The sequence below is a fragment of the Colossoma macropomum genome, unplaced genomic scaffold, assembly GCF_904425465.1.
Source record: "Colossoma macropomum unplaced genomic scaffold, Colossoma_macropomum, whole genome shotgun sequence".
Taxonomy (NCBI): Eukaryota; Metazoa; Chordata; class Actinopteri; order Characiformes; family Serrasalmidae; genus Colossoma; species Colossoma macropomum.
In genome coordinates, this window is record NW_023494792.1 from 35123678 (window position 1) to 35191268 (window position 67591).

The window sequence follows — 67591 nt, forward strand, 5'->3', positions numbered from 1 at the left end:
ACGTGATCGTGCCCCACAGATAATTATCGAAAACGTGTTAAACATGCGCGGAGTGTTTTTTAACTGCTCACTTGGTCAGATAAACGCTGGCAGGCCGGCCCCACGCTCACCAAACGAAGACTGCTAGGAGAAGTTGGTAGCCTACTGGCATTTTCACAACAGATACAGGAAGATATTTGAACTGTATCGGACAGCTCTGCCGTTGTCATGTGTAATAAACGTGCAACAACGTTAGTTCAGAAGAAAAGAAATATATATGTAAGTTGTTATACTGAATTATTGATCATCTGGTGGGGCCAGGCCCCACCGGCCCCTTGTGTAGAGATGGTAGCATAACACACAAACACAGACACATGCACATTCTGCTTATATGATAGTTATAAGAGAATAATTGGTGATTGACAGGTGGGTCACATCTCACATGCTTACATGTTGCTACTTGCCATTTACTGCTTTGCTCCAAACTGCGCTGATGAAAACCAATAAGTGCTAAATGTGCAGACGGTGGCCATCGGCTCTGCTCGGTTCTCTTTAGCGCTGTTTAAACTCTCAAGATCAGATGTTCATATGTTAAAAGGCTTGGAGTGTCAGGGTTTTTAAATTCAGGCACATTGTATATTGCAGTTGCATCAAGACATATATAGCACTGCACTCATTCCTATTTCCATCTGGCCCTGTGCGTTTATTATTGAGGAAAATTCACAATCTGGGATCAAGTCTGGGAAACTTTATCTCTCTCTCTCTCTCTCCCTCTCACTCTCTCTCTTTCAGATGCTCCTCAGATCTCTCTTCTTCCACTGTAACAGCAGCAGTGAAGGTGGGATTGTGTGTGTCTGTGAGGTTCATGGACGTCCTGTTCCTAAACTGGAGTGGTGTCTGGCTGGACAACCTGTCCCACCCTCTGAGAACTCATCTGTCAGGGAGGAGTCTGTGGGCCACACGGGCCTGAGGAGTTTCATCTACATCCATCAATCACTTACAGACACGCCCACCCTACAGTGTATCAGCGCCAACAGTCTGGGCAGCACTTCTCAGCTGTTCTACTCTGTGGCTACTCATCACTGCTCACCTGCAGGTTAGAAACACTGCTTTGCTTAAACATGATGCTAATTGGTGGGCTACATTTAGCATCTGTCAAATTAGTTCCTCTCTTACTAGTTTTACTTATAATAACTGTAATAACACTTTATTCGCAGAATGTAAACAGGCTACAGTGCCATATCTGATCCTCTCAGCACTTCTTCTACTGTGTGTTGCTATTATTGGATTTCTTCTTCACAAATTAAAACTGTAAGTCACTCAGTAATGATTATGCTTTCTATGGTCAAACAGAATAAATTTAGAAGAGCTAACTGAAAATGTTACAGAGCTGCCATAGGGCATGTGTAACCTAAATTGCCCTAAAAGAGTAATTCAAATTATTTAAAAAAATCTGTTGAATAAATACTTATTTATTTTAGGTATTATTTTCTTTTGACAAAATGAAATGACAAAAAATGGTATACAGCTCCAACTTGACAGGCTCCTATAAGAGGGGAAAAAATTTCATTCTTACAAAGGAAATTTGAAATCAAATGCTATCCTGCATGCTCAACACTGTTCAAGTCACTTAACGCAGGAGCATTTCACACCCTGCATCCAATATAAAGCCTCTTAAACAGACATATAACACGTACAAATATATACATAGAAACGCTTACTGTGTATTTTACAATACAAGTGAAATGTATAAAATGTAAAACTGGCCTTTTTAAACAACGTGTAGTACTTTCTTTCTTCTGTCGGCATTTCTCTTGAACTTTACGAAGTTGTCTGAATGCAGGCTGCATTTTTTAGCTGTATTCAAAGGATCTTCTGAACAGAATGTTCTTTGATGATGTAGCAATCGAGAACTGCAGCCCACCTGGACCGCAGCTTAGATTTTAGAACACAGCTTCTGCATGTACTCAAGGTGAAGTGAACTGTAGCTAGCAAGCAGCAAGTAGAAGTTGATGGCATGGACACTTCATATTTTGTGCTAGTTTCCATCGAGCTGTGGGCAGCTTTTAGGCAGACTTTTACGCTGGCGGTTTTTAGTGTACCTGGCAACCATGGCTATTAAAAGTACTGCTTCAAATTCTGAAAGTTTAGTTGTAAAAAATACACTGTGTGTAGAGTGGAAGTCATGCCGCAGGGGATGCCATCTACTATGCCCCATGTGTCAAACACAAGGTCCACGGGCCAGATCAGGCCCACGACACAATCCTAACTGGCCCGTAAAAGTATTTTAATTTACTGTGAATATTAGCCTACTACAGTGCCCAGCATGCACTGCAACGTAGTGTTCACTCTGACACACACTAGCTGCATTTCAAAGAAAGGATGCCAGGTGTCTAGTCCAAGTAAATAGGTGGGTTTGAATGGCCGAGCTCTTGGGGACATTTAAACGTGGAACATTTCAAGTATTCCTTTAGTATTTCAAGGTCTACTACAAGTGCTTATATTTTACTGCTGAGGTTTTTGCATATTTTGAATAAACAATGTCCGGTTCAGATTCTAGCACAACAGTAAATAAAAATGAAATAAAAACATTTTTTTTCTGTTCCATAGATTGTTGAGATTTTTTTATATGGACCCTTTAGTGGTTGAGTTTGACACTCTTCTGTACAGTGAAGATCCAAAGTGTTGGCATCTTGCTCTGCTCCACGTTTTGTTACTGGATTCTTCATGTAAGGCTTTATTTAGTCATGACTACAGCAAAGAAGCACAAAGCTGACAGTACAGATGTTATGACAGTACACTTGATAACTACACGCAATATAATAACTGCACAAAATCAGATTTTGTCAGTTATTTGTTCCACACATTTACATACACTCGGGTAATCAGCAAATGGGAAACCTCTGAAGTCAGGTAATAATCGTATTTCTGCTTTGCAACCCACCAGTAAACTCACAGAGGAAAAAGGACAAGATGTAAAATTCAAACTTCCATGGCTTTTTTTAAAACATGGAGTCACTTTACCAGCACATATGAATATTCATTATTCTATAACTCCATTCCCCAAAAAGACTTCAAGATGTATTGTTTTCTGGATTGTCCATAAAATTCTGTTTGCTAAACTTTGGTCCCATTATGACCAACACTATCACAAATTTCAAAGCCGTGGAAAAAGTATCTTGGTTATAGTGACCAAGATCCTTTACAAACCCCACTTTGGCATAATAGGAATATAAAATCTGGTACCAAACCTTTTACATCGGAGCAATGGAGAAGACAGAATATTAAAACTCTTGATGATATATTTAATTCAGAGGGGAGGTTAAGCTTTGAAAATTTAGTAACAAACTTTAATATACCAAGATCTTCCTTCTTTTTGTATTTACAGTTACGTTCAGCCCTTAAAGCATAAGGAATTCCATGGGGAACAGGCCTCAAGCCACATCCAATTTATAGCTGGGTCGTTAATGCGCCACCACATGGTCATGTATCAACTATATATTCTCACCTTATTGAAACGTTGTATAAGAAGCTCCCAATTCAGTCTATTTGGGAAAAGGAACTATCTGTTAATTCAATTGATTGGAACATAGTATGGTGAAATATATTTCATGCATCAAAGAACCCCAATCATCAACTGATCCATTTTAAATATTGTCATAGGTTATATTGGACACCACGAAAATGCTTTCTTACAAAAACTGCAGTACATCCCTACTGCAACTATTGTCCACAACAACCAATGGGAACTTTTTTGCACATGGTGTGGGAATGTGGGGATGTTAATGACTTCTGGATAAAGGTTACTACCATATTATCTGCTCTGGTTGGACAAGAAATTCCCGTGGATCCAGCTGTATTATTGCTAAATGATGACTCCAATTTATACTTAACAGGCAAACAAAGGAAGATGTGGCTCGCTGGTTTAACATCGGCTAAAAAAATTATTGTACAGAGGCGGCTTCACCCACATAATCTAAGTGTACGACATTGGCTATTTCAACTGCATGACATAGTTATGTTAGAATTGGCCACAGCTAGGATTAATAAAGTTAAAACATCTACTCTTGAGACATGGAAACAGATTTGTTGTGATGTGACAAAAAGATTGGAACAAAGGCTATGAGGTACATCTTGTAAGCTAACATTCTTTTTTCTCTCTTTTTTATTTTATTTTTGAGATGTCATCCTTTGCACTAAATCTTACTTAGTAAATAGTATATAGTATGTACAGGAAATAGGGATGGATGGACCAGTGGGACGGGGAGGGATGGGGTGGTAAGGGGGTTGTTTTTTTTTTTATTTCCTGCACTTCTGTAATGTTGTGATAAAATGCTGCTTGATTAACAGGAAACAAATAAAAAAAAATTGATCACAAAAAAAAAGATTCAGTGTGGAAAAAAGGGACGAAACTACCCAGTGAGCAGTTAGAGGTTCTCAGCTGACCTCAGAACAGCTGTGGTTCGGCCATAGACTTAACTGTCCACTCTGTTTATCTATATGAGACGCTACACTGCCCTGAGTACCAGAGTGACTTCTTGAGATGTTCAGATACGCAGCACACATGCTATAGACTAACATATAACATCGCTATGGTAAAAATGCAGCTACTTTATCAGCGCAATTAACACTTAAAGACTGTAAAAATCCTGCATTTCATTATTTCTTTCGACTGCTTGTGATGTTGCTGGCTAAATCTGCATGCTTTAGTTTAGTTCCAGTAGCTGCTCAGTTTAGGCTACAGGCTCCGTACTCGGCTATATTAGTGATTAGATGAGAAAATAAAGCTGTACCTACATGTAACATACTACAGCCAGGATTAAAAGTGCACTGTTAACCAGCATATTAATGGTGTAGCATCATGTAGCTAACAGTATTAAGAAATCCGCAGGTATATTCAGCTGTATTTTATCTCATTAACTGTGTGAGTAGCTGCCTTTCCTGTTAGCCGCTGTTTGGTATAGACAGCCTTTTAAAACGTATGTTTAATGTGTTTTACTGTAATCAGTGAGGACAGATGCAGGAGAGAGAGAGAGAGAGAGAGAGAGAGAGAGAGACAGAGAGAGAAGGAGAGGTAAATGTAATCAAATCAATTTGAAACTATCATTTGATTTAGTGTAGGTTTCAATATTTATTTTCAGCTATTTTTTCAAAATAAACATATAAATAAATAGTTATATGATTAATTAAATAAACCTAAGCAGGATAACTGGAGTCAAATCAGTTTGTGGAACAGTAATAGCAGTTTATAAAGAATGGAGTGATGGGGAAAGAACAAATGAAAGGAAGAGGTGCATAACAGTTATGGATGAGTAAACAGGAGCAATGATTTGGTTAACAAAAAAAAAAAACCTAAAGGAGAAACTTCGGTCGGTGTAACACTCATGTTCAGCAGTTATTTTATTTACTATGAGAAGTAGGTCACATTTCTGCAAACTGTACCTCACAAAAATGTTGATCCTAGTCACGGCCCTGCCTGTGTTAAACAGAATTCAGAAAGCAGCCCGCTCCTTATAACTTTCACATAAATGAGAGGGGCTACACTGCTGTAGGCTGTGCATATATATATATTATATATATATTATATATATATATATATATATATATACTCCGTATCAAACTCTTTTATCAAAAGAAGCAAAGGAAAGTCAGTTTTTCATGATATGGGCCTTTAAGAGTATAAAGAATAGAACTAGAGGAATAAAAGTTGCTGATAGTGTTGCACGTTCAGGCTTGGTGAATGTGAGAGGAAGTGGAAGTGTGTGTGTGTGTGTGGTGTGTGTGTGTGTGTGTGTGTGTGTGTGTGTGTGTGTGTGTGTTTTGGTAGTCAGCATGTTGTGGGTAGCTGATTTGTCACACAGTACAGTTAAATCCAGCCCACCACAGAGAGCAGAGATACAGCAGGACACTTCATACAATCTGAACTCAACAACTACAGATTCTACACTCTCTGTACCAAAGAGCTGTAATTCCACCAGCTTCTCATCCACCCTGTGAGGTAAGAACCACTGGAGCTCCTCTTAATCTCACTGTAGCAGTGGTGCTGAATTAGCTTTGTACATTACACTGATGAAGATTTCATTTGAAGATTTCATTTGTGAAGCTGTACAATGGTGTGATAATGCAGGGTAGACGCTACAGTAAAGCAGGATTCTGGTCTTCTAGTAAAATCAGATTTAATTTGGGAAACTTTAAACTGTTGACATTGTATTAAAACAAATAAAGGTGTAAAACGTTTACATGGACTGAAGCACAGTCCAACAGCCTCAACACTTTAAAGAGGAATTCCACAGATTTTTCAGAATTTCACTATAATTAACCTTTAAATACTGATGCTGGGTCAAGGCTTCTATTCTCACTCCTATAACTTGAAAATAACTCAGCCGGGTTTGCACTTCTTTCCACAACATTTCTGAATACGACTTAGAATGTAATAGGCTTTAGAATTCCTTTTATAATGGAGAGATACATGCAGGATATAGTGAGGCAAAATACTCCCCAAAGAGTAAAACTACCTCACTTACCCCTGTTAAACATTGTCCATACTACATGAGTGGGTGATCTGTTGGTTTTGGACAGTAAATGAAATGGCTGTATTTGTGTTAGACACTGTGACCCCTGGGTCCCATAACTACCACTGCAAAGAAATCAAGTTTCTCTACAATACTGATTTTGATCATTTTCAGTATAAATCCACTAGGTAGCCAAAACAGATATGATACTGATTTACTACAACATTTGTAAAGATACTGAAAATGGGAACAAATCAATCAAAAACAAGGTCAAGGACAAATTATAACAAACATCAAATAAAGATGGAAGGAATACACAGAACACTTCTACAAAAAAGACGTGAAATGCCAAGACACTTTAGTTGATGTCGGCTACGCAGAAGAACCTTCAGTGCTAGAAGATGAAGTCAGACAGGCCCTGAGATCATAGCCCGAAAAGAAATCCACAGGAACTGATAACACTGCAATGACAAGATGCAAGATTCTGAAGAGGATTCTGTCAAAGCGCTGACCAAATTATGCCAACAAATCTGGAAAACAGCTTAATGACCATCAGATATACCAAATACCAAAGAAAGGAGAGAAGAAAGAGTCTCACTATCGCACAATTTCTTGAGTATCACAAGGCAGTAAAATTAAGATCATTCAATGCAGACTGGAGCCTTACATTAAAAGAGAATGGGAATACAGACCATTCTAAAGAGGAACCTCTACACCAGATGTTCCTGGGGAGGGAAGGGTGGGGGATGTGAGAGTGTTGCTACAAGATACACACCTTATTAAACACAGAGGACATTATTTAGAGGAGTGCAATCAACCTCTGTTGAACTGCTCCACCTGAAGGCCATGGTAGACAGGTTAATGTCAATTATCAGTTTCTATTGATTGAGCTCATTTATGAGGGGGGGTCTTGACTGACTGCTGAACTTGAAGCGTATGTTCAGTGTCAGGCTACAGATTTGTGGTTTGTGTTGAAGTGCTAGCTAAGGAATACAGGCTCAGTACATGAGTAGAATTACTATTTGATTATTCTTCTGTAATTTCTTTAACGTGTATATTAATGTGTGTGGGGAGGGAGGTGAGTTAGCAAAGAGGAGGTCATGAAGTATTTCTAACCCTAAAAAAGGGTCGCACTGTGAAAAAGGTTAGGAATCCTAAAGCCAGATTTCAGCTCAATATAATGATGACTAAACATATGACTACAGGAGAACCTGCTCACTTTTCCATTGATAGAGAAGATGTGGAAATGGTGAGCAGCTTTTTTCTACTTGGATCAGTTATTATCAACAAACGGCTGCAGCTGTGAAGAAACACAACACAGGTTGGCACTTGGCAGAGCACAATGAAGGAGCTTGAAAAGATCTTCAAATTGTCTTTACAAACAAAGATTGGAATTGTCCAGGCTGTGATCTTCTCTGTCATTGAATTTAGATGTGAAAGTTGGACAATAAACAAGAATGACAGAAAAAATATTGATGCTTTGAACTTTAATGTTGGTGAAGACTTTAGAGAGTTTCTTAAATAGCAAAGAACACAAACAAATTTATCCTCAACCAAATCAAGCCTCACCTGTGACTCAGAGCCCAGATAATCGAACTGAAGCTGTTTTATTTTTCTTTATGTCTTTTGGACATATTCCAAAAAGAACCAATTCATTGTGAAAGATCATTATGCTTGGAAGAGTTGAAGATGAAAGCAGAGGACGAACAGCTACAAGATGACCAGAAGAATTACAAACAAGCCATTCAGACACCTAAAGACCCAAACAGAGGATATGGTCGCCAGGAGTCAGAATCGACTTGATGGCACCTAATAATAATAATAAATTGTAATTTAATTAGTTGATTCATTCCACAGATAGCTTATTTTATTCTTTATTTTAAAGCTGTTGTACTTCTATTGTTATGTATCACAAGCTTTACTGGTTTTAAGTTGTTGTCTTACTTACTTAAGTTACTTTCAATGCTGAATGTGTTTATATGGGCAAATCTTATCAATGTTACAAATGTTACTGGCACATTTATTCCTTACAGGCTCTAGTTGTAATGCCAAATAAAGTGACTTGACCTGAAGAGCTCCAGAGGAACATTTTATTGCTCAACAGTTGCTCTTTTATGACCCAGGAGACATTATGGCGATTCTCCTAAATTTGCTTCAGAAAATAGCATTAGACAAAAAGGAGAGATGAGAGTTTAGTTGCAAATGAAGATGTAATTATGTTGGCAAATCTGAGCACAATGTTTGACTTTATTGAGATCTCTATTAAAAAAGACACATTTCTCTCAGAAGAAATATCTGAGCTGTTGGAGACTTAAGCCAAAGTTTCCTTAATCTTTTCATCTGATCTCAGTGCCGTCTAGTAGAAACTCCTGAGATATTAAGAGGATCTCTTTTCTGATTTTTCTTTACTATGGTTAAGGCCACAACACACAGAGTGCATTTCACACTCTGCTCAATCTAAATGTTACACTGCAAACAATATTATTTTGGCAAATTAAATGATCTTAAATTAGTGGATTATATATATATATTATATATATATATATTATACATATATATAAATATATATAGATATATATATATTTATATATATATATATATATATATATATATATATTTCCCATGCATGAATTATTGTAATCTTATTATAAGACTATTTAACTCGTTTCTAGACATTCTTTACTTGTTTTAAGTAATTTTATATATTTATCTTGTTTCTTCAATCTGCCAATACTGTGAGATACTTTTACTTGATAAAATTACTTTAAACAAACAAATGTTAAAAAGCTAAAAAGCTTTTAGCTTAATAGTTTTTTAGTAGGCTTACAACAATCACAACAAGAGAAATAATAGATAAGTTCAGATAATTTCACTTACTAAATGCCATTTTTTGCTGTGTAGAACAGTGAATTCATCACATCAACTAACTATTCACAAACTCTCTGTTTTCCTCCTAAAAGGTACGAGGAGAAGACAAAAAATTTGCTGAATGTTTCCACATAAGGTGTAGAGAGGAGATTCTATCACTGAAAACATGTTAACAACTGAGAAAAACAATTTATTAAACTAATTAACATACTTGTTTGCCTGTTTCTCTCTTCTGCAGGTGATTTTTCCTCATCAGAAAGATGAAGTCTGCTGAGAAAATTGCAGCATTTTATTGTCTATTTCGAGGTTTGTGTGCTATTACAGAATGCTGTGTGTAACTCATGACATATTTCTACCTATTTAATGTGAAATGTGTGATTTGCTCATTTGTGTATTTTCTGTAGTGTTTATTAAGGTTGTTGCAGTTCTGCTTTATATAAAAATGTTCTGAGTATTCAGAGTCTGGCCTGATGTGTTTGTGTATTAATGCTTTTATATGGTTCTGTGTGTGTGTGTGTGTTGTGTGTGTGTGTGTGTGTGTGTGTTTGTGTTTGTGTGTTTGTGTGTGTGTGTTCCAGTTGCTTTGTGCATCAATTCCTTCAGCATCACTCTGCCAGAGAGTGTAGAAGCTGTGAGAGGACTCTGCGTTTTCGTACCCTGCACTTTTACAATTCACAGCAGGTTTGATGCAGACCTCCAGGGAGATCCTAAAGGAATGTGGCGTAAAGATGGCACTACGGAAGATCAGACAGTCTTTGACTCCACAACACCTGAAAACAACAAGATTAAAGGGGAAATAACTGGAGATCTCAGAATGAAGGACTGCACCACCATCTTCAACAGTGTCAATAAGGGTGACAGTGGGAGATATTACTTCAGAATAGAGTCAGGAGAACTGAAATACACTTACACAACTGCATCTGTTTATATAAATGTCAGTGGTGAGTGATACAGTGAAGTCGGGGTACAGTGTGATTATTCCTCCTTTGGCCTTAAAATAATAATTTAAAATATAGCTGTGGTGCTTCTGTAATATGACACTCTAACACTCCTCATCTGTGTGTCAGACTCTCCCCCCAAACCCACATTGAGTCTATACAGAGATCAGATGGAGGTGCAGGATCGGAGGATGTTGGAGGGCAGCTCTGTGAGTTTGTTCTGCTCTGCTTTTTCTCCGTGTCCCACTCAGCCCCCCACATTATCATGGAGCCCCCTGCCCACAAACAGCAGCCAGGAGCAGAACCAAAACACCAGCTTCATCTCCTCTCAGCTGAACTTCATCACTACTCACCTTCATCATAAACTCAGATTCAACTGCACTGCCACCTACCAGCTGGAGAATAATGACATCAAAACCACCCAGCGCTCCGTTGTTTTACGAGTCCTGTGTAAGACTGGGTTATGAACATTTCACTCAGTAGTTTCTGCTTTGTGAAAAAGTCTCATGTTCTAGTTGTTTGTGATGTCCTGAATCTGATCAACTCCATGGAGTTGAATTAATATCTTAGTAATACATTATTCTGTTCTTCTCTCAGATCCCCCTAAGAACAGTGGTGAGAGGTGAAGTGGTGTCTCCTGTTAATCTGTTCTGTCCTCTCTCCTCCCTCAGATGCTCCCAGGAACACATCTGTATCAGTGTCTTCGTCTGGTCCAGTGATGTTTGGCAGTTCAGTGACTCTGAACTGCAGCAGTGATGGAAACCCAGCAGTGAACTACACCTGGTACAGAGAGAATGGAGAGCAGATAGAGACCGGACCCTCTCTCACCATCACTGAGACTGATGATACACACAGTGGTGTATACTACTGTAGAGCTCAGAACCAACATGGAGCTCAAAACTCATCTGTACAGCTGGACATTCAGTGTGAGTACAAAGCTGGAATATTATATTTGCTAATTTGGTTTGCTTGCCTTCATTAAACAAATTTTGATAAATGTCACAATATGTACTGCAGTTTGTTGTGGAATCAATAACTAGTCAACTTTTTGTCACCAACCAAATTGGCAATTACTGTGTAATTTGGCTCTTTATGTATGATGTCAGTGTTTGCACTCTTGAAGCCTCTCTCTGTCCTTTTTTGTGGAGACACAACCTCAGTTTTGTGTTCAAGAGCTGTGAGTGAGACTAAACTGTGTCCATAAGACTTCATCCAGCAAATCTGTACTCAGATTCTCCACACTGTCCAGTTCAGAGACAGAAAATCTAATGCAAATCCCCTCAATACTGACCAACCTAATAGGGTGTAGATGCGGCCTCCTAATATACAAACATCAATTCCAAAATAATTGGGACAGTATATGAAATGCAAATAAAAATCAAATGCAGTGATTTGTAAATGCACTTTGATCTGTAGTTAAACAAAAATACAAAGGCAAGATGTTTAATGTTTTACTTAAAGTTGATTTTTTTCATTAATATACACCCATTCTGAAATTCATGCAAAGAGCACGTTCCAAAAAACTGTAACAGTGGAAATTTAAGATTAAAAATAGGTTATGCAATCCTACTTAGTGTAGTAAAATATGAGTTGTTTAAAGAGCAATAATAGTCATGTGACCTATTTAACCTATTTTACTCCTGTACCAAAACACAACTTGGTTTGATCTCATATATAGCTAATAAAGGGGGAAGGTTTATTTGAGGTCAGAGATCTTTCAGGCAGAAATGATAAATCACCTGCTAGCTTGTTTATTAATTGGTATAAATGAACAAGATAAATGGAGCATGGAAAAATCTATCTAACCAGCACGTTGGCAAGTATGGGTCTAATGACAAACTAACAAGGTAGCAGAATGATAAAATCATATCGCAGTCTCTGATGAAAAGGTTGAGTTTGATGTTGTAGTGGCAAGAGTGGCAACAGAGAAGTTGTCTCAGTGAGAAGAATGTTGGTGGGGTTTTATGACCCTGTGACAAGGCAGAGAGAGAAGGTCTGAGAAAAGCACAGCTGTGTCCTTTGAGAGTATTAAAGGTTATATAGTGTCTTAGTTCTGTAAAGAGGGAATCAGAGTCAACCCTTTTAGTAAATGTCCATTACCTCAAGTTTTTGGAGTTGTTATCACCTTTTGGTTATTAAACTAGGGCTGGCTTTTGAGAAGAAAACAGATAGTTACAGTGACCACACTTAAGTATAATAGAAGCATCTAGGAAATGCCTAGCAAGGATCGACTGAGGCTCAACACTTTGCCAAAAAAATGCATCCATAATCCAACAGTTTAAGAACAACGTTCCTCAACATTTACAACTAAATGAAGAAAACACTGAAATACTGATTCTTGGCACTAAAATTCAGAGAAAGATGCTTTATAAGAAGCTCAGTTCTTTTGCCCCTTTTGCCCAAACCTGAAGTACAAAACCTGTATGTAATCTGAGCTTTGTTTTGTCCTGCATGTAAACAGAGTCAGTGCGTAGGTTTTCATAGCTTTTTATCATTTAAGAAATATTACTACATTTCAGCCTTTTCTATCTCAGAGTAATGCAGAGAAACATGTTCATGCATTTGTTACAAGCACAGTTTATTACTGTAATGCTCTTCTTACTGGGTTTCTTTAGAGGACAATGCAGCCTCTACAGCTCATACAGAGCGCAGCAGCACAGATCCTAACAAAAACAAAAAAAGAGAGATCATATCACAGTCATATCATATCACAAGAACTGCACTGGCTACTTTTAAAATTTTCAGTGCACACTTTTAAGAAACATGAAAACATATTTCTTTAATTGAACATTTAATTAAAAATCTCTGTTTGGTATTTATATTTGTAATTTGATATATGCCATTATCTTGTATTATTTTAATTTAATATTCATAATTTCTTCTTCTTCTTTTGAGCTTTATCACCTGTCTGTGAAACACTGTGAAAAAAGAGCTCTGTACATACAAAAGTATTATTATTATTATTGTTATTATTATTAATGCTGAAATATATACACACATTCTACACAATGTCTTTTTCAAGGACATCAATGTTTATTTCAACATGACAACACCAAGCCACAATCTGCATGTGTTACAAAAGCATGGCTGTAATGATGTAACAATGATGTAAGTACGTAGGTATGGTCGCCCAGCTGAGGACTGGAAGAATGGCAAAAAATTGGATTTTCAAAACTGCATCAGTTGGTGTCTTCAGTTCCCAAACGATTAGTAAGTGCTGTTAAAAGGAAAGGTGATATAACACAGTAGTAAACATGCTCCTGGTAAACATGCTCCAAGTTTTTATATGTGTTAATGTATTTATAAAAAATATTTATAAAAAACAAAAGCAACACTAAAATTCATCAGGTAAATCATTAAGTATTGTGGTTTTTTTTTATTTTTCAATTTTAATACAGGTTAACCAGAATTTACTACTCATTACTATTTGTTTTATTTTCATTTCATAAAACTGTCCCAACTTTTTTGGACCTGAGGTTTGTATATACTATATGCAGCTCTCTATTTCCTTTCTCAGATTCTCCTAAGAACACATCGGGGTCAGTGTCTCCATCTGGAGACTTATATCACCTTTAATCAGTGTTCTAACAGTTCTGGAGGCCAATACTGCAGGTTCTCCAGTATACGAGACCTGGGACCCAGAAGGCCCAGCTCAGCTGGGAGGATGAAGTGGTGAGAGGTGAAGTGGTGTCACCTGTTAATCTGTTCTGTCCTTTCTCCTCCCTCAGATGCTCCCAGGAACACCTGTGTCAGTGTCTCCATCTGGTCCAGTGATGTTGGGCAGTTCAAGGTCTCTGAGCTGCCCAACACCTGTGTCAGTGTCTCCATCTGGTCCAGTGATGTTGGGCAGTTCAAGGTCTCTGAGCTGCAGCAGTGATGGAAACCCAGCAGTGAACTACACCTGGTACAGAGAGAATGGAGAGCAGATAGAGACCGGACCCTCTCTCACCATCAACAAGACTGATGATACACACAGTGGTTTATACTACTGTAGAGCTCAGAACCAACATGGAGTTCAAAACTCATCTGTGCAGCTGGACATTCAGTGTGAGTACAATGGTGAAGCTCCAATTGCTTTGTTTATGAAATTTCCATTCACTATACTAAGGCCTCATCCTACTCACTCACTATTTCTGACTTTTTCACTGGTGTATAGTTACTCATTTTCAGATACATTTTAAATATTTATGATAATGACCAGACATAGGAGGAAATGCCAGGCTGGAGTGAGAAGGAGAAGCCAGGGTGGAGTTAGAGGGTGAAGAAAGTCCAAGGAGGAGAAGCCAGGCTGAAACTAGGAGGAGAATTTAAGTGGAATCAGCAGAAGAGGTTGGGCCAGGGCTTAAAGAAGTTTTGCTGAAGTTAGAAGGGGAAGCTGGGCTGGAGTTAGGAAGAAAAGTTGGGCTGGGGACAGAAGGTGAAGCTCGGCCAGAAATGGGAGGAGAAGCCAGGTGGAGGCAGAAAGAGAAGCCAGGGTGGAGTTAGGAGGAAAACCTGGTATGGAGTCAGGAGGTGGAGCAGGGGTGAAGTAAGAAGGATAAGCTAGGGGGCCACAGAGAGGAGGAGAAGCAGGGTGGAGTTAGGAAGAGAAGCCAAACTGGAGTTAAGAGGAGAGGCCAGACTGGAATTAGAAGGAGAAGTTAGGTGGAACCAGGAGAAGAGGTTGGGCCAGGGTTTAAAGGAGAAGTTTTGCTGAAGTTAGAAGGAGAAGCTGGGTGTAACGCGTTGACAGAAAAAAAACAGACGCTCGCGGATAAAAAATAACGAGAGCAGCAGTTTAAATCACTCTAGGCCAAAGTGTATTCAAAAAATACCAAGCGAACAATTGCCGAATGCGTGACACTGGGCTGGAGTGAGGAAGAGAAGTTGGGCTGGGGACAGACGGTGAAGCTCGGCCAGAGAAGGCAGGAGAAGCCAGGGTAGAGTTAGGAGGAAAACCTGATATGGAGTCAGGAGGTAAAGCTGGGGTAAAGTAAGAAGGAGAAGCTAGGCTGGAGTTAGGAGATGAAGTTAGACAGGCGATAGAAGACGTTGAGCCACAGAGAGGAGGAGAAGCAGGGTGGAGTTAGGAAGAGAAGCCAAACTGGAGTTAAGAGGAGAGGCTAGGCTGGAATTAGAAGGAGAACCTGGAGTGGAGTCAGGAGGTGAAGTCACAGTGGAGTCAAGAGAAGAAGCCAGGCCAGAGTCAAGAGGGGAACCCAGTAAGGAGTTAGGAGGAGAACATGGTGTAGAGTCAGGAAGAGGAAAGAAGACTTTGAGACAATAAAAGACTTATATCACCTTTAATCAGTGTTCTGACAGTTCTGGAGGCCAATACTGCAGGGTCTCCAGTAGATGAGACTTGGGACCCAAGAGGCCCAGCTGAGCTGGGAGGATGAAGTGGTGAGAGGTAAAGTGGTGTCTACTGTTAATCTGTTCTGTCCTCTCTCCTCCCTCAGATGCTCCTAAGAACACATCAGTATCAGTGTCTCCATCTGGTCCAGTGATGGGCAGGTCAGTATCTCTGAACTGCAGCAGTGATGGAAACCCAGCAGTGAACTACAACTGGTATAGAGAGAATGGAGAGCAGGTAGAGACCGGACCCTCTCTCACCATCAACAAGACTGATGATACACACAGTGGTTTATACTACTGTAGAGCTCAGAACCAACATGGAGTTCAAAACTCATCTGTGCAGCTGGACATTCAGTGTGAGTACAATGGTGAAGCTCCAATTGCTTTGTTTATGAAATTTCCATTCACTATTCTAAGGCCTCATCCTACTCACTCTCTACTTTTGACTTTTTGCTGGTGTATAGTTACTCATTTTCAGATACATTTTAAATATTTATGATAATGACCAGACATAGGAGGAAATGCCAGGTTGGAGTGAGGAGGAGACCCAGGGTGGAGTTAGAGGGTGAAGACCGGCCTGGGAGGAGAGGCGAGGCTGAAATTAGGAGGAGAAGAGTTTGGGCCAGAGTTTGGAGAAGAAGCTCGGCTGAAGTTAGGAAGAGAAGTTGGGCTGGGGACAGAAGGTGAAGGTTGGCCAGAGAAGGGAGGAGAAGCCAGGTGGAGGCAGAAAGAGAAGCCAGGGTGGAATTAGTAGGAAAACCTGGTATGGAGTCAGGAGGAAAAGCTGGGGTGGAGTAAGAAGGAGAGGCTAGGCCGCAGTTAGGAGATGAAGCTGGACCACAGTAAAGAGAAGACACAGGGTTGGAGTTAGGTAGAGAAGCCAGGCTGGAGTTAAGAGGAGAACCTGGGTTGAGTTAGGAGGAGAACATGGTGTGGAGTCAGGAAAAGGAAAGCAGAGTTTGTGTCAATAAAAGACTTATATCACCTTTAATCAGTGTTCTGACAGTTTTGGAGGCCAATGCTGCAGGGTCTCCAGTGGACGAGACGTAGGACACAGGAGGCCCAGCTGAGCTGGGAGGATGAAGTGTCTACTGTTAATCTGTTCTGTCCTCTCTCCTCCCTCAGATGCTCCTAAGAACACATCTGTATCAGTGTCTCCTTCTGGTCCAGTGATGTTGGGCAGTTCAGGGTCTCTGAACTGCAGCAGTGATGGAAACCCAGCAGTGAACTACACCTGGTACAGAGAGAATGGAGAGCAGATAGAGACCGGACCCTCTTTCACCATCACTGAGACTGATGATGCACACAGTGGTTTATACTACTGTAGAGCTCAGAACCAACATGGAGCTCAAAACTCATCTGTGCAGCTGGACATTCAGTGTGAGTACAGTGCTACAACGCTTTAGCTGCTCTGCTTCTGCAAATACTTATATTAGGGATGCACAGATATTCCGACCATTCAACTTAAGATGCTTGTGGGAAACCTGAAGTATTTTCATAATTTTTAGCTCATCTTAACTATCGGGATACTCAAGCTGTACAGAAAATCCTGAGAATTTTTCTCAGATATTATGTCACTTTCCTCCAGCAGAGACAATAATCCATTGTTTTAAAAGTAAAAATAGTTAAAACATTATATTCACATATTATTTAATATTATTTAGCAAACTGTTTAAAATGTACTTAGACTTTGTTTCTCTGTCAGTTCTCTTTTCCAATGTGGCCATTATCACAGTTGAAGCATCATCAGCATTATGTTCATTTTTTTCAGCTTTCAGCTTCTGTCAAGAATTTTCATTCCAGTACATCATTCATATATAGCATATATTTCTTTCATCTGGGCAAAAACATTTTTGTCCACCAGTCCATGAATGAATTCAACTGGTAGGATAGCAAGTGCATGAAAAGAGCAGGCAAGGAGTGTAGATTTTAGACACATTTGCAGTTAGTTATGCTTTTCTCTTGAACCACTCTGGATTGAAGGAGCAGTTTTTGTCCTTTCCAGACTGTATAATGTTGAATCCCCTAGCTGGTGTGTCCCAAACATTTAATCTCTAATTTCTGCTCTAATGGCAAGGTACCATTCGACTTGACTCATTATATTGCCTCGTTTTTAGGAGTGGCTACCACAACTGATGAGGAACAATGGCTAGCTGCATAGCAACGCCCATACCATAAACAACGTTTACTAAACATCTTGATGTATATACATTTGTTATTATTTATTGGCTGCTCTCAGCATGAGGCCAACATGATCGTGCCCCACAGCTGGTTATTGAAAACGTGTTGAACATGCGCAGAGTGTTTTTTAACTGCTCACTTGGTTAGATAAATGCTGACGGGCCGCCCCCGCGCTCACCAAACGAAGACTGCTAGGAGAAGTAGATAGATACAGGAAAATATTTGAAATGTATTGGACAGCCCTACCATTGTCATGTGTAGCAAACATGCAACAACGTTAGTTCAGGAAAAAAAATAAATAAATAAATTTATTTAGAAATTTATTTATTTATATATTATTTAGGGCAGCACGGTGGCGGCAGTGGGTAGCGCTGTTGCCTCACAGCGAGAATGGTCTGGGTTCGATTCCCGGCTGGGCGACGGGGGTCATTTCTGTGTGGACTGTGTGGACCAAAAACATGCAGTTAAGCTAATTGGACACGCTAAATTCCCCCTAGGTGTGAGTGAGTGTGTGATTGTGTATGTCTGTCTGTCTGCCCTGCGATGGACTGGCGACCTGTCCAGGGTGTATCCTGCCTTCCGCCCAATGACAGCTGGGATAGGCTCCAGCACCCCACCGCGACCCAGAAGGATAAGTGGTTTAGATGATGTATGTATGTATATATATATATATATATATATATATATATATATATATATATATAAATCCCTTATGTAGAGATGCGCCTCTGGTAGCATAACACACAAACACACACATGCACGTTCTGCTTATATGATATTATAAGAGAATTATTGGTGATTGACAGGTGGGTGAATTTATCTTATCAGAGGTGGGGAAAAATGGCAAAAATGCCATATCGGAATATGTCAAGAAGTTTTCATATTTTTATGATATTTATTGTTCAGTTTGATTTTTTTATCCTAATTTAATTTCTAATTAGTTTTTAATTTAATGATTTTTCTCTTTTAAATCTATTGTTTTGTACTGAATGACAGCGATGTATGAAAGGTGCTATACAAATAAACTTACCTTGCCTAAGTTGCAACAGAAAAAGTAATGTCACTTTTAATGCATATAAGCAAAAAGTATGAATCCAATGATTTGTACTCAACATTCACTTACTGTGCTGCACTAAATCCATTCAAACAGGACTAATTATGCTGTCTTTGTAAATAAACTTGAAGTTGTCCAAGTACTGTGGTATCAACGACATACTGTGACATGAAATATCATGATAACAATAATTATTGTCATGTTGCCCTATCTTACCATGTTTATGTTAGCAAGCAAAACATCTAAATAAAAGTGCACTTTTTAAAATGTTTTTTTAGCTTTTGTGCATCAGTGCCCTTTAGAAAGAAACACAAACCACAAAAGTTTGACAATGTTATCAAAGGTAAAGTGAAAATGTTCGCATTGCAATACTGAGTGGAGTGTGAGCTGCCTAGACACCAAGCCTCTAGTTTTTTTTTGTCATTGTTTATTTTAGTCTCAACGTTTGATCAGATAAATCACAGGAAATGCATCATGAAATAGTGATTAGCATGTTGTGGCAGTGTTTAGAATAACGTTTAGTCATGAGCAGCACCTGGCACTATAGATATTAGACTGAAGTTTCTGATCTTGGGCAAGATGGAGAAACTCCTCAAGAGACCATAATGCAGAAATATTATATTCATTGAACAAGGTTTAGTGACAAAGCCATGAAAGAAAACTGCTCAGAACTGATGAAAGGGAAGTATTGATGGCCTGACATGCTGAGCCTTTAGCAGCAGTTTGAGACACAAATTAGACTCGTTCTGCCTGTGCCATAAGAATGAAACAGGCATGTAAGTGTAACCACACAGTTTATGGGCCGTGTACTCGGAGAAAACGCAAAATGTGCTTCTCTCCCACATAAATATGGAATGTCTCAAAATGAAGGCTGCAGACGGGGTAGAGGAGACCTTGCTAGCACTGATATACAAAAGCTCCTCTTAACTACTCACTCAGGCACATTCACGATGTTCTGAGTAGGCTTGACCGACACATTGCAGTTTACCAATGTAAATAACATGACACGTTTAAATCTAATGTTTAAAAACATTCATTTAAATTTTACACTTCATTACATGGTCTGCCATTCATTACAAAGCATCCTGCCATTGCCTGCCATCTCTCAGAATTGGCCTCATTTGAAGCATCTTACAAAATGGGACAGTCTTCAGTGACATCAAGAAATGCAGCTTTTCTTTGAAAGCATCCTTGGCTTTATGACACAGCTACATTGGGTTGATGGAGGGCCGTGGATATTGTGGGAGGCTGCATGAAACATGGCCAGGGCCGTGTTCAAAGTGACACTGCTTAAACTCTCAGAACAAGATGTTTGTACGTGAGAAGACGTGGCATAATGTGTATAATAATATGCCATGATGTGGCCACAATATCCATGCATAGTCTGTATTTTCAAACTCTATTTGTAGAATCTTTTGGTAGGAAAAACTTCATTTATTAACACCGCTATCTCGTCATCCCTGCACTTTCATTTACTGTGTCGAGTTTTGTTGATGGCTCCAATTTTACACTGTTCTTTTCAAACCTTGTGCCTCAAGAGTGAGCAGCTAGTGGGTGGGGCTATGCACAGTTTGTGTGATAAGCTGCAGTTTTTGTCATTTGAATGTTAGTGCCCAGACACACTGACCCAACGAGGAAGAAAAAACATGAAATGACTAAGTATGAGTTCTCGTCCGTTCATGTTTATTAACAACAATATTAAAAGACTCTCTGATTGGGAATACGCCACTTAAATACTACTCTTTTAGAAATTTGGACATTTGAATAGCAAAAATGATTAAAGTGACCACTGACAATGCTTGCATGTTGCTACTTGCCATTTACTGCTTTGCTCCAAACTGCGCTGATGAAAACCAACTAGTGCTAAATGTGCAGACAGTGGCCATCGGCTCTTCTCGGTTCTCTTCAGCGCTGTTTAAACTATCAGGATCAGATGTTCTTAAAAGGCTTGGTGTGTGAGGGTTTTTTAATTCAGGCACATTGTTAGCCAATATTGCAGTTGCATCAAGACATATACAGCATTGCACTCATTCCTATTTCCATCTGGCCCTGTGCGTTTATTATTGAGGAAAATTCACAATCTGGGATCAAGTCTGGGAAACTTTATCTTTCTCTCTCTCTCTCTCTCTCTCTCTCTCTCTCTCTTTCTCTCTCTCGCTCTCTCTGTCTCTTTGTCTTCTGTCGTTCTCTCAGATGCTCCTCAGATCGATCTCTTCTTCCACTGTAACAGCAGCAGTGAAGGTGGGATCATGTGTGTTTGTGAGGTTCATGGACGTCCTGTTCCTAAACTGGAGTGGCGTCTGTCTGGACAACCTGTCCCACCCTCTGAAGACCCATCTATCAGGGAGGAGTTTGTGGGCCGCACGGGCCTGAGGAGTTTCATCTACCTGCATCAGTCACTTAAAGACACTCTGCAGTGTATCAGCACCAATAGGCTGGGCTGCTCCTCTCAGCTGTTCCACTCTGTGGCTACTCATCACTGCTCACCTGCAGGTTAGAAACACTGCTTTGCTTGAACATGATGCTATTAGTCGACTATATTTAACATCTGTCACATTAGTTCCTCTCTTCCTGTTTTTGTTGATGATAACTTTAATAATGCCTTATTCGCAGAATGTAAACAGACTACAGGGCCATATCTGATCCTCTCAGCACTTCTTTTACTGTGTGTTGCTATTATTGGATTTCTTTTTCACAAATTAAAACAGTAAGTCACTCACTTATCAATGATTACGCTTTCTATGGTCAAACAGAATGTATTTAGCAGAGCTAACTGAAAATTACAGTAGAGCTGCCATAGTATGTGTAACTTAAATTTCCCTAAAAGAGTAATTCAGTTTATTAAAAAGAATCTGTTGAGTAAATACTTTTTGAATATTTTAGATATTATTTTCTTTGCCCAAGAAATTACAAAAAATGGCAAAGAAATCACTGTTAGTTTTCTGCTCACAGCTGTCCAGTGGATATCAGTTAAGGAGCAGCCTCTCAGTCACTGTTTGAAGCTGTTGTTTCAATGTGTTATTGTGATGTTGAAAATGGGAATGCATCTTTAAAGCAGCACTTGCTTGTGCTTCATGACTTACATTGCATGTTCTTGAACTGTGTAATCAACTGTGTGTCCAACAGTGAGACCAAAATGGCACAATATGTGTCATCATTTAGCAGCATTTAATATTAATTTTCCACTTTGTAAGCAGCCTCCAACTAACAGCTTCAACTAACAACTCTAATTTGACAGGTGCCTATAAGAGGGAAAAATCATTGTTATGAAGGGTAGAGATTCTAAACTACTTTGAATACTAAGATCTTTAAGAGATCTTTAAGATCTCACACATTAAGGATGAAAAATCACATTCATATTACAGAGGCAAATCCTCTCTTAATTTAGAAATTGTATCTTAACTTACAACACTCTTAAGTCAGAAAATCCTCAACTACACAAATGTCAGGGCTGTTACTAAGCAAATGATGATGCGAGCACAGCTGAGATGTAAACACCCATTAGAAATGATGTAACTAAAAGCAAGACAAACAAAACCATAAAAATTGGATCTTCGGTGAGACCACAGTCACCCACATAATAGTCCTCTCGTAGGTATGACGGCCCTCTGTCTCCTCTGTCATTCAGTGTGACGCTAGTCAACATTCATTCTGACAGATTTTAATAAACTCAGGGCTCCTGCTCATCTTCTTTTGTTCTTTCATAAGAAGAAATCATTTTTTGTACAGACAGTACTTTAACACCAAATTCACACAAAGCACAACATGTGAGCATAGAGTATGTAAAGCACAACCCACCATGAGTCCACTTCACACTGCCTCTGACTCAGCTATGTCACATGCATAAACACTTGTCAGCTCTTTTTCTTTTTTAATTAAACAGTTTAGTAACAAGAAATTAGACACCACAATCAGTAGATCTGTTTTTTAGTGATGAAATCACATTAACAAATTTTTATCACTGTTCGTGTCAGATAAAAGGCTTATCATAACGGTGGCCACTGCAGGAGCTGCTCGACATCTACTAGACCCACACGATCCTCACGCTAAATTGTTATTTTAAATATAGTGTGGAATATTATAGAAAGTGGAAGTGTGTAATTTGACTGGATTTCTAAGGAGTTTACACTTAACTCATGCACAAAATAAAAAAAAACCTTTGTGCTGTCTAGAGCAGTCCTTTGATATACATACAGACACCGACGAGCTGCTTCATTAAAACCACTTCCTTGTTTTTACACTCATTGGCTATTTCATCGGCTCCACTGTTCTACAAATACAGACTGTAGTCCATCTCTTTCTCTGCATACTTTGTTAGCCAGCTTTCATCCTGTTTTTTCAGTAGTCAAGACCCCCACAGGACCAGTACATTATTATGAGTTAGTCTTGTAATTATTTGAGTGCTGGGTCAGCCTCAGCACTGCAGTGGCACTGATGTGATTTTCCCAGAAGAAAAAAGGACAAGATGTAAAATTCAAACTTCCGCTGCTTTTTTTTAAACATCACCTTACCAACACATGAATATGCATTTTTCTACTACCCTGTTTCCCAAAAAGTTGGGATGCTGTGCAAAATGTAAATAAAAACAGAATGCAATGACATGCAAATCTTTAAACACTAAAACATATCAAACTGAGACATTTATTGTTTTTTGAAAAATATATGTCTATTTTGAACTTAATGCCAGCAACACACTTCAAAAAAGTTGGGACAGGGACAACAAAAGATGGTAAAGTTGCGTAATGCACTAATTAGGATAATTGGCAACAGGTCAGTAGCATGACTGGGTATAAAAAGAGTGTCCCAGAAAGACTGAGTCTTTTAGAGGGGAGGGGAGGAGACAAATAGTGCAACAATTCAAGAATATTGTAACATTGCAAAGAACTTGGGATTCCATCATCTACAGTACATAATATCATTAAAAGATTCAGAGAACACAGAGAAATCTCTGTAAGCAAGGGACATAGCCAAAAAATAATATTGGCTGGCTGTGATCTTTGGGCCTTCAGGTGGCACTGCCTGGATTCAGGAACACTTCTGAAAACTATTGCCTGTTAAGACACTGTCGCTGTATCCACAAATGCAAGATAAAACTCTACCATGCAAAGAAGAAACCACATATAAAGAGGACTGAGGTGAAGTGGAAAAGTGTCCTGTGGTCTGACGAATCAAAATTTGATATTCTTTTTTGAAATCACGGACATCGTGTCCTTCAGGCTAACGAGGAGAGTGCACTGTTCAAATGCCAGCATCTGTGATTGTACAGGGGTGCATTAGTACACATGGCATGGGTGACTTGCATATCTGTGAAGGCACTATTAATGCGGAATGATTTACACAGGTTTTGGCAACATATGCTGCCATCCAGATGCCGTCTTTTTCAGAGAAGGCCTTGCTTATTTCAGCAAGACAATATTAAACCACATTCTGCACGTATTACAGCAACATGACTCTGTAGCAAAATAGTACAGGTGCTAAACTAGTCTGCCTGCAGTCCAGACCTGTCACCACTGAAAACATCTGGTGCATTATGAAACAAAAATGTGATAAAGGAGACCCCAAACTTTGGAGCAGCTGAAATCCTGTATCAAGTAAAAATGGGAAAACATTTCACTTTCAAAACTACAGCAGTGTGTCCTCTGTTCCCAAACGCTTACAGAGTGTTGCTAAAAGAAGAGGTGATGAAACACAGTGGTAAACATGCTGCTGTCCCAACTTTTTTGGAAAGTGCTGCTGGCATAAAATTCAAAATTGGCATATATTTTTCAAAAAATAACATTTCTCAGTTTCATATGTTGTCTTTGTTATCATATGTTGTCTATTTTCAATTAAATATATAGTTTAAATGATTTGCACATCAATGAATTCTGTTTTTATTTGCATTTTGCATAGCGTTTTTTGGAAACAGGGTTCAATATGACTACATTAATAATGTTTGCATATGATTTACTGTCACACTGTCAAATTCGAGCCTGCGCTTTTTTTCTTTCTGTAAAACAAGACTGAATTCAAATTCACAGTTAAATATCTTCTCACTTTTGTTCTTATTTACATTTTGCACAGCATCCCAACCTTTTTGTAAATGGGGTTATAGAAAAAGAAGAATATTCAGATTCTTCATTTCGTCAAGCATGTAGTTGGTTTCAGCATTGTTCTATAAGTCTTTTGGTGCCATCTCTCAGTTGCTTTGTTTAACGCTCCTTGCTGTTTCCAGGACAGTGCTCAGTTTACACACATGTGCAAGAAAAACTAAAGAAATCAGAGTGAAGACACACATGTGCTGAAAAACCAGATTACTGAGCTAAAATCCATCTCTCTTTATTGGATTCATAGAAATCTGATAACAGTTTTAATCCTATCTAAGAAGTCGGACTATGAAGTAAATAAAGTTTTGACTGTTAAGTCATAATATAGCTGCAATTATGTACTTTTGAATATAGTAATGAACTGTTTCCAAAATCCATTAACAAATTAAAAAAACAAATGATGACAAAAATGTCCCAAAACTTCCTTTGGGACATGTTTGTATTGAAATATACATTTAAAAGCCATTTAAAAACTTCACATGACGTCTGTAGAGATCTGGCATAATGTTCTCTTACGTTTTATGTGAAGGTAGTGCATTACAACAGTAGTGTATAAGATGTTTTAAGAACAGATGTTATATTGCGCTTTGTGTTTACTGGGAATAAATGGTGAAGTTATTTCACAGTGAGCCTATTGATCATGAATACTGTCTTATTTCAGCAGAGAATATGTGAATAGAGCATGTCTGATGTTGGATGTCAGTTTGGATATTGCAATTGCGTGGGTGGGAGTGGGTCAAAATGGTTCAGATGCAGGCAGCAGCTGATTGTCTGCGGGAGCAAGGAAAAATGTCTCGGTTCTGGCGTCAGGCAAATCGGCCCAGGGAGTACGGCAGGTTTAGTCCCCTGAGAAAGCCGAGAGAGAGAGGAAAAAGAAAAGAAACAAGAGGCATTAGTTCAGCCACCGCTGCTGGAATGGAAGCCACTCACCCGACTGATCCTCTGACAGCCGTTTTATGGGGCCGGCTCCACCGGGGTGAGCTAGTGCAGGTAGCAAAATCAAAGATGGCCAGACGTGCAGTATTTGGGGCTCCGCCCCTGTAGCCATGCAGCCACTGGCTGTCCACAACACGCGGTGCTGGGTTTTGACAGCTGCTGTCAGTACCTAGGAGAGCTTCCTTTGAACTTGACGGCTCGGAAAAATGGGACCGACGGAAGCCCCGGGGCTACCAGTGGCCATACACCCTGGTGGGGCTGGTCCACGGGCTGTTGGAGGGTTATATAATACCAGCCGACAGCATGCGTTTAACCTCCTCTTCAATGGCGGCCTTGTTTCTTGTATTTCACCCTCAAAAGTGCATAACAAAATCAAAAGATTCAGAGAATCTGGAGAAATCTCTGTGTGTAAAGCACAAGCTAGAAAACCACAAATGCCAATTTCCATCATGTTTTCGCAGGCCCTTTTTAACCGCTCATCCTCTCGCTGTTCTTTTGCAAACTCACCCTCCCCCTGGACCTGTCGGAAGACAGAGTGAAGAGGATTAGTAGTTCTGTTGCTCTCACCTTCCCTACTTGCCTCTGCACTCTCCTCTCCCTCATGAGCGGCCAGAGCAATGTGTGATTTGGAACGAGGCTTTGCCGTGCGCCGCCAGGTGCGTGGGTGGTGCCTTCCACAGCTCTGTTCGAACTCAGGAAAGTCTCGCCCTACTAGGAGGGGGACTGGAAAATCTGGGACGAGGCCAATGGTGAGGGTCCACTGACGCCTTCTTTCAACCAGTCATACACGGGCCGTGGGAAACTGGTGCACATCCCCATGTACACAGGACACTGGAAGCTGTTCGCTGGAGGGCTGGAGCCAGGGGAAATCCGAAGGTCAGGGTTCTCTCAGGAACTCTCTTTGGGTTGTTGGGAGCTGTGGCTTGTTTGCGGCGGAAGGGAGAGGGGGAGTCACGTCGCTCAAGGCGACACATGCTCTGAGCATTCTCCGCGCACTCTGTAGTCTCCACCATTTTCTGGTGGTCTTTGGCACTCTTCATAGCCAGGGCCTTTCTGAGCTCGGAGGGAAGGGCTCACAGAAATTTCTCCATGGCGACATGCTCTACCACTTATTCAGAAGTCCGTTTTTCAGGCATGAGCCATCGCCTCGCGATCCTCAAAAAATGGAGCATCTGCTGGCGAGGGGTCTTACCAGGCTTATAACCCCAGCGTTGAAATTCAGTAGCAGCAGCCACAGGACTCTACCCTATCTACTCTAGCTAGGATCTCCGACTTGAGTACATCATAGTTGTTCAATTTTTCTAATGTCAGGGAGTAATAGGCTAATTGGGCCTCACCAGTCAAAAATGGGGCCAGAATTTCAGTCCATTCCTCCTTGTCCTACAATTCCCGCTCTGCTATTGTTTCGATTGTATACAAGAAAGCTTCAGTGTCATCATTGGAGGTGAGTTTTGTAAGGAGATGGTGAGCAGTCTGTTTGGGGCTAGGGAGAGGTGGTCCTGCAGTGGTTGCTGACCTCCGGGAGGCCAGAAGATCTTCTGTAATGGTTCTGATACCCTGTGCCATTTCTTGGGTTATAGCCTGCTGCTGAAGACTTGTCTCAAGGAGGTGTTGGATGATTTGATCCATACTGAGCCTAAAAGACAGCAACAAAAGAGTGAGGATTTTTTATTTATTTATTTATTTTTAGTACTCATGAAGTCCTTCAGGGGGTGCTGCCCGCATTCTCCACCCTCTCTTTGCCGAGAGGGACAGCACAAGCTCAGGGAAGTTCAGTTCAGGGCAGGATTTTATTAAATCTCTCAACATAAATGGTTAACAAAACCAAACCAATGATCCCTCCAGGGAGGGCATACAGTCACTTTAAAGGCGTGTATGAGGTCTCTCTTTACTGCTGCAGGGGAATGATGGTTCTATTTGTAGGCGAGTCTGCCCAGGGAGTACAGCAGGTTTAGTCCCCTGGGAAAGCTGAGAGAGAGAGGAAAAAGAAAAGAAAAAAGAGGTGTTAGTTCAGCCACAGTCGCTGGAAAGGAAGCCACTCACCCAACTGATCCTCTGACCAGCGCAGGTGTCGAAATCAACAGTGGCCAGACGTGCGGTATTTGGGGCTCCACCAAATAGCCGGGGCCACTGGCTGTCCACAACACGCGGTGCTGGGTTTTGACAGCTGCTGTCAGTACCTAGGAAAGCTGCCTTTGAACTTGATGGCTCGGAAAATAGCAATAATGATACATGAAGTAGAGACCTCAATTCTACAAAAGTTAGGACAGAATGTTAAATGTAAATAGAAACAGAGAGAACTGATTTGTAAATATTTGACTTGTATTTATACAAAATCAGTGCAAACATTTGTAATATTTTATCTTGTCATTGTTTATCTTATTGTTTCATTGTTTAGTTGCAAACATACATTCATTCTGAAAGTAATGCCTTCAGCATGTTCTAAAAAGTTCTAGGAACAATTTAAGAGATTTGTGAAAAAACATCTTTAACAGGTAATACAATCATGCTTGGGTAGGAAAGGAGCAAAAGCATTAGTGAAGAATCCCATAGTTTAAGAATAAGGTTCCTCCACGATTTTCTTTCATGCAATTTTATTTCTTGTGCTTTTGTTTCTTGTATTTCAATACTTGTGACCTTCAACCCTTCAGACAGCACTGCATTAAAAACCAGCATGTTTCTGTGATGGACATCACCACATTTTGGCTTAGGAATAGTTTACCAACTGTCAATAATAAACACGTCTGTCATTGCATCCACTGTACTGTACACATTGGAAGTCATAAGTCAACAACACCCGAAACACTGCCGGCTTCTCTGGACTCCAACTCACCTGAAATGGACTTTTACACAGTGGAAATGTGTGTTGTGTTCTGATGAGTCAATCTTTCAAAAGAGCTTTTATATTGTTACCAGCATAAAGTTAAGAAGCCACGGTCTGTCATAGTTTGGGGGGATATTTGTGGGTAATTTACACATATATATGAAGATGAAATTTAAGCTAAAGACATTTTTGAGCAACATATGCTGCCAATTATTTAGTGTTGTTTAAAGGAAAGGTGATGTAACACAGTGGTAAACATACTCCTGTCCCAACTTTCTTGGTATGAGTTGCAGGCATCATATTCGGGATGAGTGTGTATTTACAAGCATACAAATGAAATATTGTTTTTTCTTTCAACTGTCACCCCCTTTTTTTTGCCTAAAATGGCATATCCAAAGTAAACGTGCATTGTTCCCACATAGTTTGCACTATAGTCATGATCTTGCTGTCATTTAATAGATAACATGCTCAGTTTTTTTCCCCAACTGTCAACAAAACTAATTTTATGAATTACTGACAGAGGCTAGATTGGAAGAGTTTATTTCTGCTTGGTTCATAGATCTTTACCTGATTAGGTTCGTTAGCCTACTTCACCGTACAAATACGACTGAGCCACAGCACAACACTTATCTTGCAGATTTGCTTGCATTTGCTTGTTGGGTGCTTATGTTGCTAATCAATCGTAACTGCAGTGAATAACAGATAATAAAATGGTTTACTGTTTTTCTTCTCTAGACTCTCTGGCAAAATAAATGTGAGTAGCCTGATTTTTATTCTTGAAAATATAGCGCTGCTGTCGGAAGAAAACCTTGTATCTCCAGTTTCCATTTTTCAGTTTGTGGCATAATTTGAAAATGTTGCTCTTTACATTGTCTGTAAATCATGATGAATGGACCAAAAGAAATGACCCAAAATGACTTGTTAAAGCGTCTGGTTCCATTGACTTACATTAAAAGTAAAGTATGTTTTTTCCTTCTCCTGTAAAGTTACCATTTTGGAGATACAAGCTTTTCTTCCGACAACAGCAATATGTACATAATATATGTAATATATAAAACACACAGTATATACATTAGATTTGACAGTACCATCTATACCACAAAAGAATGACCATTATGGTGATGATGATGATGATGACAAAGGCAAAGTGCTGTTTATTTGAAGGCTTTGAAGGTGGAGGGAGATACATACGCTTCTCTGCAGCTCTCAGCTCAAAACTCTGACTATGAGACTCTGCAGCCAAACAGAGGTGACACACATCATTTCATTCAGAATTACTGTTATTATAATTTAACTGTAATTATTTATTACTTAATTTTACATCAAGAACTACATACACAGTGCTGTAGGAATGATGTGAAAATGTGAAACTAATCCTGCTGTTTCTTTTGTCTGTTTCAGAGAGGAGTTTAAAAGAGAATAAATTCTGAGGAGCTGCACTCGTTTGACCGCTTTTACAGGTTTACACAGTGATGATGTTCAGGACTGATCTTCATCTGGGTCTAGACTAGAACTGCAGAATGAGTAGAAAACATTCTAAACTTAACATGACTCAAAGAGAGCTGATTAATAAAGCACTGTGAGGTAAATTATAACTGAAATATCAGCATCATAGGCAATATAATGATATGTTATTATTATGACAAATTCTATCATGATACTTGAGTGTATTTCTGCATAGATCATGAATAAGATCAGTTATAAAGAGCCTGTAGACAACAATAACCACTGTTTAGTACAACAACCTGTACAGACGTGGCCAAAATTATAGCAATAATGCACCATTCTTCCAGAAATTTTGTCGAAATTTAAAGGTCTTTTGTCATCCGCCATGCACGTCCATGAACAAAGCTGAGAAAATAACTATTATTTTACTATTTTATTATTATTATTTTATTATTCATTAAAAATTATTGCTTAATCTACAAATACAGTCTAGAATGCACTGGACAATATTGTTGATACTCTTTAGAAATGATAAGAAATAATTGTACTGTATTGATATTTCCAGCAGAATATTATCTTTTAAATAATTTCAGGTGTCTTCAATCTTATTATCACTTATTCAGCCAGTTTAAATGGAGTGATGTACAAACACAGTTCCAATAATTTGGCACAGTTTCTGAAAATAATAAAAACAGAGACCTGTATATAATTGAAAAATGGTAGAAAAACACACTATTTTGTGTTTTTTTAAAAGACAGCATATGTTGCAGCACAAATGTACAAGTTACCCGCTAATATCCCCTCATACCAAGACAGAATCTGGCTTTTGAACAGTTGTTAGATTTTTGCCTCCTGTTTCTTCTTAAATGATTTACTTTTGTAAATGTTGAATAAATGAAAACTCATACTCAGTTACAACTGCAGAAAAACATTCTCTTAACATGACTTAGAAAGAGAGCTGGTGAATATAGCACTGTGAGGCATTAGGAGATGGTTTTCACAGTTCTGTTTTTATCAGTGTGGTATATCAATATAATTAGAGTTGCCTTTGCTCATTTCTGCTAAAGACTGATGTGATCACTTTGAGCTGTTCCATCTGTCAGTGAGGTTATATTTATTTTCTAGTTTCTTTTATCTGATCTAATTCTCTTTCTTCTGTTTCTGTGTAGTATCTCTGCAACCATTTCAGTTTAATAACTGTAAATGTAAAGATGTAAATACTGTAAAGATGAGGATTTACAATTAGCTGTGTTTAGCATTATTATTCCTGAGAATTTGAAAGAGCTTCTCTGTGTAATTCTGTGTTAATAATGCTGTTAAACATGTTGCTTAATTTTTCAACTGTGTTTTTATTATATTTTTTGCTTTATATGATTTTCAAAGAGCAAAAAAAAACAAATTCTTGGTGCATCTTCCTCAAGTAGAAGAAAGTTTGAAGGAAGTCTGAAGGAACGCTGACCAACTGACTGTTTCATTACAAAGAGTCCTGTTTACTGGACTCAGTGCAGCACAGCATGGAAAACCTTCAATAAAAATCTTTGGTACTCAAAGTTTTTTTATTGTATTTTCTAAAAGTGGTGTTACTAGCTCTTTTTTTGCCTGTTCCAAAATTTCTGATTTAAAATTTGCCCTATTGCCCACCTCTTCAATCATGTAAAAGAATAACCTGATCTTAGGGCAAGAGTGTTTCAGCAATGAGTGTTATTGAGAGAAAGGTGGGTCTGAGTATGTACAATACTTCACTAGGGGGTGCTCTGTGCTTACTTAATGATAACTTGATTATAATCTCTTATATGAGTAAATGTACTCATATAATTATAGTCTCTAATGTTTAAAATATAACATTATCATTCCAAAAGGCTTTTTAGTGACAAGTTATAAACGATGCACTCTTTCAGTTGTAAACACATCAAAAATATAATTAAGCAGTTGTTTCAGTATAACTTACATTCACATGAACACACACAGCAACTTATACATAAACTAAGCAATATTACCAAAAGAAACTGTCCTTATGAGCTGCACATGGTCTCCTAGGACAGGGTTTCTCATCCTGTGGGCCACGGACCACCAGTGGACCATGAAGCAACCTCTAGTGGTCCGCTGGCCTGTACTCAGGTGGAGGCTGTAGTTCGTAGTGGGTAGGTAGCAGCACTTTAAATCATAAAAACATATGAGGGAAAAGGTTAACTTGGGCTTAATAATGAAAAATCAGAGAATCAAACATTTCCATATTATAACCAATATGAATATTAACGGAGATGTATAAATAAAATAAGATGTATAAAATAAAAAGTAGAGATGAAACGGTTACCGGTTTCACGGTAAACCGCGGTAAAATTAATGACAGTTAGTAGTACCGTTTGAACTTTGAAGTATCGGTAAAACCGCGGTCGATTACCGCGGTGTGAAAAACTCGGAGATTCTGAGATATTTATAAGGATGCAGAAGGAAAGCTAATTGAAGATGACCACCCTGTCTGCAGATGACCACCCTGTCTGCAGAACAGGCCGAAAGAAAATAGCGGCGAAAGGGGGCAACACATCAAACCTTACGAGTCATCTTCGCGACCACCACCCGCTACTTGCAAGAATGCGAGGTTAACTTTCACGGAGAAGTCTGTGGACTTCGAAATAGAAGAAATGTCGTGGTCTGTGTGGTTTAACTTACGCTTATGGTTCGTTAATAATATAAAATGAAGCTTTTAGCAACGAAAAAAACAATTGATGAATCAGCCGTGAATCGAAACTAAAGCGTTTAACACATTTCTGTGGAGCAGAGTCTCCAAAATGAGCTCTGAGTTAACAGTCACACGAGCTCTGGAACGAGACGCTGTTCAATCTGCACAGCTCCCCTTTCTCATCTCGCTTGCGGTGTTAACTTTCTGAGAAGAGAATAACACAGTCTCAAATCACTCAGTAGCCACGTTTACATGCAGCCTGATAATCTGTTAATAATCCGACTAATAGCTCAGTCGGAATAGAATGCGTCCATGTAAACACCTCAATCGGAATAGCCTAATCCGATTGAGGCCATTCGGAATACAGTTTCTATCCGATTAAACGAGGTGGGTAAACTTCTAAATAATCCGTTAAATAGAAGAATAATAGCCATGTAAACGCCTGAATCCGATTACATTCCAATCGGAACGTGTAAGTATGTTCTGCGCATGTGCGTCGCGTCACGGCGAAAGTTTACACCGCTCAACATGGCGGAGCAGAAACTGGTCTGGACCTCACGTGATGTTCGCTGTCATGGTAACGTTTACTCTAAGCGCTACTCCACGCATGCGCGTCATTTTGCATCGGATTACTTGTAGTGAGCATATAAACGAAGATTTTCCATCAGATTGTTGAATAGAGTGCATATAAACACCTCAGTCTGAATCTGTAATCGGATTGTATTCAATCGGATTGGCAAAAATCGTTGCATGTAAACACAGCCAGTGTCCCCTACATAGGGCGCTACTGTTCAAACACGATCATCATTAATCAGCAGCTGAGTTTTAAATAGGGAGTTAGTAACCTGTTGTTAATGTTGATTATAGATGACTTAGTCGAACGTTTCCTGCACTCTTTGGGTGAAGGATTTGCTATTTCATGATCCACGAAGTGCACTACATAGGGAAGATAGTGTGCTTTGAGACGGGACCTCGCGCGAGTAAACTCTGTGTGCCGCTTTTGGGAAAAGCAGAGTTTCAGAGATTAAACTTCAGGAGTGTTTCTGCCGCAGCTCAGATGCTCGTTAATTTTAAGTTATGTTTTAGTTTTAAAATGCTTTTAGAGAAGCAGCTCCACAGGTGAAGACACGCTGTGTGAGTTCTACACTGTCTGCAGCTCACAGCGCGGTCACGCAGTTCATCTGTGAGTTTGGCTGTTTTTCCTGGTGCACTGTATTGATTAGGGGTACAGCGCCACAACGACACAATAATGCTGCAGCTGCAGTTCGGACAGAAACCCCCCGAGTGCAGCATGTCTTAGAAGTAGTAATTTTCCATTAAGACCCACCTCAGAGTTGGTCCAGATTTAATTCTCTATGCAGGGAAATCCCTAGTTATTGTAATTAATAATAATAATAATAATAATAATAACCGTAATAATAATAATAATAATAACAGCAATAATAATAATAATAATAACAGTAATAATAATACATTTGCTATTCTTTTGTTTACAGAGTATTACAAGTATTGTAAGTAATACAAACGTAATACTAAAAATGTATTGACCTTATTTTTTAATGTTTATGCAAACAAAAAGTGCATATTGCTGCCAATTCTATTTGTGTTAATATAAAAGTTGGTGAAACGAGTTTCAGTTTGTGTATCAGTATTTATTTAATTATTTTACTTTAACACATTTGAACAATATCGCGATAATACCGATAATCGTGATAAATTTGGTCATGATAATCGTAATATGAAATTTTAATATCGTTTCATCTCTACATTGCAGTCACAGACTACTTAAACGTCATGAGTTGCAGCGCAGTCTGCCAGAGATGGAGAGGTTCCTCAGGGCACTTTCTCCTTGTTTAGTGCGGACCTATCAAACTTTTCTTCTTTAGTTCACTCCGTTTTTACGTGTGTGAACATTTCACTTGTATTCAGGTCTGCATCAGCTAACCAGTCTGGCAAAAACCCGCTAGTCTCAGACCGCTTCCAACCAAACCCTGTTCAGTTCATTGCTGGTGAGACGCATTTTATGACCAAATGAGGGAATTTATCAATAGAGCCTATTTTCTTCTTCTAGCAGCACTTTAGCGCTTAATCTGCTTGTTTTAATGACTCATTCTTTACAGACTCATTTCGTTCCTGCAGCTCGAGCTTCAGCTGATAAAAACGACAGATGAGCCTTAAAATAATAGCGAAGATCTGCGTTTGATTTCTAGCGGAGCATCTATGACCTGAGTAGTTAAACTCAGATTGATAAACTAATGACAAAGAAGCAGATATCAAGAAAGGTTTATTATTATTGTTGATGGTGGTGATGCTAATCTAAAAGCCGACTGAGTTTAGTGAGGTTTATTTCAAATGAGGTGCTAAACCCTCAAAACTAAAGAGACCAAACAGTCACTCCTGTAGGAGCCACAAGAGAATTTTCAGTGAAAACGCGATGGAGTGCAGCTCCAAATCACAGTCATTTACCTTAGTTTTTCTTTTTCTCCCTTTTTGACATCTCTGCAAACATGAAAAAATGTTTAAAAAACACATTAATTGTGTTTAAAATGTGTTTAATGTGTTTAAAAAGGACATTAAAATTATTTACTAATCTAATTTACAAAGTGTAACTAAAGAAATGAAGGAAGGAAAAATCAGTAAATTGGACTGTGAGTGGGAAATGAGTAATGATAAGTGGACATTTGTTTAATACTCCACTTAACCGGCCGTGGACCACCCAGAAAATGCTGAGCAAACCGCCAGTGGACCGCCAGCTTTGCCATTAGCAGGCCGACAGTGGACCACTGTCCTCTTGCTATCAGGGACATGACATAATAGTCTACTCAGGGCCGCAGCCACGGTGTCACAGACCTACCCAAATGGAAACAGAGCACTTATTATGCTGCATTTTTCATAATAATGAAATTGTTTTCTGTCACTGTTTTATGGACAATCAAAATCTCCCAAGCTCTTCCTCAGCCCTCCAATAACAACTTAGCAACCGCTAACCGCTTAGTAACCGCTGCTATCTGCAATTACTTCAGCACAATATCAGCGGCCATAATGTTCCTAACTATTGTTAGGACACAGAGGACCTCTAAAGTGTCTGAAGGCTTTTATTAGATTCAATGTGGAAAAAAGTGAGGAAACGACCCACTACTATAAGAATATTGCTCTCAGAAAGTGGGATAGGATTATGTAACGGAGGGAATGCAGCGATCCACGCTAATGTTTTTGTGATGCATATTGTTTGTGTGATGTTTACGTGTAGATATGTGGCTGTGTGGTTGGTGAAGCACAGAGAATCTGTTGATGTGATTGTTTTTCCTCTGGTTTTATATTAAGCTTATTTCACTTAATAGTCCTTACACTCCTTAATCCGTGTATATATTTATAATGGATTAGCACCTTATTATATGGACCTGAAGTTATTTAATTATAGTTATAGTTATAGTCATTATTTGCCAGCTTCTTGTTCGAATTTTCCAGTTCCACCTTAAATGGTGCATGAGCCAGCTTTTTGTTTGCATGTTCCTGTTACAAATATAACACATACATACATACATAATCTAAACCGCTTATCCTTCTGGGTCACAGTGGGGTGCTGGAGCCTATCCCAGCTGTCATTGGGCGGAAGGCAGGATACACCCTGGACAGGTCGCCAGTCCATCGCAGGGCAGACAGACAGACATACACAGTCACACCCACACACACACTCACCTAGGGGCAATTCAGCATGTCCAATTGGCCTGACTGCATGTCTTTGGACTGGGGGAGGAAACCCACGCAGACACGGGGAGAACAGGCAAACTCCAAACAGAAATGACCCTGGTCACCCAGCCGGGAATCGAACCCAGGCCCTTCTTGCTGTGAGGCGACAGCGCTACCCACTGCACCACCTCGCCGCCAATATAACATATATTAAAATATTATATTTTGTATATATATATATATATATATATACAAATATAATAGTTTTCCTGTTCCACCTTAAATGGTGCAGCAGTCACTTTCTGGTGCCTGAAGCTACACCATTTAAGGTGGAACAGGAAAACTATTATATTTGTGAATCGATTCAAAATCGTCCACATCCGCATCTCGATGCATCTTAGAATCGAATTTTCCCCCCACCCCTATATATATATATAATATATATATATATATATATATATATATATATATATATATATATATATATATATATATAGTATATGTGTGTTGTTTTTGTGATATCACTAATCCATGTATGGACTGAGGAGCGCACGTTACATTTTGAAGCTTTGACAATGTTTATATACACTGTATCAAACTCTTTTATCAAAAAAGCAAAGGAAAGTCAGTTTTTCATGATATGGGCCTTTAAGAGAATAAAGAATAGAACTAGAGGAATAAAAGTTGCTGATAGTGTTGCACGTTCAGGCTTGGTGAGTGTGAGAGGAAGTGGAAGTGTGTGTGTGTGTGTGTGTGTGTGTGTGTGTGTGTTTGTCACACAGTACAGTTAAATCCAGCCCACCACAGAGAGCAGAGATACAGCAGGACACTTCATACAGTCTGAACTCAACAACTACAGATTCTACACTCTCTGTACCAAAGAGCTGTGTTTCCACCAGCTTCTCATCCACCCTGTGAGGTAAGAACCACTGGAGCTCCTCTTAATCTCACTGTAGCAGTGGTGCTGAATTAGCTTTGTACATTACACTGATAAAGATTTCATTTGAAGATTTCATTTGTGAAGCTGTACAATGGTGTGATAATGCAGGGTAGACGCTACAGTAAAGCAGGATTCTGGTCTTCTAGTAAAATCAGATTTAATTTGGGAAACTTTAAACTGTTGACATTGTATTAAAACACATAAAGGTGTAAAACGTTTACATGGACGGAAGCACAGTCCAACAGCCTCAACACTTTAAAGAGGAATTCCACAGATTTTTCTGAATATAATTAACCTTTAAATACTGATGGTGGGTCAAGGCTTCTATTCTCACTCCTATAACTTGAAAATAACTCAGCCGGGTTTGCACTTCTTTCTACAACATTTCTGAATACGACTTAGAATGTAATAGGCTTTAGAATTCCTTTTATAATGGAGAGATACATGCAGGATATAGTGAGGCAAAATACTCCCCAAAGAGTAAAACTACCTTACTTACCCCTGTTAAACATTGTCCATACTACATGAGTGGGTGATCTGTTGGTTTTGGACAGTAAATGAAATGGCTGTATTTGTGTTAGACACTGTGACCCCTGGGTCCCATAACTACCACTGCAAAGAAATCAAGTTTCTCTACAATACTGTGTTGCACATCAAACTACTCTGAAAGATTTGTTTACATCTTATCATGAGTGAATTATGTAGAAATCTTAAAATCAGTGGAATTCCCTTTTAAAATGATTTGACTATGTAACCAACACATATGTTGATGTAACTGATGAAATTCATTGGATAAATACCTTCATTATTTTAGTTTAATTTCAGTATAAATCCACTAGGTAGCCAAAACAGATATGATACTGATTTACTACAACATTTGTAAAGATACTGAAAATGGGAACAAATGTTGAAAAACAAGGTCAAGGACAAATTATAACAAACATCAAATAAAGATGGAAGGAATACACAGAACACTTCTACAAAAAAGACGTGAAATGCCAAGGCACTTTAGTTGATGTCGGCTACGCAGAAGAACCTTCAGTGCTAGAAGATGAAGTCAGACAGGTCCTGAGATCATAGCCCGAAAAGAAATCCACAGGAACTGATAACACTGCAATGACAAGATACAAGATTCTGAAGAGGATTCTGTCAAAGCGCTGCCCAAATTATGCCAGCAAATCTGGAAAACAGCTTAATGACCATCAGATATACCAAATACCAAAGAAAGGAGACAAGAAAGATTCTCACTATCATACAATTTCTTGAGCATCACAAGGCAGTAAAATTATGCTCAAGATCATTCAATGCAGACTGGAGCCTTACATTAAAAGACAACTGATGGATATGCACGATGTGCAGGATTCAGGAAAGGCAGAGAAACAAGAGAGATCAATGCCGATATACACTGTATAATTGAAAAAGACAAGGAGCTCAAGAAGGAAGTCAACACATGTTTCATTTACTACAGCAAAGCCTTCAACTGTGTCGACCACATAAAATAGTGGAATAGGAATGGGAATACAAGAGCATCTTACCATTCTAAGGAGGAACCTCTACACCAGGGGTTCCTGGGGAGGGAAGGGAGGGGGATGTGAGAGTGTTGCTACAAGATACCTACTTTCTTTAAACCAGAGAACATTATTTAGAGGAGTGCAATCAGTGAGTTAGCAAAGAGGAGGTCATGAAGTATTTCTAACCCTAAAAAAGGGTCGCACTGTGGAAAAGGTTAGGAACCCTGAAGCCTGAATAAAACCTGAAGCCAGATTTCAGCTCAATATAATGATGACTAACCATATGACTACAGGAGAACCTGCTCACTTTTCCATTGATAGAGAAGATGTGGAAATGATGGGCAGCTTTTGTCTACTTGGATCAGTTATTATCAACAAACGGCTGCAGCTGTGAAGAAACACAACACAGGTTGGCACTCAGCAGAGCACAATGAAGGAGCTTGAAAAGATCTTCAAATTGTCTTTACAAACAAAGATTGGAATTGTCCAGGCTGTGATCTTCTCTGTCATTTAGATGTGAACGTTGGACAATAAACAAGCATGACAGAAAAAACATTGATGCCTTTGAACTTTAATGTTGGTGAAGATTTTAGAGAAGACTTTTGCTATTTACCTTAAATAACAAAGAAAACAAACAAATTTATCCTCAACCAAATCAAGCCTCACCTGTGACTCAGAGCCCAGATAATCAAAGTGAAGCTGTTTTATTTTTCTTTATGTCTTTTGGACATATTCCAAAAAGAACCAATTCATTGTGAAAGATCATTATGCTTGGAAGAGTTGAAGATGAAAGAAGAAGAGGATGAACAGCTACAAGATGAGCAGAAGAATTGCAAACAAGCCATTCAGACGCCTAAAGACCCAAACAGAGGATATGGTCGCCAGGAGTCAGAATCGACTTGATGGCACCTATTAATAATAATAAATTGTAATTTAATTAGTTGATTCATTCCACAGATAGCTTATTTTATTCTTTATTTTAAAGCTGTTGTACTTCTATTGTTATGTATCACAAGCTTTACTGGTTTTAAGTTGTTGTCTTACTTACTTAAGTTACTTTCAATGCTGAATGTGTTTATATGGGCAAATCTTATCAATGTTACAGATGTTACTGGCACATTTATTCCTTACAGGCTCTAGTTGTAATGCCAAATAAAGTGACTTGACCTGAAGAGCTCCAGAGGAACATTTTATTGCTCAACAGTTGCTCTTTTATGACCCAGGAGACATTATGGCGATTCTCCTAAATTTGCTTCAGAAAATAGCATTAGACAAAAAGGAGAGATGAGAGTTTAGTTGCAAATGAAGATGTAATTATGTTGGCAAATCTGAGCACAATGTTTGACTTTATTGAGATCTCTATTAAAAAAGACACATTTCTCTCAGAAGAAATATCTGAGCTGTTGGAGACTTAAGCCAAAGTTTCCTTAATCTTTTCATCTGATCTCAGTGTTATCTAGTAGAAGCTCCTGATATGTTTAGAGGATCTCTTTTCTGATTTTTCTTTACTATGGTTAAGGCCACAACACACAGAGTGCAAAGTGTAGCGTCATAGCTCATTTCACACTCTGCTCAATCTAAATGTTACACTGCAAACAATATTATTTTGGCAAATTAAATGATCTTAAATTAGTGGTATATATATATATATATATATGTATATATATATATATATATGTATATATATATATATATATTTCCCATGCATGAATTATTGTAATCTTATTATAAGACTATTTAACTCATTTCTAGACATTCTTTACTTGTTTTAAGTAATTTTATATATTTATCTTGTTTCTTCAATCTGCCAATACTGTGAGATACTTTTACTTGATAAAATTACTTTAAACAAACAAATGTTAAAAAGCTAAAAAGCTTTTAGCTTAATAGTTTTTTAGTAGGCTTACAACAATCACAACAAGAGAAATAATAGATAAGTTCAGATAATTTCACTTACTAAATGCCATTTTTTGCTGTGTAGAACAGTGAATTCATCACATCAACTAACTATTCACAAACTCTCTGTTTTCCTCCTAAAAGGTACGAGGAGAAGACAAAAAATTTGCTGAATGTTTCCACATAAGGTGTAGAGAGGAGATTCTATCACTGAAAACATGTTAACAACTGAGAAAAACAATTTATTAAACTAATTAACATACTTGTTTGCCTGTTTCTCTCTTCTGCAGGTGATTTTTCCTCATCAGAAAGATGAAGTTTGCTGAGAAAATTGCAGCATTTTATTGTCTATTTCGAGGTTTGTGTGCTATTACAGAATGCTGTGTGTAACTCATGACATATTTCTACCTATTTAATATGAAATGTGTGATTTGCTCATTTGTGTATTTTCTGTAGTGTTTATTCAGGTTGTTGCAGTTCTGCTTTATATAAAAATGTTCTGAGTATTCAGAGTCTGGCCTGATGTGTTTGTGTATTAATGCTTTTATATGGTTCTGTGTGTGTGTGTGTGTGTGTGTGTTTGTGTGTGTGTGTGTGTGTGTGTGTGTTCCAGTTGCTTTGTGCATCAATTCCTTCAGCGTCACTCTGCCAGAGAGTGTAGAAGCTGTGAGAGGACTCTGCATTTTCGTACCCTGCACTTTTACAATTGAGGCCAGGTTTGATGCAGACCTCCTGGTAGATCCTAAAGGAATGTGGCGTAAAGATGGCACTACGGAAGATCACACAGTCTTTGACTCCACAACACCTGAAAACAACAAGATTAAAGGGGAAATAACTGGAGATCTCAGAATGAAGGACTGCACCACCATCTTCAACAGTGTCAATAAGGGTGACAGTGGGAGATATTACTTCAGAATAGATGCAGGAAAACTGAAATACACTTACACAACTGCATCTGTTTATATAAATGTCAGTGGTGAGTGATACAGTGAAATTAATGTACAGTGTGATTGTTCCTTCTGAGATAATAATAATATTTAAAATATAGCTGTGGTGCTTCTGTAATATGACACTCTAACACTCCTCATCTGTGTGTCAGACTCCCCCCCCAAACCCACATTGAGTCTGTACAGAGATCAGATGGAGGTGCAGGATCGGAGGGTGTTGGAGGGCAGCTCTGTGAGTTTGTTCTGCTCTGCTTTTTCTCCGTGTCCCACTCAGCCCCCCACATTATCATGGAGCCCCCTGCCCACAAACAGCAGCCAGGAGCAGAACCAAAACACCAGCTTCATCTCCTCTCAGCTGAACTTCATCACTACTCACCTTCATCATAGACTCAGATTCAACTGCACTGCCACCTACCAGCTGGAGAACAATGACACCAAAACAACCCAGCGCTCCCTTGTTTTACGAGTCCTGTGTAAGACTGGGTTACGAACATTTCACTCAGTAGTTTCTGCTTTGTGAAAAAGTCTCATGTTCTAGTTGTTTGTGATGTCCTGAATCTGATCAACTCCATGGAGTTGAATTAATATCTTAGTAATACATTATTCTGTTCTTCTCTCAGATCCCCCTAAGAACAGTGGTGAGAGGTGAAGTGGTGTCTCCTGTTAATCTGTTCTGTCCTCTCTCCTCCCTCAGATGCTCCCAGGAACACATCTGTATCAGTGTCTTCGTCTGGTCCAGTGATGTTTGGCAGTTCAGTGTCTCTGAACTGCCGTAGTGATGGAAACCCAGCAGTGAACTACACCTGGTACAGAGAGAATGGAGAGCAGATAGAGACCGGACCCTCTCTCACCATCAACAAGACTGATGATACACACAGTGGTTTATACTACTGTAGAGCTCAGAACCAACATGGAGCTCAAAATGCGTCTGTGCAGCTGGACATTCAGTGTGAGTACAAAGCTGGAATATTATATTTGCTAATTTGGTTTGCTTGCCTTCATTAAACAAATTTTGATAAATGTCACAATATGTATTGCAGTTTGTTGTGGAATCAATAACTGGTCAACTTTTTGTCACCAACCATATTGGCAATTACTGTGTAATTTGGCTCTTTATGTATGATGTCAGTGTTCGCACTCTTAAAGCCTCTCTCTGTCATTTTTGTGGAGACACAACCTCAGTTTTGTGTTCAAGAGCTGTGAGTGAGACTAAACTGTGTCCATAAGACTTCATCCAGCAAATCTGTACTCAGATTCTCCACACTGTCCAGTTCAGAGACAGAAAATCTAATGCAAATCCCCTCAATACTGACCAACCTAATAGGGTTTAGATGCAGCCTCCTAATATACAAACATCAATTCCAAAATAATTGGGACAGTATATGAAATGCAAATAAAAATCAAATGCAGTGATTTGTAAATGCACTTTGATCTGTAGTTAAACAAAAATACAAAGGCAAGATGTTTAATGTTTTACTTAAAGTTGATTTTTTTCATTAATATACACCCATTCTGAAATTCATGCAAAGAGCACGTTCCAAAAAACTGTAACAGTGGAAATTTAAGATTAAAAATAGGTTATGCAATCCTACTTAGTGTAGTAAAATATGAGTTGTTTAAAGAGCAATAATAGTCATGTGACCTATTTAACCTATTTTACTCCTGTACCAAAACACAACTTGGTTTGATGTCATATATAGCTAATAAAGGGGGAAGGTTTATTTGAGGTCAGAGATCTTTCAGGCAGAAATGATAAATCACCTGCTAGCTTGTTTATTAATTGGTATAAATGAACAAGATAAATGGAGCATGGAAAAATCTATCTAACCAGCACGTTGGCAAGTATGGGTCTAATGACAAACTAACAAGGTAGCAGAATGATAAAATCATATCACAGTCTCTGATGAAAAGGTTGAGTTTGATGTTGTAGTGGCAACAGAAAAGTTGTCTCAGTGAGAAGAATGTTGGTGGGGTTTTATGACCCTGTGACAAGGCAGAGAGAAGGTCTGGGAAACACACAGCTGTGTCCTTTGAGAGTATTAAAGGTTATATAGTGTCTTAGTTCTGTAAAGAGGGAATCAGAGTCAACCCTTTTAGTAAATGTCCATTATCTCAAGTTTTTGGAGTTGTTATCACCTTTTGGTTATTAAACTAGGGCTGGCTTTTGAGAAGAAAACAGATAGTTACAGTGACCACACTTAAGTATAATAGAAGCATCTAGGAAATGCCTAGCAAGGATCGACTGAGGCTCAACACTTTGCCAAAAAAATGCATCCATAATCCAACAGTTTAAGAACAACGTTCCTCAACATTTACAACCAAATGAAGAAAACACTGAAATACTGATTCTTGGCACTAAAATTCAGAGAAAGATGCTTTATAAGCTCAGTTCTTTTGCCCCTTTTGCCCAAACCTGAAGTACAAAACCTGTATGTAATCTGAGCTTTGTTTTGTCCTGCATGTAAACAGAGTCAGTGCGTAGGTTTTTATAGCTTTTTATCATTTAAGAAATATTACTACATTTCAGCCTTTTCTATCTCAGAGTAATGCAGAGAAACGTGTTCATGCATTTGTTACAAGCACAGTTAATTACTGTAATGCTCTTCTTACTGGGTTTCTTTAAGAGAACAATGCAGCCTCTACAGCTCATACAGAGCGCAGCAGCACAGATCCTAACAAAAACAAAAAAAGAGAGATCATATCACAATCATATCATATCACAAGAACTGCACTGGCTACTTTTAAAATTTTCAGTGCACACTTTTAAGAAACATGAAAACATATTTCTTTAATTTAACATTTAATTAAAAATCTCTGTTTGGTATTTATATTTTTAATTTGATATATGCCATTATCTTGTATTATTTTAATTTAATATTCATAATTTCTTCTTCTTCTTTTGAGCTTTATCACCTGTCTGTGAAACACTGTGAAAAAAGAGCTCTGTACATACAAAAGTATTATTATTATTATTGTTATTATTATTAATGCTGAAATATATACACACATTCTACACAATGTCTTTTTCAAGGACATCAATGTTTATTTCAACATGACAACACCAAGCCACAATCTGCATGTGTTACAAAAGCATGGCTGTATAGTCAGAGAGAGCGGGTGCTAGACTGGCCTGGTTGCAGTCCAAAACGTGGCTTATGATGAAGCACAAAGTACAACAATGATGTAAGTACGTAGGTATGGTCGCGCAGCTGAGGACTGGAAGAATGGCAAAAAATTTGATTTTCAAAACTGCATCAGTTGGTGTCTTCAGTTCCCAAACGATTATTAGGTGCTGTTAAAAGGAACGGTGATATAACACAGTAGTAAACATGCTCCTGGTAAACATGCTCCTAGTTTTTTATATGTGTTAATGTATTCATTAAGTATTGTGTTTTCAATTTTAATACCGGTTAACCAGAATTTACTACTCATTACTATTTGTTTTATTTTCATTTCATAAAACTGTCCCAACTTTTTTGGACCTGAGGTTTGTATATACTATATGCAGCTCTCTATTTCCTTTCTCAGATTCTCCTAAGAACACATCCGGGTCAGTGTCTCCGTCTGGAGACGTATATCACCTTTAATCAGTGTTCTAACAGCTTTGGAGGCCAATACTGCAGGTTCTCCAGTATACGAGACCAATCTGTTCTGTCCTCTCTCCTCCCTCAGATGCTCCCAGGAAAACGTCAGTGTCAGTGTCTCCATCTGGTCCAGTGATGTTGGGCAGGTCAGTGACTCTGAACTGCAGCAGTGATGGAAACCCAGCAGTGAACTACACCTGGTACAGAGAGAATGGAGAGCAGATAGAGACCGGACCCTCTCTCACCATCAACAAGACTGATGATACACACAGTGGTTTATACTACTGTAGAGCTCAGAACCAACATGGAGCTCAAAACTCATCTGTGCAGCTGGACATTCAGTGTGAGTACAATGGTGAAGCTCCAATTGCTTTGTTTATGAAATTTCCATTCACTATACTAAGGCTACCCTGCAATGGACTGGCGACCTGTCCAGGGTGTTTCCTGCCTTTTGCCCAGTGACTGCTGGGATCGGCTCCAGCTCCCCTCGGGACCCAGAAGGATACGCAACATAGAAAATGTGTGTGTGTATAATAAAGCCTCATCCTACTTACTCTCTCCTTTTGGCTTTTCGGTGGTGTATAGTTACTCAATTTCAGATACATTTTTAAATATTTATGATAATGGCCAGACATATGAGGAAATGCCAGGTTGGAGTCAGGAGGAGAAGTCAGGGTGGAGTTAGAGGGTGAAGACAGGCCCAGGAGAAGCCAGGCTGAAATTAGGAGAAGAGGTTGGGTGGAATCAGGAAAAGAGGTTGGACAAGAGTTTTGAAGGAGAAGCTCTGCTGAAGTTAGAAGGAGAAACTGGGCTGGAGTTAGAAAGAGAAGCTGGGCTGGGGCCAGATGGAGGCAGAAAAAGATGTCAGGGTGTTGTTAGGAGGAAAACCTGGTATGGAGTTAGGAAGAGAAGGTGAACTAGAGATAGAAGCTGGCCACAGTGAGAAGAAGAAGCAGGGTGGAGTTAGTAGAAGAACCCGGAATGGAGTGAGGAGGTGAAGTAAAGAGGAGAAGGCAGTCAGGAGTTTGGAGGAGAACATGGTGTGGAGCCAGAAGGAGAAAAGCCATGTCTTATAGTGGTGGTTTGATGGCAAAACTCTAGTGGACAAGACTTGGGACCTAAAAGGCACAGCTTAGCCTGGAGGATGAGGTAGCAAGATTCATACTGTTAATCTGTTCTGTCCTCTCTCCTCCCTCAGATGCTCCTAAGGACGTGTTAGTGTCTCCATCTGGTCCAGTGATGTTGGACAGTTCAGTGACTCTGAACTGCAGCAGTGATGGAAACCCAGCAGTGAACTACACCTGGTACAGAGAGAATGGAGAGCAGATAGAGACCGGACCCTCTCTCACCATCAACAAGACTGATGATACACACAGTGGTTTATACTACTGTAGAGCTCAGAACCAACATGGAGCTCAAAACTCATCTGTACAGCTGGACATTCAGTGTGAGTACAGTGCCATAACGCTTTAGTTGCTCTGCTTATGCAGTTATGTGCAGTAGGAATGCACAGGAATTTCAACATTAGACTTCAAATGCTTGTGGGAAACCATGAAGTATTATATTTTCGTAATTTTTCAGCTCATCTAAACTACCAGGACATTTAAGCTGTACAGAAAATGCTGAGAATTTTCCTTAGATAATATGTGACTTTCCTCCAGCAGAGACAGTGGGAAATAATCCATTGTTTTAAAAGTAAAAAGGAATAAAACCTCACTATAAAACTGTAGTATTTCTCTGTCAGTTCTCTTTCACAACGTGGTGATTATCTTTTGAAGCATCACCAGCATTATGTTGATTTTTTCAGTCTTCTGCTTCTGTCAAGCTGACAGAATATGTACGTTAACATGTACCATAATACACACACACACACATTTTGCTTATATGATAGTTGGAAGAGAATGATTGGTGATTGACAGGTGGATGAATTCATCTCATCCTAGGGGTGGGCAACATGGCAAAAAATGTGATATCACAAATATGATATGTCATGAAGTTTTCACATTGTTACAATATTTATTTTTTTCTGACATCTGATAAGTTGCAGCAGAAAAAGTAAAGCCACATTTAATACATATGATCAAAAAGTATGAATCCAATGTTTTATACTCAACATTCACTTACTGTGCTCCACAAAATCCATTTAACCAGGACTAATCAAGCTGTCTTTGTAAATACACTTGAAGTTGTTATATGTGTATTAAGTACTGTGCTAGAAACAATGTCAGCATATTGTGACATGATTTTTCATGATAACAATTGTTATTGTCATATTGCTCAGCCCTATCTCATCATATTCATCTTAGTGTGCATATTGAAAAATTACTTTAGTTTTAGCAAAACCTCTACATATAAGTGCACTATTTTAATGCTTGTTTAGCTTTTGGGCATCAGTGCCCTTTAGAAAGGAATATTAGCTACAAACGTTTGATTAAAGTTATCAAAGTTAAAGTGAAAATGTTTGCAACACAGTACTGAGTGGAGTATAAGCTGCCTAGACAAGTGAAGTCACCAAGCCTCTAGTTTCGGTTTGCCATTGTTTATTTTAGTCTCAACGTTTGATCAGATAAATCACAGGAAGTTCATCATGAAAGAGCGATTAGCACGCTGTGGCAGTGTTTAGAATACCCTTTAGTCATGAGCAGCGCCTTGCACAATAGACATTAGCATGAAGTTTCTGATCTTGGGTAAGACAGGGAAACTCCTCAAGAGACAGTAATGCAGAAATTTTAGAGGAAGCAAGAATAAAATAGGAAGCCTCATGCTCCTCTGGCCTCCACTGGGTATTCACTGAACAAGATTTAGTGACAAAGCCAGGAAACAGAACTGTTCAAAACTGATACAAGGGAAGCATTGAGGGCCTGATGTTCTGAGCCTTTAGCAGCAGTTTGAGACACAAATTGGACTCATGGCACACGCAGAACAAGTATGAAACTGGCATAACCACACAGTTTATGGGCTGTGTACATAGAAAAAATGTAAAGCGTTCTTCTCTCCCTCGTAAATATGGCATGTCTCAAAATGAAATCTGCAGATGAGGTAGAAGAGACCTTGCTAGCACTGATATACAAGGCTCACTACTCGCTCAGGCACATTCACAACATTCTGAGCAGGCTTGACCGACACATTGTGGTTTACTAACTTAAACAACATGACATGTTTAAATCTTTAAAAACATTCATTTGAATTTTACATTTCATTATACGGTCTGCCATTCATTACAAAGCATCTTGCCATTTGCTGCTGTTTTCATCACTTTTCAAACAGTTTTGGGAAGAATTATGAGTGACTGAAGGTCTTGAAGGATACATCAGTTGAGTCCTGCCATTTTTCTGAAATGAAGGATGCTTTCTTGGCCTAATTTGAAGCATCCTACAAAATGGCACAGCCTTCAGTGGCATTGAGAAATGCAGTCTCGTCTGAACCCTCCTTGGCTTTCAGGCATGGCTATATTATGTTAATGAAGAGCTGCAAAAAACATGGGATGTTTGGACAAAAAGTGGCCAAAGATATTGAAAGTGCATTTGCGTATTGGGTTGGATTTACGGACATTAGAGCAACTTGTGGCTGCTGGTCTTGTGTCGTTTTTCCACTGCCTTTTAAAACCAGATGTAAATTTGCTTTATGATCTTAAAAGATGTGTTTGGAGATTTTCTTTAACAGTAACAGCAGACAGGTTAGATGGAGGAATGAGTCTCAAACCTGTGCTGAAAGGACACCTTCAAAGTGACACTGCTTAAACTCTCAGGACAATATGTGTGATATGCATGCATAGCCTGTGTCATCATTTCAGAAATTCTATTTGTTGGGTGTAGAACATTTTGGTGGGAAAAACTTCATTCATTAACGCTGTTTACATCTCTTCATCACTGAACTTTCATTTTCTGTCTCGAGCTTATTGATGGCCCCATTATTTCACTGTGCCTTTTAAACCCTGTATCTCGAGAGTGAGCAGCTAGTGGGCGAAGCTACATACAGTTTGCGTGATAAGCTACAGTGAATGTAATTAGCCCAGTTTGGCCCAGGTGCACCAACATTACTGCCCAGTCATTAGTACCTGTTAGTGTCCAGACACACCAACCCAACGAGGAAGAACTAGTGTCAACTAAGCCTGACAGATCAATGAATTCTGATTATATTCATAATTTTGTGACTAAAAAAAAACATGAAATGACTGAGCTTTTGTGTGTCCAAGCTTTACTATTAATAACAATATTAAAGACTTTCTAATTGGGCATATGCCATTCAAATACTGCTTGTTTAGAAATTTGGAGAGTTGAATAGGAAAAAAGGTTAAAATGAACGTCTGCAGTGCTAAAATGTTACTACTTGCACTGACGTTGAAAAACGGGGCCTCTTGAGAGTCATGTACGGCTCTGCTCTCTTATTTCTCTCTTCGTACTCTGGTTCTCAGCTCTCTCACAGCCAAATGCCTTTGCCGATTCAACTTGCTCTATCAGCAAAAACAGCGTTGATGAGAACCGACTAGTGCCAAGAGTGCTGAACACACAGACAATGTCCGTTGGCTCTTGTCGGTTCTCGTCAGACCAGTTATTGAGAAGGCTAGAGTATCAAGGTCTTTAAATTCAGCCACATTGTGATCGAATGTTGCAGTTGCACCAAGGCATATGTAGCACTGCACTCATTTGTACTTTCATCTGGCCCTGTGCATTTATTATTGAGGGAAGTTCACAATCTCTTTCTCTCTCATTCTGTCTCTCTTTCTCACTCTCTCTCTCTCTCTCTCTCTCTCTCTCTCTCTCTTAGATGCTCCCCAGAATGATCTCTTCTTCCACTGTAACAGCAGCAGTGAAGGTGGGATTGTGTGTGTCTGTGAGGTTCATGGACGTCCTGTTCCTAAACTGGAGTGGCGTCTGTCTGATCAAGCTGTCCCACCCTCTGAGAACTCATCCGTCAGGGAGGAGTCTGTGGGCCGCACGGGCCTGAGGAGTTTGATCTACATCCATCAATCATGTACAGGCACTCTGCAGTGTATCAGCACCAATAGGCTTGGCAGCACCTCTCAGCTGTTCTACTCTGTGGCTACTCATCACTGTTCATCAGCAGGTTAGAAACACTGCTTTGCTTAAACATGACGCTAATTGGTGGGCTATAAACTTCCATTTCTCGTTAGCTCTAGTGCTAAAAGTGAAGAACTTCAGACATAAAACATATCTTGCCTGATGGACTACACTGTCAGTAAAAAGGGTTCTGTGCAGGTACATTTCTGTTCATCAAAGTACAAACTATGGAAATGTACCTGCAAAAGAACAACAATGGTTGTAAGGTTCAACTGATATTCTAAATTCACGTTCCCAGTGGAAAGGGGCGTATTTGCACATTTTAATTTTTTCATATCGTTTCATAACGTGTTAAAGTAGAAGAATAAAATAAAAATTCTGCATTCAAGACAGGCTCTTTAAAGTCAATCCAACTTGACTACATTAGAATGAAAAACACTTCACCTTAATGGAATAAAGTTAAAGACTGTAGCTCATCTGTTTATGCATAATTTATTTTCATCAGTGGTCAGTTTCCAACCACAGAGCTGGATATTTTTGTATGATGAGGTCAAGGTTTATTGTAAAGTGACACAAAATAGGTGCTTCTAAAGAAAGTGGATGAAGCGTGTTTGCAAAAGAATTGGCTCCTTCAGTCAGCTGTTTTAGGTAAATGGTGAGAGACTCGTATTGAAGATGCACACTTTTATTTTTTAATTAAGACAAAACAAATAGTTATATCTTTGAAAATTGTAGAAAATCCATCATTTTTCTGTAGGTCAATTAACCTGTTGCTTGTTGTGTTTATCTTTGGATTTGTTTTTGCCGTTTTTCATGCAATTCTTATCAGAAACAGGTACAAAACTGTCACTGGGGCAGTACCCCTCTTGCCACTGGGGTGATTCCCATTAAGGGTACATCTCAGTACCTTTAGTCAAGGAACATAACTGTACCATAATACACTGAAGTTATTCTAAGTTAAGTATTGACTCCACACACCCCGTCTCGTCTTTTCCCCTGGGAAAAACTTATTTAAGGTACACAATTGGACCTTAAAACCCGCATTGTACCTTTCAGAGTATATTTACATGGTTTCTACCTTGACGAACAAGAAATGTACCTGTACAGTACCTTTATTTCTAACAGTGTACAGAACTATGCATTAGTTCTTTAGGTATTGGACTTCCGCAATTGTGCATTTGTTTGTTGATGTATTTTCCTGCACTGTGTCCGTCTCGCCATATTTAACCCCTGCCTCAATCTTTGATTATAATTCTTGGCGTGGTTCTTGGATTTCTCCTACTAAAACTCGCTCGCTCACTTCATTTAGTACATGGTCAATCACCTGCATCACAACTTTGACTGAAATGCATCCAGTGAAAACTACTTGTCAACATTTGACTAACTCTGTATAGCGTAATAATTTAGACCTGAATCTAGAAAGAATGTTGAGCTTTTCTTTATATAACAAGCCAAAAGCAGTTTTTATTAATTAGCAAATAAGAAGGTAGACTAAAATTTCTGAAAATGAAACCATAGATAATATCACTAACCTGTTTTTTTGGGGAAAAAAAAGCTCAGTCACTTGATCTGATTCAGTACATTACTTTTTTACATCTAATCTACCAAACCTGCTGTTTATTTTGCATTGAATAAAAGATATTTTACACTACAGTCATTCAGCAGAATAACAAAATAAGCTCAGGGTAGGTTAAAGAGTGGTTTTAAGCAGTGATGCAGCACATGTTACATGTTACTCTTTTGCAAATATTTTAGAGAATAACTTTCTAAAGAATTTCAGTTGTTCTCTCTCTCTCTAGGCTTTTAGCAGCACACCATACAGTATATTTAGGCCTGTGTTTTTCTACTACGTGTCCTCTTGTTCTGTTTTTGCACTTGAAAACTGCTGTGTGCTTTAAATTGTTTCTCAGCTCATTAACCACAAAAAGGAAGTGATTTTATTGTAAGCATTCAGGCTTTCTTTTGTGGCCAAACAGTCTTTAGCTAGCAAGATCTGCAGAGACACTGTTTAAGACTTCTCTTTATAACACCCAGAGAAAATATTCAAACTTTCAACACTAATTTAAGTTCTGTGTTTTGTCATTACATTTGCATGATGCAGTGTGTGTCATATTTTAGGTTCTGTGCATTATTTTACATTTTCTCTTTCCACTAGTGAAGCTTAAGAAGGTCTAGGAAAGTGATGGAACCACTTTGCTTTAGATAACTGTTACCTACCTTAGGTTTGACCCATTAGTTGTAAAATATCAGGACAAAAAGAGCCTGTTTTTACTTTCCTGCAGTTAACTGAAGTTCTGTTCATTAACTACAGATTACAGATACTCAAATATCAAAATTAGTCAGAATCTGTTCATCTTTAAGGACATATTAGTTCTAATGTGCTCGAAGAGAGTGAGCAGGTTTGCAGGTGCATCCAAAGCTTTTGTTTTATTGCACACTTTTTGATGGTTCTTCAGGGGTTCTTTAGTAAAGACAACAGTTCTACATGGAATCATGAGCACTCCTAGAATCATTTTCATGCTTAAATTGTTCTTTGCATGGTAAAATTGTTCTTCACATTGATGGAGAATGTGTTGTAAATGATTCTATACAGAACCTTTTTGAAAATGGTTGTAAATACTACCAATAAGGGTTCTGCTATTGTTATAATGCCATCACCAATTTAATTTGCCCTACTGGCAAAAACAGAACTGAAGAGAACCAACTAGAGCCAACAGTGTGAGACCGTTGGCTCTTGTCAGTTCTTGTCAGTGCTGTTTAAACTCTCAGATCAGATATTTGTACGTGAGAAGGCCTGGTGTGTCAGGGCCCTTAAATTCAGGCACATAGTGAGTGAATATTGCAGCTGCATCAAGGCATAAATTGTGCTGCCCTCATTCGTACTTACATTTGGCCCTATGCATGGAGAATGTGTTGCATATCACAGCTGTCAGAACAAAACCTTGTATCTCAAAATGATAACTTTACAGGAGAAGGAAAAAACATACATTACTTTCAATGTAAGTCAATGGAACCAGAGTTTTTTCCAAGTGATGTTTGGCCATTTATTTTGGTCCATCCTTCATGAAATCTACACACAATATAAAAGCCAACATGCATTTTCAAATTATGTCAAAAACTGAAAACCAAAATGGAGATACGAGGTTTTGTTCCGACAACAGCGATATGGTTCTATATAGAACCTTTTTGAAAATTGTTCTAGAAAGCACAAATGTTCTGCTATTGTTATTAAGACAAGCTTGTAACAATAAAATAACCCTTTTTGGAGCTATATAAAACCATTTCCAAAAAATATTCCTATTTAGAACCATACACAACACATTCTCCATCAATCTGATAAAAGTTAATTCAGTTGTTGATGTTGTTGAACTTCAGTAGATGCCTATTTAAAAGTCGGCTGATAATAGAATATACCACAAGCAGAGCCCTACCTGTATAAGTTGTTCTGAATAAGAGTATCTGCTAAATGGTCAATGTTTGCAATAACTGTCATGTCTCACTTAGCTGTGCCACTGCAGCACTTCACAGTCTATCACACAGAATTGTCACACAAGGGGCTCCCGAGCGGAACAACCGTCTAAGCGTTGTCCCTGTCATCAGGAGATCGCGAGTTCGATCCCTGGTGATGCTACAGCCATCCGTAGCCGGGAGTCCGAGAGAGCACAATTGGCCTCGCTCTCTCTGGGTGGGTGGGATGGCTCCTCTTCTCCCCCCATCACTCAGCGCGATGCTAGTCAGCGCAGGCGTCTGTTAGCTGACGTAACAGATCTGGCAGTTGGCGCTTTCCTCCGAGCGCGTCCGGCTGTCCAGTGACATTGCATGAGCAGCAGCTCGAAAAGAAGCGGTGGTTGGCTTCACAGGTCTCGGAGGAAGCCTGTGTTAGCCTTTGCCCTCCTAGCGTTGATAGTATCGTGTGATTGGGGGAGTCCTAACTAGCGGGTGGATTCGGAGACGACTAAATTGGGGAGAAAATTGGGTAAAGAATTGTGACACAAACTGCATAGCCACAGTTATCCATGCTGGGTTTGGAAAAGATTTTTATGAAGCCTATGTGAAGACCTTTATGGAAACTACCATAGTTTCTGAAGCGATATTGTGGTTGTGAAAGGCACTATATAAATAAAACTTACTAATACCACCATTTGTTATTGAACTAAACCGTGTTTTAACCAAGTCATCCTCAGCCTACGTCTGCTTAAATCATCAACTCTTTGTCATCGCCGTAGGTCCTTTCCACATTCTCTCTATACTGGTTGGTGCTGCTGTTGGAGCTTCTGCAGTGATGATCCTGTGTGCCATATTTTTGTGCAGAAGGTGTGTCCATATTACACACATTACTAGACCTCAAGAGCAGTGAAGTCTGTCCAAAAGAATGACTGACATTTAGTAGTCTTAGAGTTTATTTAACAGGGGTGATGTGATTGAAGTGACTCAAGTGATTGTCCTTCCTTACTGTACTTATGTATTATTTTGGAAGATTTGTACTTTACTGAAGTATTATTGACATTTTTATTATTTTAATAATTTATACTTTTTCACTGTACACAGTTTGACACAATACTCATACTTTCATTTAAGTGCAATTTCTCTGGACTTTTTACCCCCCTGCAAATGACCATATTTTGCAAATGTGCTCACTACACTCATGACCGGTTTCCTGGCCCAAGTTTAAGTTTGAGCCTAGACTTAATATATTTTCTAACTGTGAATCCCTTTTGTCACTGAATTGCATTGCCATTTGCCTAATTTTATTTTGCCTTGTAAATGAGATGATGTTCGTCATGCATTTGGCTGGTTCCCTTTCCCTTTTTTGCCTTCATTATTTGCACCCAGTGAGACTTGAGTATTTAATCAACCTGCTTATGTTGTTCGACTTTTTAAAGCACAACTTCATCCTTATTCTATTCCATATAGATCCATATAATTATAATAATTGAACAATTTATTTAAAGGCCTATTTATTAAAATTGTTTATTTACAACACTTTACCTTGCAAGTATGGTAGAAATGTGCTGAGATCTGGTGACTGATAAGAAATTCAATTGTTTTTCAGGAGAGCGCATCACAAACCTACAAAAGAAGAAACTGAAGGACTTGTTTTAAGCGATAGGGTTAGTGGGAAATTCCATTCACTACACACACACACACACACACATACACACACACAATCAGAATCATATTTTATCAGCCAACTTTGTTTATGCATACAAGAGATCTATCTTTCATTACACAGTAGCTTATGCTTACATATCTGACAACAAAAGCTTTATGCTTAAACGATAACATAGACATCCAAACCAGAGTTCTACCACACTTATACAGGAACATAAACATCCAAACCTGAGTTCTACACACTAATACAGTAACACAGACATCCATACCTGAGTTCTACCACACTAATACAGTAACACAGACATCCATACCTGAGTTCTACCACACTAATACAGTAACACAGACATCCACACCTGAGTTCTACCACACTTATACAGTAACAGACACCCATACCTGAGTTCTACCACACTAATACAGTAACAGACACCCATACCTGAGTTCTACACACTAATACAGTAACACAGACATCCACACCTGAGTTCTACCACACTAATACAGTAACAGACACCCATACCTGAGTTCTACCACACTAATACAGTAACAGACACCCATACCTGAGTTCTACACACTAATACAGTAACACAGACATCCATACCTGAGTTCTACCACACTAATACAGTAATACAGACACCCATACCTGAGTTCTACCACACTTATACAGTAACATAGACATCCACACCTGAGTTCTACCACACTAATACAGTAACATAAACATCCATACCTGAGTTCTACACACTAATACAGTAACACAGACACCCATACCTGAGTTCTACACACTAATACAGTAACAGACATCCATACCTGAGTTCTACACACTAATACAGTAACAGACATCCATACCTGAGTTCTACACACTAATACAGTAACACAGACATCCATACCTGAGTTCTACACACTAATACAGTAACACAGACACCCATACCTGAGTTCTACCACACTTATACAGTAACATAGACATCCACACCTGAGTTCTACCACACTAATACAGTAACACAGACACCCATACCTGAGTTCTACACACTAATACAGTAACACAGACACCCATACCTGAGTTCTACACACTAATACAGTAACACAGACACCCATACCTGAGTTCTACCACACTAATACAGTAACACAGACATCCACACCTGAGTTCTACACACTAATACAGTAACACAGACACCCATACCTGAGTTCTACACACTAATACAGTAACACAGACATCCACACCTGAGTTCTACCACATTTAGACAGGAACACAGACATCCATACCTGTGTTCTACCACGCTAATACAGTAACACAGACATCCACACCTGAGTTCTACACACTAATACAGTAACACAGACATCCACACCTGAGTTCTACCACACTTATACAGTAACATAGACATCCACACCTGAGTTCTACCACACTAATACAGTAACACAGACACCCATACCTGAGTTCTACATACTAATACAGTAACACAGACATCCACACCTGAGTTCTACCACATTTAGACAGGAACACAGACATCCATACCTGTGTTCTACCACGCTAATACAGTAACACAGACATCCACACCTGAGTTCTACACACTAATACAGTAACACAGACATCCACACCTGAGTTCTACACACTAATACAGTAACACAGACATCCACACCTGAGTTCTACCACACTTATACAGTAACATAGACATCCATACCTGAGTTCTACACACTTATACAGTAACATAGACATCCATACCTGAGTTCTACACACTAATACAGTAACATAGACATCCATACCTGAGTTCTACACACTAATACAGTAACATAAACATCCATACCTGAGTTCTACACACTTATACAGTAACATAGACATCCATACCTGAGTTCTACCACACTTATACAGTAACACAGACATCCATACCTGAGTTCTACACACTAATACAGTAACACAGACATCCATACCTGAGTTCTACACACTAATACAGTAACACAGACATCCACACCTGAGTTCTACCACACTTATACAGTAACATAGACATCCACACCTGAGTTCTACCACACTAATACAGTAACACAGACACCCATACCTGAGTTCTACACACTAATACAGTAACACACACACCCATACCTGAGTTCTACACACTAATACAGTAACACAGACACCCATACCTGAGTTCTACCACACTAATACAGTAACACAGACATCCACACCTGAGTTCTACACACTAATACAGTAACACAGACACCATACCTGAGTTCTACACACTAATACAGTAACACAGACATCCACACCTGAGTTCTACCACATTTAGACAGGAACACAGACATCCATACCTGTGTTCTACCACGCTAATACAGTAACACAGACATCCACACCTGAGTTCTACACACTAATACAGTAACACAGACATCCACACCTGAGTTCTACCACACTTATACAGTAACATAGACATCCACACCTGAGTTCTACCACACTAATACAGTAACACAGACACCCATACCTGAGTTCTACACACTAATACAGTAACACAGACATCCACACCTGAGTTCTACCACATTTAGACAGGAACACAGACATCCATACCTGTGTTCTACCACGCTAATACAGTAACACAGACATCCACACCTGAGTTCTACACACTAATACAGTAACACAGACATCCACACCTGAGTTCTACCACATTTAGACAGGAACACAGACATCCATACTTGAGTTCTACACACTTATACAGTAACATAGACATCCATACCTGAGTTCTACACACTAATACAGTAACATAAACATCCATACCTGAGTTCTACACACTAATACAGTAACATAGACATCCACACCTGAGTTCTACCACACTAATACAGTAACATAAACATCCATACCTGAGTTCTACACACTTATACAGTAACATAGACATCCATACCTGAGTTCTACCACACTTATACAGTAACACAGACATCCATACCTGAGTTCTACACACTAATACAGTAACACAGACATCCATACCTGAGTTCTACACACTAATACAGTAACACAGACATCCACACCTGAGTTCTACCAGACTTATACAGGAACATAGACATCCATACCTGAGTTCGACGACAGTTGTACAGTACATTATACGTATCACATTATTTAGGTTTTCTGTGTTTTGAAAAGTTGCAACAGACAAAATGCATCATTACTACTTCTACTAGTAATAATGTAATAGTGGTCAAAAGAAGATTCAAGTGAAGCCATTATACTGATCAGACCCCCACACCTCGACACAATAACACACCTGAAACACATACACACGCCTCTAACAAAGGACACATTAACAACATAAAACAGTACCTTTTAACTGGCGCACACCTCCCATGAGACTCTTTGCTGTGTGCCAGCTCCAGGTTGACAGCTCAAAAATGCTCAGAAAAATATTATTATTTTGTGATGCAATTTTTTCATAACAATATATCACCATATCATCCACCCCTTCTGGTGGATTATGAAAAATACCCGTTTCTTCAGGTAGCACAACATCTGCTTGCTCTGAGCGGTCTGCTACCATAATATTTATTTCTTCATATTTAATTTGACTTGTTTTAAGTATCCTTTCTTAAAAAAGGAAAATGATCTGCTTATTATAAGAACCATCACTAGATAAAATAACTTTAAAAAGTAAAAATGTTTTAAAATAATTCAAATAATGAGAAATATTATAGATTAGATAAATATCACGCAAAGATTAAATACTCATGTTAAAAATTAATTGCTGTTGATCCCACAGGCTGTTTGTCAGGAAGAGGAGGAAGTGGAGTCCATATATGCCAACAAAAATATGTTATCATCCACATCCAAACTACCGCTCATTAGGAATAACCCGGACAGTCTCCACTACTCCACCATCTACTTCCCAAATGGCAAAGAAGGGTCAGGCGAAATCAGGGGTCTTTCCTCTCTTACGCCTGAGTACGCCACCATCCGGCAAAGCTCGAGAAAAGACCCTGAGAGAGAGACCACAGAGGCACAAAACTCAGCTGCCACTGAGGAAGAACAAACCAAACCAGAGACGGTGAGTGGAGAAGAGATCATACAGCCTGCAAACGAGGAGACAACATATGGAAACATCGTCCGTCACAAGACCCCTCAGTCAGATTTGGACCCTGGTGTGGAAAAAGAGCAATCAGAGACAAAACCAACAGATCCAGAGCAGCTCACAGACGTAGATGGAGCTGAAGGTGTTTATGCACAAGTTAAACATCAGAAACAAGAACCCAAAGTGTCAAAGTGCTAAAATCATGAGGCCTCACTTTGTGAGTGATGCTGCAAACTGACTGGAAGTGACCTTCATATCACTCGCTGGGTTTTTTCCATATAGGTAAAAGCAAAATGGTAACACTTTATTTGAAGGTTACCTACAAAGAGACTTCATAACACATGCATAAGCATTATAAAACATGTATAAAGCATTACTTGAGAATTTATGAACTGCAGCTGATTCCATTATGTATATATATATATATATATATATATATATATATATATATATATAGCACTTCAAGTTTGGTTTTAAGGAAGACTAGTTAAGAGCTCCATATATATTTTAGATTGTAAATTTGTAATTTGTAGATGTTTTTATTTGAGTTAAAGTACAATTTCTCTTAAGGTGGCCTCTGTGAATGTAGACATGAAAAGCCAAGTCTGTTTCAAACATTTGTTTTTTATGTTTTCATCAAAATTATTCGTCAAAGTATTACTGTAATTTCTCGCACCACATAAGGGGTATTCATCTAATCTTGATGGACATTTGTTCCATTTAGGAAGGCAGAGATCTAGTTAAGAAAAATATTTATACAAGTATATGACAGATAATGCTGACTCTAACTTACAGCAGTTAAAATTGAAAAGCAGCATTACTGAGTCAAGAGGGAAAAAAGCGCAATACACTGCTGTGAGTCACCCAGTAAAGCCTAAAATAGTCATTTAATAGTGAGAGGCGTTGGGTCGGATTTTGGGGGAAGTTTTTCAGACCACGTTATATGTCTTTAAATGTTAACATCATACACAGTTTCAAAAAGGAGGCCTGACTCAATGTTCAAGTCTCAAATGCAAAATCAACATTATATTGATGAAGGTATCATGACAATAGTAGTTAATTCACTTACATCCTCAGAAGACACGTTGTTCACTAAGTTTTGACTGAGTTCTGTTTAAATACTCTGTCAACATGCTCACAATCTTCAGATTCATCCACACAGGGAAGGAGTCCAAAGCACAACCAGTGTTACAATATGTTTTTTTGCACGCTGCATGCAATTACACATTTACAATAGAGAGGTCTCCAAATCCCAAAATCTTAGTGTAGGTTTAAGTGAAATTCTATTGGTAAAATATTATTTGAATAAAAGCAGAAGCCCTTATCTAATTGAATAACATAAAAAAATGACACCCTTAAATGTACCCTTCCCCAGATGCTCTCACACACAGCATGCATCTTTCTGCAATGTCAATATCACATTTAGCTAATATTGTGATAACAGTTAACAACGTATTGTGCAGTCATACCATTTACCTGTGAGTTTATTTACATGCCTCAGTATTTGGCATAAGAGGCCTGAAACCCTATGTAAATTTCAGGTAAAACTCGAACAAGTTGTATACTGTACATATATAAACTATACACTCAGCTCTACACACAAAGAAAGACTTATGACTTCCCTTGTGCAGAACAGCCTGCAATCAAGCATGTTATTTCATGTTCCTGCTCATATTCATCATATCATTTAAAAGACTAAAGTCTTGTTTTTCCCATAGTCTTTCCTCAAGATGTTGTGACTTTAGCCCTGCCTCTAAAATGTCTTCTGTTTTTAAATGACATCACCGTGCACCAGCAGGTGGGGAAACATACTAACCAATAATATGTTTCCCTCCTGCTTCCACCACCCCACCTATCATTGTCAGAAAACTCTCAGCTAGCTCAGACACCCTGAAATCATGATTCTTTAACAAATATGTAGGGCAACCAGACACCCCGTTTTTCAATCCTGTATTTCAATCCATGTCTCCACTTATTTTTAAAAATGTACATTTGTGCCATGAGTCAAAGGAAAGTGCAGTGCTGATATGTGCACAAAATTGCGGACGTCTTTTGCTGACCAACAAAAAGCTACATTTCACTGTACTGTGTGTGTCACTGGAACGAACAACATCTCAGTCACCAAGGTTTCACAGCACATCTGTAACCTCAAATGCATGCTAATTGCAAGGTGTACTGAAAAATTTGTCACAGCCAATGATCTGACACAGTTGGACAGTTTGGTCGAGACTGTCGACATAAGAGAAGAACTTCTGCATGCTGTTGACACATTTTATTCAACTGCTACTGACTGCCTGGATCATTGGACTGGATCGTTTGAATGCGCTGAGAAGCTGGAGTGGAGCTTGCTTGGGAACGTTCCACAGTGGAGCGAGATTCAGGACTTCAGTTCAAGAATACCAGCTCTCTGTGTGACTGACGAAAAAGCTCTTCCTGAAGAATACACCAATGCTAAAGAAGTTGATGCATTCCTGAGCGAAATAAATAAAAGCTTGAAATATCTCACACATGGTGAGAACTCTTCCGAGAGCTTCACAAAAATATTGCCCGGTACTGCACGCTGGCTAAACTGTAGAGTTCGCCTTTTTTACCAGGAACATCTGCTTCAGTTGAGTGTGTTTTTCACTGTTTTGTGGTCCCCAGAAAAATCCTGTGTGAATGTCAAAGCAAAGAAGGCCGTGCTTTTATTGGGAGTAAATTTTGGAATGGAGTGTAGCAAATTCTATGAGAAATCACTGAATGACAAAAGCACCCTGTGAACGATTGCCTCATATGAAAAATTCCTCAAATCTGACACCGCCGCTGATTCACATGAAGAACAGCCCAGCACCTCCAGCTAACTTTGAGTAAGAAAACAAACTCTTGTAGGCCTGTTTGAACAGCTGCAGTTTATGCTGTCTGGATTTTATGCAAAATGCACACATATGTTATATATACAGTACACAGTACAGCGACCTGTATTTCAGCAGCGAAAGTCTGGTCACCCTACAAATATATCATGCTATGGAAAGAATATGAGCTACGATTCAATAGCCAACAATTAACACCATGCCAACAACCATTTGACACCACAAAGTGTTGTTTTCTAGATCCCATTCATTAATAGCATTGCTGTGCTTTTGTCACCAAAGTACTTTAAGAAAATCCTTTAAAAACAGTTACATACATTTCTTTGTGTGTAGAAAGCTTTCCTTCATGCTTATATGATTGTGTGCATTTGTAGTGTACTTTTATGAAATTAATTGTTATTGAAATGAATAAAGAAAAACAGACAACAGTTTTTGTTGTCAATTTGTGTATAAATGCTTGATATCATGCTTCATCTCTTTTTTATTTAACATTTGCTTGAAAGATTCTGTTTTTCTGAAGAATTTGATTACTCACAATATAATTGAGTTTATAAGTATTTGTAGAATCTTTTTTGAAAAAAAAACCACTATGTTTATTTAACTGGGGGTGCTCAAACATTTGCATACTGTGTGTATTTGTCTGTATGTCTATCTATTGATTGATCTATCTCACTGTTATACTTAATACTATAAATTTACAGATTTACAGATTCTTTAGTTGTATGACTTGTTTGTAGTAGTTATAGCTGAAGCCAGCAAACAGCAATTCTCTTCAGAAAACAGTATTTTCACACCAAACCTCAATAGTTTCAGCATTGCTGTTTGCTGAGCCTGGGACAAGTTAGATGAACAACATACTGGTGAAAAGCAACAGAAAAAAAGCAGTTGTTTTTAGGTGCCTGACAGTAAACCCAGTTTTATACTTTTGTCAGTAAGTCACTGACTTTGATGTTAGCTTAATTGTTGCAACAATGATAAGTTTTTTATTACAATGCAGTTTAAAACCACATTCTTTATGAGGAAAACTACCTGGAAAGTTTTCTTCTTTTTTCCTTTTTAACAGCTTAAAAACACCAACTTTACATTGTGTAAATATTTCTTGAGGACCAATAGACATGGTCCATAAGTACTTGCTATAAAAATAGTTACATTAACATACATTAAAACTTAAGGATGTGTTTTCCTTCTCCTGTAAAATGAACCATTTTAGAGATGGGAGGTTTTGGTGAGGTTTGTTATGCTGCTTTCCAGCATCCAGCCACAGGCCAGAGCTGTGCAGTATTGGACAGAAAACTGTTATTTACTTATTCATCAACAGCGCCAGTGTCATTTACTGTGATGTCACATCTCAAAGAAAATAAAGGCCTTTTGACTCAGTAATGGGCAGCCAAAACGAGAAATAACAGCAATCAGTATGCAAAATAATTGCATTACCACGCTTTCGAGGCAGATGTTTTTTTTTGCACACTTGGTTGGTTCTCAGACTGCGCACATGCATGTTTTCCTCCTCAGACCTGTAAATGTGATCTGTATAGTCTAAAGTACTTTACAAATGTGGTTACATGGTATTACATGATGCTTCTTACTACTAGGGGTGTATCAGGGATGCTGGTGTCATGATTTGATTATTTTTGGGATATTTTCTGTTTTTTTTTTATTGACTCTATAGAGCCTCACTGCCTTCTAAAAATAAACCCTAAAATCAAACAACCCCTAAAATGTTCCCTTGGAAAAAAAAGAGAGATTTGAGTGTGGATATGTCCATAGCATAAGCACCGCGAATCTAACTGTGATAGGCTGCACACAGATGCTTAGTTTTGCCAGCTTTTAATGAAAGGGAACTGAGAACAAATGACATACAGATTTTGTTTTTTACAGGGTTGAGAAAACGTTAGACTAACACATACAAATGGTCTTCGTGAGGAATGAGAGAATGTTCAGGCAGGAAGTGGTGCTGAAACAGAGAAGCAGTACCGACCAAATAGTTTCACCACAGTGTTACAGAGCCCTTAAAGACAAACTAAAATAAAGCACTATCTTTAGGAAAGCCTGTTTGAAACAGTCGTTTTGTAAGCACGTTGTTCTTTTCTAAACTAGAGTACAAAATAACTAAAAAGGACAAGCTAATCAGATAAACATGGACACATTTTATTGAAATGTGTCCGGGCAATTTTTTTAACTACGTACCAATATATGGAGTGTCACTGTTGCATAAAAAGTTGCAGAATTTTTATTATTTATTTATTTTATTTTATTTTTTTCTTTTGGTACAATGTAATAGTAATACAGAGTTCACAATGTACAAACAAACAGTTATATAACTGTCTAGTCACAGTGTGATGGTGTGTAATGATATGATATGATGCAGAAGTACAACATTTTAACCTTCTCATACCACTCACATATGCTTCTGACCTGGGACATAAATTCCTTCTTTGCCACAGAGCTACAGGCAGTAATTATTGCACATATTACAGTTAGAACACATTGTCACTCTTCCACAACAGACAATACACAAAATAAAAAAGGTCACTTACAGACAAGTGCAGTGAAGGAAATAGACAAAAGATCAGTACAGATAGAACTAGTAAGTCTGTAAAGCTGTATTCACACTATTTTAGTATTCACACTATTTTATACCAACAGGAAGTGGCCTAAAGGTGTTCGTTTGAATTATTTTATTTACTTGATAGTAATTCAACCTTCTTCAGTGGTTTTCCTATTTACATTGTTTTATTGTGTCCGTGCATGGCAGCTGAGACACTCCCTACTACAGCCTATTGCCCTGGAGCCCCAACTCAATAGTGCCTCCTTGTGTCCCAGAGGGCACAGATGGTTGCCAAGCGCTGCCTTATACTCTGGATAGCACAGACCGTGCAGGTGTAAGATGTCCTGAGTATATGGGGGTTTCATATCAAATCTCCTCAGCCTTCTGAGATAGAAGAGGCACTATTGTGCCTTCTTCACCACACATGTGGGGTGTTCTGATCATGTAAGGTCCTTTATGATGTGTATGCTGAAGAATCTGAAGCTGCTGAGTCTTGAACTTAACAACAATTCTACCAAAATGTGGTGAGCCAGAACTCTAAAGTTTCTCATGGTTTTAGATCCACTACTTCAACTTTGTGTATGTTTTGTCTGAGTTGGTGGTGCCAGGTGGAGTGAATGCTGCTGAAAAGTAACGGTTTTGGTTTGGACCTGCTGCTTTCTGAGTGAGTTCAGGGCACCTACATCGAAAAAAAATCTCCACTCTTTTTAAACTGTATGGATTGCCAGCCTAGCCTACATTAATATTATCAGGCTGATATCTGGCACAAATCTGATTATTTTGCACTAATGTGACACAGGTCTGATGTAACATGTCCCCAGTTACACATTTTGCTATGGATCTCCAAGTGACATATATTTATCAAACATCACAGAGTAAGAACACTGATGTGATCTAAAATCAGGTCTCAGTGTTGTATAAAATGCTAATTCTAGATCTTCTGTTATTCTAAAAGGTTTAACAAATTTGGGCTCAGGTCTGTTTTAACATGTCTGGAACTGAATATTGACACTCATAACCAGGTGGGACTGTAGTCCTTTCGGTCTGAATACTCTAATGTCAAGGAACTTATTTAAAAAATAAAAGAGAAAGATAAATGACTAAAGTTGATTCAACAATGTTTTCTTTCCAATGTTTGTGTGGTTTTATGAACTAAAAAATTAACTGGCATAATTAATTTTTCTGTGTCCCAAATTATCTTTATTCAGTAAAACGGGAGTGTTGATAACAAAAAACAATAAACAATTAAGGAATGTAGGCAGGTTTCAAATTGACTTGTTCATTTTTTTATAACATTATATTTTGTTACTTAAATACTTCACAATTTTATATTACAATGGTAATAAGAATTTCATTATCATAATTGCCACTGTGCTGCACATTTATTGTTTCCCAGCTGAAAGTCAACTCATCAGCTCATTAATCAGTACTTGATGAGGGTAAAGTGGGTGTGATTATGCAGGGAAAAAGCTGTAGTACTAAAAACACTACTCTGTAAAAAATGGCTCTTCAGTTCCACCAAAAAAATTACTTCACATGGTGACAAGTAAATTAACTAGTTTTATATTAATGTACATTATTTTTTTTTATTTAAAGCATTTTTTTATGTTGAATAAAACTAATTCAATTGCATGGCTGTGGCCAAATACAGCCCTTCAATAAAGCACAACAACATAAACTGTCCCCTCTTCTTTAATCAATCTTTTTTTATTATTATTCTTTCAAAAGCAGCCATCTTATTTGTCATGTAACAAAAAAGGGAATCTATTTCTGTTTCTCTTCTAAAACTGACATAAATGTAAATTTAAACGCATGTGATGTAAATTTCATACATGCATCAGACTGTTCTTTGATTACTTGGATTGTTTTATGTATCAATGCTCAACCACAAAAAGTGTTCATTGGTATCTTCCAAATACTACAAACTAGGCTGGGCACTATGACAATATGTATCAGTATTGTGATAAATATGATTATGTCACAATACAATACAGTATGTCTTTCTGAATATATCGTGGATATCATCAGTACTTGTAGAACACTGACCAACTGCATGTTTCATTAAAAAGAGAGCCAAATTTGTCCTGTTTTAATGGATTTAGGGCTGAATAAACATAGGACATACTGAATAAAAATCATTGTGCACTACTGTTTCTTTTTCTCAGTTCCAACTGAGAAAAAATAAACACTGTGACATATCATGTATCTTGAAGTTTCTGGAAGTATCGCAATATTAGATTTTTGTCATGTCGCCCACCTCTACTACAAACTATTATTCTGTTCTGTTTCCTCGCTCAGATGCTCCCAAGAACACGTCTGTATCAGTGTCTCTGTCTGGTCCAGTGATGTTTGGCAGTGCAGTGTCTCTGAACTGCAGCAGTCATGGAAACCCAGCAGTGAACTACACCTGTAGAGCAGGAACCAGACCCATTCTCATCATCAGTGACACTGATGATACACACAGTGGTTTATACTACTGTAGAGCTCAGAACCAACATAGAGCTCAGAACTCCTTTGTGCAGCTGCGAGTACAATACTGATTTACCACAGTTGCTCATTGGATTTTGTTCAGAAAACACACTTTTTGTTTACTTTGCTCCTCAGGGATAAATGTATCCATATATACCTTG

At 38.6% G+C, this 67591-nt stretch overlaps 1 protein-coding gene across 1 annotated transcript; it reads left to right on the plus strand.

The window, feature by feature from the left end:
• Positions 1-9976: 9976 nt before the first annotated feature.
• On the plus strand, positions 9977-59956 carry LOC118811183 (sialic acid-binding Ig-like lectin 10). Its single transcript, XM_036575348.1, has 12 exons — positions 9977-10300; positions 10427-10747; positions 10969-11223; positions 14026-14133; positions 15736-15987; positions 16757-17011; positions 45495-45749; positions 46605-46853; positions 50174-50473; positions 54654-54741; positions 55481-55538; positions 59256-59956. Exons 1-12 carry the CDS (start codon positions 10075-10077, stop codon positions 59760-59762), a joined length of 2874 nt encoding a protein of 957 aa, XP_036431241.1. The 5' UTR covers positions 9977-10074; the 3' UTR covers positions 59763-59956.
• The last annotated feature ends 7635 nt before the right edge of the window (positions 59957-67591 follow it).

Bases quoted from the DNA above. Each gene is read 5' to 3' on its own strand.
- LOC118811183 (XM_036575348.1), top strand. From the start codon at position 10,075: ATGTGGCGTAAAGATGGCACTACGGAAGATCAGACAGTCTTTGACTCC. The intron at 45,750-46,604 runs GTGAGTACAATG...CTCCTCCCTCAG, and splicing joins TGTGCAGCTGGACATTCAGT to ATGCTCCTAAGGACGTGTTA. The intron at 50,474-54,653 runs GTTAGAAACACT...TCATCGCCGTAG, and splicing joins TCATCACTGTTCATCAGCAG to GTCCTTTCCACATTCTCTCT.